The 72,089-nt window shown below is 31.8% G+C and overlaps 1 protein-coding gene across 1 annotated transcript; it reads right to left on the bottom strand.

The window, feature by feature from the left end:
- Window positions 1-38,981: 38,981 nt before the first annotated feature.
- Window positions 38,982-48,260, bottom strand: LOC146535231 (uncharacterized). Its single transcript, XM_085192097.1, has 2 exons — window positions 48,175-48,260; window positions 38,982-40,127 (listed from the first exon to the last, which is right to left on the bottom strand). The coding sequence occupies exons 1-2, from the start codon at window positions 48,184-48,186 to the stop codon at window positions 39,159-39,161; spliced, it is 981 nt and encodes a 326-aa protein (XP_085048223.1). The 5' UTR covers window positions 48,187-48,260; the 3' UTR covers window positions 38,982-39,158.
- Window positions 48,261-72,089: the final 23,829 nt, after the last annotated feature.

Here is a 72,089-nt window from a genome sequence, read left to right as displayed (position 1 = left end):
GGGGAAATCAGATAGAAATTCAAAGAGGGGTGAGACAGGGCGATCCACTATCGCCAAAGCTTTTTATTTCTGTTTTAGAATATGTATTTAGAAGAATAACCTGGGGACAAGGGGGAATCGATATAGACGGAAAGTATATGAGCCACCTTAGGTTTGCTGATGACATTGTTTTATTATCTGAACAACCTAATGAATTAGAAACAATGATAAACACTCTAAATCAAGAAAGTCACAAAGTTGGTTTGGAAATGAACCCTTGTAAAACGAAAATAATGACAAATAGCTTTAAGAGAGATATTACAATAGATGGAATTGACATAGAATATGTAGATAACTATATTTACTTAGGAAAACAAATATCGTTTAGAAAAACAAGTAATGAAGAAGAAATAGAAAGAAGAATTAAATTAGCTTGGAAAAACAGCTTGGAAAAACACAAAACTTTGGACACTTAAAGATTTTTTAAAAGGTAAATTTAGTATGAAAATGAAAAAAACTATCATGGACACTTGCATCTCACCCACTCTTTTATATGGATGTCAAACCTGGAATTATACAAACACAATAAAACAAAAAATTAACGTAACGCAGCGAAAAATGGAGAGAAATATATTGAAAGTCAGAAAAACACAAAAAGTTAACAATCATAAGATAAGACAAAAAACAAATATATTGGATGCATTCACCCAAGCCCTAATATTAAAATGGCGGTGGGCTGGGCACATATCACGTTACATTGATAATAGATGGACAATTCAAACAACACGATGGAAGGGCCCAGTTGGGAAAAGATATGTTGGTAGACCAATTAGCCGGTGGGCTGACGGTATAGCAAAAACTGCTGGAAAAAATTGGATGACTGGGGAAAAACAGAAAATTGTGGAGCGAAATGGAGGAGGCCTATACTCAAGAAAATGGGATCCATATCACCAAAACAAGATCTAACATTAATATTAATAACTAACAAACTAATTTACTTACTACTAAGATATTTAATTATTTACTTTTTACTACTAATATCTAACTAACAATATTTGTAAAAAAGTGATATGTGAAATAAAAGGCTTATTATTATTATTATTATTATTGCACACAAAAACATAACAAGACATCTAATTATGTATTAACAAAACTAAGAAGTCAACTGCACAAATCGTAAAAAATATGCAAAGATTTGAAAATCATCTTATACTTTTCGTCTTTGTTACACAAATCAAAATTAAATATCAGCTTCACGCTGTATTCCACACACAGCAGGGACCTAGTGTTATGGAACTCCCTTAACCACTTTCTGCCGATTTCTGCAGGCATTGTGTGCTGAGTTGCGTAACTCAACGCCGCACTCTTTGCCTATAAATATTTAATTTCCTCGAGTGGGAATCGAACTTACAACCACCGCCACACCGACGACACGACCGGCCTCACATGTAACATTTAACAAATATAAACAATGATATACTTAATCGGTTTCCTCATGTTAACATCAAGAGATTCATTTCAGTTAATGATAATTACTCGCGAACTTGTGTGTTTAAACTTCACCCCCCAGGGTATTGCCGAGCTGTGGCTTTGCAATATTCAATATCAAATACCTATACTCTTAGATAAGTATATCATTAGACTTATAAATAGATACCCACGATAATTATTTGAAATGTATTAAATACCAAATATGTTGTATTATATATTTCTCTTATTGGAACGAAGTTTTGGAACGAAGTTCCTTACGGCAGGCTTGGAAGGGATAGGGATTACGCTGCGTGACCGAACTGAAAAAAATTTGATAGTAAAACCGTAAGAAAAATGCGTGGAATAAAACCGTTAAATGAGACGTTTGCAGGCGCGACAGTCGCATACACAGACGAGTAGTGTATAATACCTTTCTCTTTCTCCCTCTTTCTTTTTTTAGTTGATAATTTGAATTACGATGTTTTTTTTTTATTTTAAGTAATTTATTATTTCCTAAAATACTGAATTTCCTAAATACTTTCTTGTACTTAAATAAAAACTAATCAGCAAAATTTAAGAGAAAAATCAAGAAAACCTACATAAAATTGAGCACGATTTTTTTTGCAATTTGTGTCGATTCTACATTAGCCGAAGGAACTTCATTCCTACCTGGTGTCCCACGAAACCACACCATATTTTTTGTATTTTAAAAATGAATCTAATTTATTTAGCTTCACGCTGTATCCCGCACATAGCAGGTTAGGCTGAGGGAACCTAGGAGCCTAGTATTAATGCAATCCGTTCTCATTGAGAGACATCCGTTCCCCACTTTTCGGAGTTTCAGAGTTATCAAATTCTGGTGTCATTGCGTGTTGAGTAGCGTAACTCAACGCCGCGCTTCAGTCACTTCGGTAACAGAGCGAGGAATATAAAAAAAAAAATATTTCACTTGCTCGAGTGGGGATCGCATCCACAACCGTCGCGTTACTTTTATATAGGTACTGTTTCTTTTAGCCCCATGCTGTATTCTATATAAATAACATGGTAAGTATAAATAGCATACACTATTTATTTTTTAATTGATTAATTTATTATAATTTATGTGGAAATGGAAAAAAATACATACAGAACGTGTTAGTCCAAAAAAAACAAAAAAAAAAAACAAAAGAAGCTTATAGGGTTTCCAAATCGTTGCCATTTCAAAACAAGCAATCCAAATGGAAAACAAGGCAATGTCGGCCTGAGATTGACAGTGACTTATTTTGTTTAGATATTCTAATATAATGAAAAAACACTTTATTCCTTGGTAATAAGTTATATTTTAGAACAGCTGTATATTTAAATGTTTTGTCAAGTTAACGATTGTTGACATTAATAAATTGTTGTTAAAAATTTAGCTTTTAGTATACATTGATTTCATGAATTAAGTTTTTATTCTTTTTTTTCTGTGTATAGATTAATATTTTGGGACTATTTAAACGGTACAGTTAAAATTATTTGAAGAAAAATTAAACCTAATTGCATTAATTGCTATGAGCAACTTAACGATATTTCATACTTACCTACTTCACCTTCCACTACAGGCTATAAGCTACAGCGCCCCGATTTGAATCTGACTGGAAAACTGGGATGATTGTGGGTTCGATTCCCATTAAAACGATTTAACGAATTCCATTTTCCTGCACTGTTAAGACAAAACGTAAAAAGTAGAGAATAGACGCCAAGTTTCTCTACCTACTAGCTTTGTATCCGAAAACAAAAATTTAAAAAATCCAATCTACGGTAATTTCTCTAACAAATTTGTGTACTGTAACCAAAAAGTCTCACCAAAACCGCACACCCATCATTCCAACCGACCCATACGTTTAACCGGCATTAGATAAAGCTGTTACTCTAACTCCGATCCGATCGTTATTTATTCGTATACATGTACGAGTATATGGGGACAAGTGTACTTGCAAAGTGGTCGTCAATAGTTTCCAAAGCCCTCTGATTGATTACCTCATAACCGAACTATACAAGTTAGCAGCTTAGTTGGCAAGCGTGTAAGCGATACTATTGTTCAATGTACAATGGAACTGCAAAGCTTTATACAAACTTGCCATTTTTAGTTTGAAATATTGGTTTATAAGTTTATGTATATAAAATGTTTTTTTAGTAGGGTAACTTTTTAATGAGCTGGAGGATTGTAGGTAATAAACGTAAAAAATAGTGTTTGATAATAAGAAAAAATATATGTGCAAGCATTTCTTTTCATATTTGTTTTGATATTCGTGTTATTCTGATGAAAATAACAGCTTCAAGCTTATCAGGTATAGCGAGCAGAGGGTTAGAATTAAATAAACCGTTTCCCAATTTCGACCCAAGTTGCGGAACTCAACGCCGCATTTAAATTTACCTTTATTTTACACGAGGCCCACGACGATCTCTACAATCTAAATAAAATATATCTATTCAAAGAGGGCACAAAGTGTGACTGTAATCGCGACTGTTTGTGAGTTCGATCCCAATTCGAAGAAATGAAATATTTATTTAATTTTATATTTCCATTTCTTGTAAGCGCGGCGTTCATTTCCGCTATTCAGCATGCAATGCCTCCAGAATTCGGTGGAAAGTGGTAACGGAGTGTCTTAACACTAGGTTCTCTCTGCCTACCCTGCATCAAATAACTCCAGGTAGTTTCCATGTTTTTATTTTTTAAGAATAAAATATGTTTTTTTCTTTATAAGAACACTAAAATTCACATAAAGCGATACAATGTTGTATAGGAAATCCATTGAAAGTTACCAAAAACATCTTATAAACTTTTATGGTGATACACAAATAAATATGAATTGAGGTGAAGGGCGGTATGAAATTTTAATACAAATTTCGTGAAACTTGAAGTATCAGGAGAAAACATTTTGGTGAAGCAATTAAAACTTTTTCTAATACAAAATAAACAAATGACGAATTTGAATTGAAAATCTATATGTTTTGTCAATCGAGTGACTGACAGACAGCATACAGTGAAAGAATTTAAAGTTTTACGTCATAAGTTGTCATCGTGAACGAAGTTGCGGGCGGCGACTAGTACAGAATATAATAGTTTTGTTTTATTTTTTTGTTCTCCATTTTTTTTCGTTAACAAAAATGCATTTTAATTAAGCTTTACATTATTCCAGTTTGAACAAGAATGTAGCACAGGTGGGAATTGTCTAACACTATGTAGTAATTTAGGGTATAAAATAAACATTTATATTTCGAATATTCCCCTCAATCTGGCTAAGCAAATAGATTTTGAAGCAAGATTGTTTCATCCAGAACCAACATCAGTATTTATAGTAGGTACACCCCAGTACAGTTGGTTAGTGTTTATTTGCTTATCCTTTCGATCCTCACAAGGGAGAATAGTTTCTTCTTTTTTTATTCACAAAGGTGGAGAATAACGAGTAAATATGTCCAGTAGCCGTGTTTTGTTTTCACTAATACTATAACTCACTAATAATAAAATATTTCTCATCAGTTCTTCGTCCATCAGTAGAGATTTTATCAGGATTTCGTTTTCGTTTTACTAAAAAATATTAATTGATTATTTTTTTCGCCAAGTTCTATAGCGAATGATAATGCATAATGCATATAGATTCAAAAACTATTATTTAACCCATATATTCTGGACTTGAAGATTACGCATATTGAAGTAAAATGTAAAATTAGATTTTTTCCAAGAAGCTTTGATATATACTGGAAAAAGTACCAATTTATGTTGAAAAAGTGGTATCCAAAGGTCATCGTTTAGAAGAACGATAGAGTCAATTGTTAATATCTGCAATTTATGCGGGTATAAGTAAGGTTTTATTGTTACTCGAACTCTCGGCCCATTCTGTTACTGGCTTTGATGTCTTTTGTGAATGAAATACAATTGAAGGACACGCCCAATCAAATTTAAGTCTCTCTTAAGACTTATTGTATTCACATTGTTATACGTTTCAATTTTCATGATTTCTAAGAAAAAGATTAATGATGTTTTTGTTTTTAAGATAGATAATGATAATCTTTGGGTCTTATTTCTTTTTGAAGAAGAATTAAAAGATGGAAAAAAAATGTCTATGATGTATCTATTTGGTTCATTGCTCTATTATAGAGTATTATGAACAATTTATAGTTATAAATAAAAAAAATATTAATTAATTAATTTTTAACAAAAACAAAAACCGACTTCTAACAACGAACTAAAAAGTGAAAAATAATTATATAAAGATTTTATAATTTTGAAGTCGGTGCCAAGTAAAACAAACAGGCTTAGTAATTAGATATTGTAGTAAAGGTGTTGTAGCATTAGTTTGACACCGACTTCAAAATTATAAAATATTTATATAATTATTTTTCACTTTTTAGTTCGTTGTTAGAAGTCGGTTTTTGTTTTTGTTAAAAATTAATTTATTTTACGATTTTTAGTGATGGGCAGATCTTAAAATGATGCTTCTTGAACGAGTGGTGATGGTGGTGGTAGTGGTTGTCAACGAGTGGTTGTGATTGTTCTATGTAAAACTTCATTTAATTAGCTATTATTTTTGTGCAAAGTTACATTTTGGTATATTGACAAGAACAAACATAAAAAGTATTCGGGTGAATTCGGAATCTCCCTTTTTTGAAGTTGGTTGAAAATGAGAACATCCTCTTTTTTGAGATTGGTTGAAAAGAAATGCAACGATCAGCAATCTCACTTCTGACATCAATTTAAAAAGTTTTTGCTTGTAACTATTACAGTATAATCATTTTTTTTCAAACTTTCTCAATTTTCACCGGATTCCTTAATCGGAACCTAACCAAACTTTCACCAAATTATCCTTGAAGTGTATTCTTTCAAATAAAAAAAGAATCATCAAAATCGGTTAGCGCGACATTGAGTTATTCGGCTATTTGTCGCGCACATACCTAATGCAAATTTAAGACTTATGTGATTTTCTCATAGATACCATTGTCAGACATGGACTAAAAAAAAATGGGACCATTCGGGAAGCTTCACCTTTCAAATAAAAAAAAAAATTTTCAAAATCGGTCCACCCAGTCAAAAGTTATGAGGTAACAAACATAAAAAAAAAAAAAAAAAAAAAATACAGTCGAATTGATAACCTCCTTTTCTTACAGAAGTCGGTTAAAAATTAAATGAAAACTTCACGCTGTATCCAGCATACAGCAGGGGATCAGAGGAAAATGGAGTGTCAAGACACTCCATTGCAGACTTTCCGCTGAATTTTGGAAAAAATTTGGAAAATGAAAATAATTAATTTTCCATTCTAATGGAAATCGAACCCACAACCGCCGTGTTTACAATCAGACGGTATGTCACTGGTTGACGAAGGCCTCGTCTTTATTAAATTTCCAGCAATATGTCTAACAACATCACTGAAAGCAACCAAAACCAAATACAAAATAAACTAGCAATTATTTGTCTCTGTGTATGTGTTAGTCAAAAAATTGTAGGTGAACCGGGGAACCGCTCCGGTCGAATTCTATGGAAAGTGGGGAACGAGAATGTCTTAAGTCTTAAAACTAGGTTCCCAAGTTTTATTTGTCTATCCTGCTATATTCGCGATATGGTGAGAAAAAAAGAAAAATACATACTAATTACACTATTGGGGAAATTTGGAAATTACTTTTGCCACGTTTGCCGCGAGTAGGTCTGCGAGGAAATAGAAATAATTTAAATATAACTAGGTACTCTCCCGATTGGGGATTGAATCCACAACCATCATATTTACGTTTCAGTTCGCCATCTGGCATCTCACTGTACTACGTCCGTCTCTTAAATATTATAATAGCATAAGTTAAATTCTTCTTTCTTCCATTTTCTTCGTTTCTAATTTTCTAACAAAATATGTCACATATTGTTATTATTTGAGATCAAAAATTAACTGTAGAGAGACCACTCGACAATGCTTACTAAATTATGAAGTTGTGTTTAAAGTTTAGCTTTTGCGTCTTCAGGGGTTAGGTCTTAGCTATGCTTGCATGAATTTAATATTAGTGCGGAGAAACTAGTTAATTAACTCTTTAACTAACTATAATATTGATTTTTACTTCGTTATGACGTAAATTATTAATTTTATTATACGTTTTGTTTATTATACAGAAAGATTGTCTTTATTGTTTTTTTCCTCCGTGTTGTACAAACGTATAGAAACAAAAAATATATATTTTTATTAAGACTTAGGAAAACTATTAAATCAACTTCACGCTGTATCCCCTTGTGTTAAGACATTTCGTTTCGCACTTTCCGCCGAATTCGGGAAGCATCACTCATTGAGTGGCGTAACTCAACGCCGCGATTTGCCTCGACACCAGAGCAAGAAATGAAAATATAAATTGAAATAAATATTTCATTTTCTCGAGTGGGCATCGAACCCACAACTTGCGTTTACAGTCCACTTTGTCCACGGCTAGCCTCCGTAAAATAGTGCAATAATGCTCCTAAACTATATTGCTAGATCTATAAAACATCCACAAACAAAACTAACTTCTAATAGTTAACTTCTTAGAAAGTAACGTAAACTACGTTTCAACAAACAGTTTTCTATTTCTCAGTATACTAGTTCTTGAGAAAGTTGTAAAAACTCAATTACTATGTTCACCATATAAAAATGTTTGAAATAAATATTATGTTTGAAATAGTGGAATATAGCTAGTAACGGTAACACAAGGGTTAAATTTACCCAGTTCTTTACTATTTATCTTTTTTTAGTGTCACACCATTTTCCTCATGGGCAGAAAACACTCCGTTCTCTGCATTTAAATCAAATTTGATACGTTGTTTTGATGTCACTGTTTTAAATTAGAGATATTTATATTGGAATTTGTAAGGGTCTTATTAGAGATATTTATGTTGATATTTCCTCCGAAGTGGGATTGAAATGACATCCATAACGTTAGCAATAAGACGCTGTTTTACAAATTTATAATAAGCCTGAAACGGAAATATTGAAATTTCCTCATAATTAAATGATTATTTTGTTCGCAATAACTCTGATATACATATATTTAGTAAATAATGGTGGCTGTGGCTATGACTCCCTCTCGGAAGAATGAGATATTTAATATTTTCATTTCCTCACTATGGTAACGAGGAAAATGCGACGCTAATTTCCACCACACAACACACAATACCTTGAAAATTCGCCGGAAAGTTGGGAACGGAAGTGTCTTTATAGGAATAAAGTGTTTTATTACTAGTTTCCCAGGTTCCCTCTGTCTACCCTGCTATGTGCGTGTAACTAAAACTAAAATATAACTCCAATATAGTATACACAATCAAAACCAAATAAGTGTATTTAAATAAATAATATGTCACATACTTTATTTTATGAACGTCAAATAATTTACCACATATACCATGCGTAAGTAATTTACTAAATACAACAGTTTGGTAACATAGGTAGATAGATAGATAAATAGATAGATAGATAGACAGATATTAAGCACTATGATAATATTGTATGACTTACTATTAACAGGATGTTTGCTATGGTAATTGTAGTAGACATAATATTTGCCAAATACAATGATCGTATGACCAAATAATTCACAATCACCAAGAGATTCTGCAATCTACTGGACCGAATCAGTTCGGTTCACAAGATATCTTTGCTGAGACAAAACAATGTAATAATAACATTATCACAAACTAATAAGGTTGAAATTACTTTGAACAAAGAAAAGGTAGTATGGATGTACCGTATACAAAAACTTAGTTTAACGTAATAACCATGGCCAAAATTGACTATAGGCCTGCTGTATGAGGAAAGTTTAGGATTACATAAAAGAAAAAAATAAATATATATTTTTTTACCAAAATCTTTATTTCTATTATGTGATATAATATACTGGGGCTAATAAGAAAAATTCTGATTTAAGCTTTTTATTAATTTGTGCTAATTATTAATTAATAGCGGTTCAATTTTTATTTGCAAAAGTTTAGTTAGATATACTGCTGTATTTATATAAATCTAAACATTAAAAAAATTACTATTTGAGAATCTACTAAATGTTACTTTTTTTGTTAAAATCTGTAGAACTGACTTTTACATACATAGGTCATAATTTTTCTAAAATTGTTTTTCAATAGTCATTTTGAACATAATATTTTAGAAGCACTGGTAACAAGACAAGCCGCGGAATTGTTGTTCTGGTCTCGAAATTCAGGCGGTGCGTTGAGAACGAAGTGTCTCAATAGAAGTTCCCTTTTATCTTCCGTGCTATATACAATACAGCATGAAGTTATTTCAAATCTTATCTAATTTAATACGTCGCTTTATCCAACTTGAACAAAAAAAAATGATTGAAGTTCTATCCATAATTATTATTAATTTACTAAAATTAATATAAATTTAAATTCTTAACACGAAATTGTTACACAAAACGGAAATATTATTACATACAAAACTAATACTAAAATAAGAACACAAAATTACACAATACCATTTCAAGACAATCCAGAGCAAAGCGATTTCTGAATTTACATATCCACACAACGTGTACACACTAGAGTGTGCTAGTGCAATTTGCGTTGCGGTCTATACACGACGCCTAATATCATCGTATCATTCTGTTCCCCAATTCCTAGACCTGTTCCGAGACCTATAGATTGTGATATCTCCTTTTAAATTGTTTGCTCTATTACTATAGCAGTTGAACCGTAGTAGCACAGTGGCTGACGGTAAACGTGTTAGTTGTGGGTTCAATCATAGTCAAGGGAATGGTTATATTTAACATTAATTTTGTTTTACCTGTTCTGGTAGACAGAGAGCGGCTTTGAGTTCTGATAGGTCTTAATACGCATCATTTCAAAAAAATATTTGGAAAATGAGGAAATGAGAGGGAAATTATAAAATAATAAAAAATTCTGTGATGTCTCTGTCTATCTCACTGTAAAACAAATTGTTTGTGTTAAAATAGCATTGTTGAATATATAAACACGTCGACTCTAGCAATACTATTCCATTTTTTTTTCTGTCTGTGTCTAATATTACACGAATTCCAAGTTTAGAATTTCTGAAAATTACCGCACGCTGTGTGATGATTGTTTGTAATAAAACGTTTCAGCTTTTGTAAGGTGAAAATTGTAAAATTTTTGAACTTACTATTTAAAAAATATACTCTAAGAGTAAATGCGTAGTGTTTCTACATTGTAATTGTTAGTTATTGTAAATATTTTGTGAATATTACGATAGTACATAAAGGGATATTAATATTCTGGTATAAGAGTTGGGCCTATGTACGTTTATATAGGTTCTTTACTAAAAAATATCCTTCCTTTTACACATCAAATGCGCAATTCTTCACTTTTAATTAATAATTTTACTCTCGTTCTTCTTTAACTTCAAATACATATTTCTAGACTTCAATTTCATATTTTGCCTTTTATTTCAATAATATAAATTATCTTTTCGTCGTCTTAACACAGATCCTATATATTTATATATACATATATTATATATATATATATATATATTTTAAGTAATTTTTACGTGTATTATCTTCGAATTTTTGATATTTTAAATACGTACTAAAAATATTACTTGATAAACGTTATATTTCGGTACATGTTACTTAATGTCAATTATCTAACAGAAATTTCATCTGATGTCAGATAGCCTAACGAGCTGGTCCATTAAAAGGGTTATCCTTTTATCCCTATCATATTTTTATAACGGTCGGTAGAGCGGCGAGGAAATTTGAAATTTAATATCAAAGTAAATTATGCTGACCGTAGAAGTTGGAAATTCCACAAAGGTTTTCGTGAATGTAATTCGACCCAAAATATTTTGGAAAAAAAAAGTTATAAAGTCCATAATGTATGTAGTTCAATATGACCAAAGCAGTGCTATAGCTTTGTGCCAAAAATAGAGTCTACATATTGATTTTTCATTTAGACTCACCTATTTCCTAGTTGGCTGGGATATTATTTTTCAGTTTCACGTTTTACCATGTGTAATTATAGCAGGAACGACACTTATTTTTCAGGCGCCATATAGAACGAAGAAGTTGATGTTATTCAATAGAATATACTATTAATTTAGTAGTAATACTTTTTTTTACATACATATAATATGTAATTTCTTTGTATACTTAAAATAAATGGAAAATGAAATAAAAATTAAATCTGAAAGACAAATTTTAAATAAAAATAATTTTTATTTTTTTGAAATTAATAAATATAAATTTTATGTGATCGATCGTTTAAGTTTCGTCAACGGCCAAGTCACATCAAATTTAAATCCGAGAGAGCCTTAGAGTTGGCTTTATAGATATTTCGTTACTTTTTATAGAGAAACCAATCAGAAGAGCTTTATCGAGACTTACCTGGCTTTTTACAGAATGTTTTTGATAGTATTTCATTTCTTTTTACAGGAAGCAGGTTTTTACTTGATTAGTTCAGAAGAGCTCTCAGTGATGGCATTAAGAGCTCTTAGGTGCATGTATCAGAGTAGGTAGAAGTGAAGTGAATATAAATCTCTTGCGTAGTATCCTACGATCCCGATAGCTAAATAAGGATTTGAACCAAGAGTCTTTCATGCAAGTTCCTAAATAGATTCAATTCTCTACAGCAGCTGTGGCTGTCGTTCATATACACACATTGAGGTTTGCGTGGTGCAATTAGGACGTGTCCAACCAAAATCGCCTATTGTGTTACTCTAGTTCTATATAAGAGCATATATATTGAATATGTATGTATTGTATTGGCCCTTATCTTACTGAAAATAATATTAAATTAATTAGACATAATAGGGCAACTAAAAATATTTCAGTCTTAAGTTAGTTATGTTATAGTCCTGTCTGTATAAAGTAACAAATAACCTAGGAGAATAACAAATATTTACCATGCGACCCCCACTTTCCACCGAATTCTTCTCAATTTCTTTGCTTCGTTATCAGAGCGAGGGAATGAAAATATTAAATATTTCATTTCCTCGAGTGGGAGTCGAATCCACAACCTAGTCAAGTCATAACCAACACACAGTCGCATGGTTGGTAGTTTATCTCTACGCACTGTATTCAGCACATATCAGCGAAGGCAGAGAAAATCTAGTGCTAATACACTCAGTTTCTCACTAAAAACGCGACGATCAAATTCGCGACTTCAAGAACAAACAAGGTTAAACAAAGCTAATATCTTAGCCAACCGTAAGTTAGAATATAACTTGGCAACCTTCTAAAGTAAACGTTGTTTACCGTAATAAGGAAACGGCAGTGTTTTCCCTTTTTCATGAAAGCAGGAAAATTAGGCCGAAATACTTGTAAACATTATACTTACAATTTGTTTTTCGGGTAATATAGGTAGGATGTATGAAGGCTTCTTACTTTGCATATGATTAATACATTATAACTAATATTGTTATATACCAGTCGTGTATAATATTAATATTTTTTATTGCTTCTTTCTTCCCTCTGCTAATGAGTCAAAGCGCTGCATTGAATTCTACCTTCCGAATTTAACGGAAAGTTGGCAACTGAAGTGTTTTAATAGAATAGAAGTGACTTATCACAATGTTCCCAGGTTCCTTCTACCTTGCTATGCGCAGAAAAAATCTAATAATATTGAAACAGAATTTTCTTGTAAATATTTTTGTTCAAGAGAAACGGCGGCGTTAAGCTTCGTTTCAAATTTGATACTAAATATTAAATTTGCGGTAAGACACTTTATCCTCCCCTATACGTCCGAATTCGAGACATTAAACCGTACATGGGAGAATGAATTATTTTCTTTGGCAAGGCAAAGCACGATATTAAGTTGCGTTACTAATCACGGAATGTCTTGATTTCGGACAAAAGAGACAAAAAAGCGGACATGGAGTGGTCTTGCTGATGACTCTATATATAGAGAATCTTATAAGTATCTTCATGAAAAGAAACAACTGAAACTGAGATATAAAGTTTACATTTACTGAAACGTGTAAAATATTCTTCTAAGAAAACCTAAATTTAGACTTAAGCAAACTTTGCGAGGTGTAAAAGTTGTTAGGTTTACCGAACGAACTGAAGCGTAAGCTTTATTTCGACATTTTCTTGGCACGAACTTTTAAAGTAGACACGCGTTGTGAATTACTTTATTTAACAAATATATCATTATAAAAAAATCTTTTAAATATAATATGGTAATCAATATAATCGATAACTACCATTTACTAAAAATAATCTACTATTGCCCAAAACGATAATAAAACAAAATGATGGTAAAAATGGTATTTTAGTTTTTCACTTCTTAATTTGAAATATTAAATATAATCTACCCCGAATGGGATTTGAATCCACGACTCTTATTTATAATTATTATTAATTATTTATAATATTGTATACAAATAATTATTATATACAATATCGCTCTCCATTAAAGTTCCAGTCAGTCAATCAATCATTCTAAATCAAGTTAGGAAATTCAAAATCTAATTTACGAACTTAAACTACCTACAACTTGTTTTAGGCCCTTCATCTTGTTCACGGATGGTATTACACAAAATGAGCCAAGTTTTTAGTTGGCTAATTAATTCTGGCGCACGCTGTTATCTCGCCTCGCGAGTCGGACGGTCTTATGTAACAATGAAGTAATTTAATATTAAATTATAATATTCAGAGGAAAATCTCATATGAAATCAACGTTTGAAATTTTGTCCAGTCTCGTTTCAGAATTGTAAATTTTGTTATTTACTTTATAATTATGCTGGCATAATTGGAGAATGTAGACACATTCTTCGCGTAGACACGCGACGGTTGTTGGTTCATATTCCAAAAGAAATATTGAAATGTAATATGGATTTCTATTATTATACTAAAAATATCTCATTAATCATTTTATAATTGCATGGAAGCATGTAAAAAGATTGGTTTTATCGATAACTATCAACTGTCTGAGATTATGAAAGACATGAACACACTGTTAGAAGATCTCAGTAGTGTCCTGAACAATCCGGTGTTAAGAACATCATTGGCATTTAACATAATTTTATTGTTAAACATAACATATTTTTTATGTGATACATAACATAAAAATTATGTTAAATGCCAATATTGTACCAGTGTGCTCGAATAATTATTGTTCATTTAAAGCGGAAGTAGATTGGATAAAGAAAAACTGATCCAGGTGGACTGACGATCTGGTCAAAGTTGTGGGAAGATGTTGAATGAGGTCTGTGCAGGACCAATCGACGTAGAGATCCTTTGGGGAGGCATATGTCTGGTAGGGGGCGTAAAAAGGATGATATAATGACACATGGCACATTAAAAATATGAAAACTTATTAGTATTACAGCTAAACTAAATCACAAAACCAAGTAAAAAATTGCCTTTCTCTTGAATAACAGCCTCATCTTTAGTCCTAAGCGTTGAGTAACGTCTTCGCGCGTGCTTTATCGTCGGGAAGATGTGAGCAATTAAAGTGCCCCTGTATGAAACACCAGTGAAATATAACCTTGTTTTCCACTACAAGTAATTCTACTCTACAATGTTATGTTCTTATTTCCTTGTATAAGATTAATGGGTCATAATCAGAAAAAGTGTACATTTTGTGTCTTTTCTTGTCCCGCTACTTTGAATGCGTTTTAAAAATACAATTTTAAAGATAATTTAAATATTTTGCCATTTAAGATAAATTTACTTATTAACTTAAAGATTTTTGTAATAGTTTAAATGTATTAAGGCTAATAATAGTATTTTTTGTTAGTTGCAAAAAACCTTTCAAAATGCTTCCATACAATTTTTTCGTGTCACATTCACCACTTTACTTTTTAGAAATGGATTTGTTACGAATGTTTATGGTTTTATTTGATTTCAGATATATTTATATTACTTTGCTTTATGCATAATATTAAATAGAACTACTTTTATTGATACATTATTTAATAAATAATATATATGAATTAAGTAAATTTGTCCCAAAATATTGTCTTTTTGTTACTCAGGACTAGTAACGTACAATTAAAATATGAACGCAATTATTTTGAATGGTGTTTAATATTAGTTTTTATTGGGGCACCATATTTCTAAAAGTCAATGCTGTCGTAGCTACAACAAGTAGTGTTCTCGCAGCAGTAGAGGGGTTCAAATGTTTTAGAGGGAATATGTAAAATTACATCTCAGGGTTATAAACGGCTTTTATTTTGGTAAGTATTCTATAATTTCGTTTTCTTGTTTATGTTATTTGCTTCTTTTTATAAAATCTCAAAAAAGAACTTCAGTGCTTGCACATGCAACACGTGGCTTATAAGCAAATATTTAAAAAGGTTAGAATTTCTCAGACGTTATTCTCAATTTTGTTATATTTCGTTACGTAACGAAACTGAGAAAATATGAAACCTAGTTCACAATTACGTTACCATCGGAAGATATGTATATAAAAAAAATTGATGGCATATGAAAAAAATAATTACTTATGATAAAATAATGGCATATGATAAAAATAATTACTATAATTACTTTTGATAACGTAAAGTAATTTTGATATATTTTAAAGTGGATTTAATTTTATCATTAACTTTGTGATCTTTAGAAATATAAGTTTATTACGTTACGAACTAGCATTATTATGTTGTTAATATTGTCACTTTGTTGTTTTCTTACATTTATAATCTGTTAAATCAACGATTGAATCTGTAAAATTATAATTTGTTTCTCATTAAATAAAAAAAATAATAGTTTTATTCATATAATATTCTTAGTTTGTTGTGTATAATGCCTTATGACATCAGTTTCGTAACAAACATTATCAGCGTTGTTACTTATCAGTTACGTTACAAATTCGAAAATGTCCACTTTTCTGATTATGACCCTAATATCATAGCTTAAAATGTTTATTACATTTTTGTGAAGTGGCTTATGTTTAAAGCTGTTTTAGTTTAAATAGCGTATATAGTAAGATTTTCTTGGGATGATTATAGCTTGTTGATGCTTAGAGGAACTTAATTCCGCAGTTTGTCTCGCCAGAGTGGGGAATAAAAAAAATCTTTTTCCGATTGAGAATGGAACCTGCAATCATTTCGTTAACGGACTCTGTTCCACTTCACCTTGGGTGGTCACTGACGCACTTGGTAATTATATATTGCTTTTAAAGCCATGTGCTGAATAACATGTGTTGCCTTTAGGTTATATCTGTCTACTCCATTTACATTCGAGATATGCATTTAGAAAATAAATAAATAAATACCTCAAAATATTTCATTTATAAAGATTTTCTTTTTTGATTCTCATCGTATCTCACATATAACAGGTAATATACATATCTCTAGGAATTTCATTTTATTTTAATTAACGTAACAACCTCTCTTAAAATACCTTGAAAATGATTTACTATATATATTTTTTAATAATGAATTTTGGCATAATTTTTAGCATAACATTCATCAGTAATGACTAGACATTTATATAATCAGAGTCCAATAATAATATTCAATTTAATTATCTATCTCTCAAACATTTAAGTGTCTTATTAAAATTTACTTTTTACTTTTCATCTTTCATAACTTTCCTTTTATATAAATTATTAATTATAAAATCAAAATTTTAAAATAAAGATATATGTTATTATTAAGTAACTTAAAATACAAGGCAGCTATACGCGTTTCTTGCCATCCATTCTTTTCTCGATTCATTTTCCAGATATAGTGTGCCTCGAGGTGGAACTAAACGCCGCCCTTCGCATTGTTACCAAAGCGAGAAAATGAATATAGCTTTTCCCAGTGGGAACTAACTCACAGACCTATTCTAAATTATAAGTCTCAGTAAATTAAACTAATCATGAAACATCACAAAATAAAAGTTTTAAGTACTCGTGGAGTAAAGTTCGAGAAATAAATTACGTGTATTTCATTTATGCCTCATGTTTTAGGCTTCACCGTCTGAAATCTTATATAAATTTTATATATAAATTGTTTGTTTTTAAAGAAAATGTTTTGAATTATCCATAGTCTGTAGTATTTTGCAGTATAGTATCTGTAGATACGTCACACTATCCAATTTTTGAGATATTGCGTGTTGTGTGACGAAATTTAACGCTGTATCTTGTTACTAAAGCGAGGTAATGTGGGCGAGGAAACCTCGCAGCCACGTTATGCTTATATTCCGATATACAAAAGTAGAGAAGAGTGAAAAGTAGAGAATAATAGGATAATTATTCTCTACTTTTCGCTGACTTTATATATCGAAAATAATATGAAATAGTACTTCAGTATTTGTCTAACGAGACCAGAAAATTATAATTTACCAGATTAATAACTGTAGGAATTAACTTACTTCATGTGTTCCGGCCTTTTACTAATATCTTAATTGAATAAATAATTATTTTGCATCTAAATACAAGACAACGTTAAATTACTCCAACAAATACGAAATTAGCATCCATTTTCATTGAAAACAATAATTACATTTTGTAATTTGATAGAAGTCAGTCAAATGCCACAAGCTAATTATCTGTACTACGCTTATATAATTCCTTAGAATCTGTACTACGCTTATATAATTCCTTCTATTAATTAATTATATAAGCCAAAATAGCGGTTTTCTGACTGTAAGACTGTCGTTATGTTTGTACACGCGTATCTTCTGAACTACTGGACCGATTTGTATGAAACTTTCATGTTTTGATGTTTGTATTGATACTAAAATCACCAACCATTTTTCCCTAAATATACTTAAATAATATTAAATTAAAAAAAGCGGGCGTAGTCGAGTGGGGGCCACTTGTATTAAAATATATATATATATATATATATATATATATATATATATATATATATATATATATATATATATATATATATATATATATATATATATATATATAAATATATATATATAACATTCCCTACTCGAAGCTAAAGTTACTAAACAAATCAAAGTATAATATTGTTTATCAACAACTTAATAGGCAGCACTTTCCCTAACTCTCAACTATTTGTAAGACTTTCAGTATAGTATGGGGAATAACTCTATAAACTACTAGCATAAGTAAATAATATAGAATAGGCTATATAAGTTTTACTAATTCATCAATAGTAGTCCTAGACGTAGCATTTTTTTTCTTTTTTTAATGTATCTTGATGGGAACGGAGTGTTTTAACACTAGGTTCCTAAATTCTCTCTACCTACCCTGCTACGTGCTTATTCGGATGAAACATATTCTAATATACCATTTATTTGATTACCAAGCTTTTATGTTGTATTAATGAAATGTCTTGTGTGATACAAGCTTTTGCAATTTCATAAAATTATTATTTTCATTTTAGTACAACATAACTTTTTAATAAAAACTTTTTTCTATTAATATTTTACTTTTATAGATACAAACCAGTTAGTCATTTACGTAAAAATATTCGTAGTTCTGTAGTTCTGTAAAGTTATTCGATTTTATGTAGAATTTTATTGGCTGGCAAACCCTACTGATATCGGAATACTGTGACAGCTGTTGCTATGCAAATGCAGTGGGCAACTTACATTCGGTATTCTCGATTGCACCTCCAATGTTAGAAACGTGGATTTAATATTCAGAATCGGAAATGGGTATCGAGTTTTTGGTACGGAAAAAGAAAATTGTTAGTTTTTTTAAATTATCCGAATATACTTATACGGAAATTGTAAAATTTATTATTTATTGTATTTTATTGCTTTTTATATTATGTAAATATAAATTTTATTTAAATTTCAAAAACAATAAAGAAAAAGTATCTAGTCTTAAGATACTCACATATAAATGAATAATCTATTGTGAATTTAACTAAAACTTGTGAACCTTTTGATCACACTTTCATTAATAGGAATTAGTAATTTAAAATAGAATTCTCTGTATATGTGGGAGCCACCTCTAAGAACCACCATCAACTTGGGGCACTAAAGGAACCACCAATTATACACTCAAAGTACTTAGAGAAGAGTAAAAGTCACAAATATATAATTGGAAGACAGAGAGACATATAAAATGATATAGTGATACAACATTAACAATGCGAGCACAATCAAAGTTGATTAAATGTCACGCCAGAGCCTTGCGGTGAGCTCGTGTCAGCCTTCGCCATGTACTTGTATATGTAAGGTACTTCTGAATACATAATTCATAATAATTATTCAAAGTAAATATTATATTTCAATATAGGTACATAAATCCCATTAGTATATTAGTAGTAAGTAAAATAAAAACACCAATTATAATCTTTCATAATATTCCGTTTCTTTTTCATGTTGCTCTATTTGTAAGAAAATTGAAATAAGACAAAAGCTCTAGTAAAAATAATTTAAATGGTACAATTCATATTTAAAATATGTTAATAAAATAATTTAGATATATATCTTTAAAGATATTACATACTTACATAAATGGTATATTATAAAATTTATGCCTAATATTTCAATTAAGGGCGCATTCAATGAATTTCACAATACAATAATTAAAGATGAATGACAGGTGGAGAATTGCGGTAACTAGCATTGACGTGATAAACCACACATCACGTACTATTTGGTTATACATTTTATAGAGCACTTATAAATTATTTATACTTATATATTTTTTTTTATTTTCACGTTATATCCTGCATATAGCAGGGTTAACAGAAGGAACCCAGTGTCGACAATCAGTTATTTTCCGTTCTTCGTTTTCCGCCTGAATTCGAGAAACTGACCAATTCGAGAGAACCAAAGTAGTAAAATGAAACTAAAAAAAATGTTTTTAACACTTAATAATAATTTTAGAGGCGGGGGTTCCCGCTACATAAATTACTTTTATATCCTTTAAATTAGATGGCTTTTAAAACGTTACCAGTGAAACGACAATTTTCCACAAAAGCGGCAAATACTAATATATACAAGAAAATATATAATAACAAAATAAATCATTAATTTATTAAATTTATAGTAAAACAAATAAAATTATATATTATTAAGTTTTCAAGCTTAAACCAGACTCAATTTCATAAACATTTAAAAAAGCAATTAAGTCAAAGCTTTTGATATTAAACGCACATGCGAGCTCTATCTCACACATACAATTTTCATTCTTGTTAATCCAAATCACTACATAGTTTGTATCGTTCAATTTTAAACTTTATTATAATAAATATAAAACTTAAAATATAAAAGTTAAAAATATAAATTTTAAAGGTAAATTATTCTATCAAATTTCAACTCTAACTCGAAAGAAATAAAGGCGTTTTAATAAATAAATTTATTAGAAAAATTTTGGTTGTGTCAAAGTTTTTGATTTACAGTTCAGATTCGTGCAAATTTTATTTAGTTATTTCTCTTTGGATGACACTTTTTATTTTCAGACTGTATCCTCATAGCAAGCAGAGGGAACCTAGTGTTAAGACACTTCGTTTCCGTTAAATCACTTTTTTTTCTCGCTTTTTTTACCGAATACTGGAGGTATTGAGCATGTTCATTGGTGGAAATCAACCCCGCGCTTTTGCCTCTTTACCAGAGGGAGAAAATTAAAGTATAAAATAATGCATTAATTTCATTTTTTACTTAATTTCCTTGAGAATCGAATCCACAACTTATCGCGCTTACTCCCACGGTTGTGCCCTTGCGCCTATATATAAATTACAAAAATAATTATATTATATAATTTTCTTATCATCTTCAATAAAGTAAAATATAAAGTTAATAAAAATGGCTTATAGTTAAAACTAACCAACAAACAGTTACAGCTAACGTAGATATTTTAAATTCTACCAAAACCTCTGTCGAGATTGCATCGTCATGTAGAACGACCGCCTCGTCTATTGAATTGATTCGATCAACACTATCGATTACTGTTGCAGTGAGAATGTTTCACCATTTTGTATGGAAAATATGAGAAGTAACTCACTGTAGGTAAGCGATGGTTCCACATGGTTCCCCCCGTATGGTTTATGGAATGTTTAGTGTTTGTAAAAAAATATACATAGAACCATAAATAACGAGGTGAATGTAAGAAGATATAAACATTAGTTCTAAATGTTTTCTATAATCTATATATATAAAAAGGACTTGTCCTCACTGACTGAGGTAAGACGCACGCACAGCCGTAACCGCCGATGGTAGAAACGTGAAGTTTGGACAGATGTTCACTTTTGTAATCTGGACAACCACTAAGAAGGGATTTTAAAAAATTTTAACCCTAAAGGGGTGAAATAGGGGTTCAAAGTTTGTATGGAAAAAAAATTAAATCGGCACCGGTTTTTATAAAATTTGAAATTTAGATTTTTAAAAGTATTTAATTGAACACGTGTTTCATCGTTTTCTAGAATTCTCCCCCTAAAGGTGCAAATAAGGGGTTGAAAGTTTGTATGGAAAATTCTTAAATCGCCACCGATTTTTATAAAATTTGAAATTTAGACACTTAAAAATATTTCATTGAACACATGTTTCATGGGTTATTAGAATTCACCCTTAAATACGCAAGTGAAGCTGCGCGCGTCTGCTAGTATATATATATAAAAGGACTTGTCCTCACTGACTGAGGTAAGACGCACGCACAGCCGTAACCGCTGTTGGTAGAAACGTTAAATTTGGACTAAAGTTTACTTTTATAATCTGGACATCCACTAAGAAGGGATTTTGAAAAATTTTAACCCTAAAGGGGTGAAATAGGGGTTCAAAGTTTGTATGGAAAAAAAATTAAATCAGCACCGATTTTTATAAAATTTGAAATTTAGATTTTTAAAAGTATTTAATTGAATACGTGTTTCATCGTTTTCTAGAATTCTCCCCGTAAGGGTGCAAATAAGGGGTTGAAAGTTTGTATGGAAAAATCTTTAAAACGCCACCGATTATTATAAAATTTGAAATTTAGACTCATAAAAATATTTAATTGAACACATGTTTCGTGGTTTATTAGAATTCACCCCTAAATACGCAAGCGAAGCTGCGCGCGTCCGCTAGTAAATGATAAAATTTGGTTGTTATTTAAAACAATGTATTTTAGTAAAGCTAATATAGGCTTAGGTGAGCGATGAGTATCTTTATTTAATTATGTTTATATGGATTTAAATTACGCGAATTGGTTCTTCACTTTTAGTAAATTAAATACTTGAATAACACTACCAGTATAACACTAAACGAACTTCTAATAATATTTGAAACTAGGATGACAGATTTTTTGAGTGACAAATTGCGAATATATTTTTTCTTGGTACCTCATAGAAATAAAAAAGTTAATTAGTCCAGTTAACTTAAATATTATAGAAGTATAATAATAGATTTTATTAATAAAAGTAATCTAAGATCACATTTTCCCTAAAAAAATTGTAAGTCTCCCAATAGTATACAGTCAAACAAGTATTAATTTTGTATATATATATATATATATATATATATATATATATTTATATATTATATTACATATAAAACCAGCATGCAATAGCAGTGAGAAATGCAAATAAACAAAGGATCATATAACGTCCATTATATTGTTACCGACGCAACGTTTTAGTCGTTTTGCGGCGGCCATTGTTGTTTAGTTATATATCTAGTATCTCATAAAGTAGCAAATATCTTATTTATGCAAATTTAGATACACTTTAATAATATAATATAATATAATTGGGGCCATAGTGGAGTTGGGATACAAGCGTGCCACTGTATGAACGTTCTAGGTTCGATTTTCACTGAATAAAATATTTAATATTTTCATTTTCTAGCTCCGATAACGAAGCAAAGCGTGGTGTTGAGCTTCGCCACTCATTACATATTTTTTTAACTTCACGCTGTAACCCGCACATAACAGGGTAGGCAGAGGGAACCTGGGAACCTCATGTTAAGATACTTCCGTTCCCCACTTTACACCGAATTCTGTTACCGGAGCACGAGATTTGAAAATATTAAATATTTACTTTGCCTCGGAAGGTAATCGAGCCCACAACCTGTCACATTTACATTCGCAGGCTTTTGCCCCTACACCATATTAGTTTCAAAATTAATCTGTATTTATAATAGTTTTAAGTTCTATTGGTAACTTAGAAACAGTAATAGTTCATACATTTTTATTTTCCTAATAATTTCCACAGTAAAGTGTGTCCATTTTTCCACCTGGCAACACTCTAAAAATATATAAAAACATAATACTAAATAGAGTAAAAATAACATTAATCAAACGTCCAATTGTAGTATAGTATACTCTAGAAGTGCGACTACAGACATGTCAACACTAAGCCAGTAATTAGTACGTCTCGCTCCAATTTCGAGGATTAACCGCACCATTTGTGAGCTAATATCTGCTAGGCTCTTGGGATATTGATAAGGAGTATGTGATTATATAGAGGCTATAATATCAATAATATATTACTAGGAGATAAAAAAAAACTTAGTATATTCTTAGTTTTCCATAAATTTTCCATATTTTTTTTTATTGTATGTAATATTTATTATTTTTATAGTGTGCTAGCTTGATTCATTAATATAAAACCAATAAATATATATAAAGCTTCTTAGAGGTTAGTTATCAATAGCAGCATCCACTCTTTCTATGAGAAAATTGTTCACTGCCAATCGTATGGATTGTTTTAGGGACTCGTTTAGAGCAAGCCTTACTCTTTAAAACTGTCTATTAATCATAATTCAGGGGATTAAAATTAAGACTAGAGTCATCTAGTCTTTATTTCTCTGGACATCCAGATATCCCTTAATTTCTCTGGACGGCCAGGCTTCAGGTCTGATGAAGTCCGGAACGTTCGTTTCTAGCCAACAAAACCGAGTCATCCTGAAAGGAGCATTCTTGGTTCTTAAAGGACTTAAAGACCTTCTTAAGAATATTAACAGTTTCTTATATGACCTTTATTAGAATAAAAAAGCTTTTATTTACTTAATAAAAATTTAATTGTATATAAGAATAAAATTCTGTATAAATTCAAAGTAATTACTTTTACAGCAATTTACACGAACTACACAAATTTCAAATCTCCATATCACGTTATAAGTTAGACAATAATTGTAGTACTACATCATGTTTCAGAGCCGATGTCAGAACTTCTAAACCAATTGCAGTTAAATGTATTTACAGGGAAACACGAAAATTGGAATGCATAATGACTATAATTAAGTTGATTTGTGTAATGTAATATTATTTGCTTGTATATTATACTAAAATAATAGAGCTAAAGAATTTGTTTCGTTGATAGCACTAACCTCCTGAACTACTGGTTCAAGAGACTGAGTTACCTCGGGCTCTTAGAATATGTAATGTGTCATATACAACTTTTAGCTAGTTCTCTATTATCTATCTTCTATCTATATATATAAAAGGACTTGTCCTCACTGACTGAGGTAACCGCTGTGCGTAGAAACGTGGAATTTGGACAGATGTTTACTTTCGTAATCTGGACATCCACTAAGAAGGGATTATGAAAAATTGTAACCTTAAAGGGGTGAAATAAGGGTTGAAAGTTTGTATGGAAAAAAAAAATCTGCACCGATTTTTATAAAATTTGAAATTTAGATTTTTAAAAGTATTTAATTGAATACGTGTTTCAACGTTTTCTAGAAATCTCCCCCTAAAGGTGCAAATAAGGGGTTGGAAGTTTGTATAGATTTTTTTTTAAATCGGCACCAATTTTTATACTGGTGTGGTTTTCCCCGAAGGGTGCAAATAAGGGATTGAAAGTTTGTATGGAAAAATCTTTAAATCGCCACCGATTTTTATAAAATTTGAAATTTAGACTCTTAAAAATATTTCATTGAACACATGTTTCGTGGTTTATTAGAATTCACTCCTAAATAAGCAAGCGAAGCTGCGCGCGTCCGCTAGTCTATCTATAAATGGCCTAAAAATTTCAAATATCTAAACGGAAAATAATATATAAAAGAATTGGGAGCGGAATGGCTACATACTTTGTTTTACGCCAAGCCTCCAGAATTCGGCAGAAAGTGGGGGACGGAGTGTCTTAACACCCTGTTTCCTCCCCCCTATTCCCTCTGCCTACCCTGCTGTGTGCGGAATACGGGGTGAAGCTGATGATGATGATGTATTGTATTTAAAAAAATCTTATAACATTAGACAAAATATAATAGCTCCTAGTCTACATACCATAAGCCGTATGGGAGTTAACGAACTTAGTTGTTGGAGTTGTCGCGATCGACCTAGCCGTGTGGGGATTACAACTTTCGCATATTCAGCACTTTTGGAATATTATTTCATATGTTTAGTTAGACCTTATAAATTTTGCGTAGTAAATCTTAGGGTTTATTTTGATGTTTATTATTACAGTAGTTTAACAAAATGAAACTAGCTTTACTTTACGAGTTTATATTTAAGTCTCTTAATGACTATTAAAACGCGCGGAGCGCGTGCCAAGTTTCTGGGTTTCAGAACTGGCGAGCAGCACCGTGTGTTATTTTACACGAACCATTTGAAGCCACTTTTTACCTATTCGTAACTCAAAAACTACTCTACCTAAAGCTGTCATATTTGGCTTAAATATTTAGACCCCCTACCTGTATACGTGCATAAAATTTCATAAACACAGCTCAAACAGTTATTTAGATAATGACGTCCAAAAATCGTAAATTTTTAGGGGGGTGACTGACCTATAGACCTTAATGTTAACCAAGTTCCAGATGATCTAGAATGGTGAAATTTAGCATCCGGTTAAGTAATTGGGTGTATGTCAAGGGAAAAATCCGAAACTAGTATTTTTTAAATATTTTCTTATAATTTTTCAATAAATAGATTCAATTAGGAACATTTACTTATAGCACCTGTAATGAAAGCATAGCAATCAAAGTTAATGATAACTGATTTTTAGGCATAGCGCCTGACAACAAAATAAGAGCAATGCATTATTTATATATATGTTGCTTTAATTTATGTCACGCGTTAGTAAATATTTTATTTGTTTTGTAGACTAACTTCACTATTACTTACGTAAGCCATCTCAAACAACACGGTGCTTTCAAGTATATTTTAAGATAAGATATGTCTCCATTTGTAGCTGAAAATGACTCTAATTTATGTCCTGAGAAAGCCTGCCATCATGTGGACTTCAAGGGCTTCACGTAAAAATATAAAAATATAATAAATGGATTAACATCCTTCATTATTATTTATTACTAGCGGACGCGCGCAGCTTCGCTTGCCTATTTAAGGGTGAATTCTAATAACCCATAAAACATGTGTTCAATGATATATTTTTAAGTCTAAATTTCAAATTTTATAATAATCGGTGGCGTTTTAAATATTTTTCTATATAAACTTTCAACCCCTTATTTGCACCCTTAGGGGGTGAATTCTAGGAAACCATACAACATATGTTTAATTATATACGTTTAAGAGTCTGAATTTCAAATTTTATGAAAATTTATGAAATTTGCACCCCTAAGGGTTCTCTCTAGGGGGGGAATAATAAGAGGGGAGAATTCTAGAAAACGATGAAACACGTGTTCAATTAAATACCTTTAAAAATCTAAATTTCAAATTTTATAAAAATCGGTGCCGATTTAAAATTTTTTTCCATAAAAACTTTGAACCGATATTTCATCTCTTTAAGGGTAAAATTTTTCGAAATCCCTTCTTAGTGGATGTCCAGATTACGAAAGTAAACTTTTGTCCAAATTTAACGTTTCTACCATCAGCGGTTAAGGCTGTGCGTGCGTCTTACCTCAGTCAGTGAGGACAAGTCCTTTTATATATATAGATAATTTAAACATTTTAGTGCTTATTATACTAAGAGTATTTGCATAGTCGATTAACGTATTTGATATTAAATACCTGAAGAACTTTTATTAAATTAGTGAATCACTTTTACATTTTTAAATATAAATTATTATAAAAAAGATACATTTAAAAATATAAAAAAACCACTCTTCCGAGGGCGGGACAAGGGTCCAAGCCATGTCCCGCCGGGGCTCCAGAGAGAGGAACCTCCGCACAATACGTGCCGTCTCAAGTAATACTGCCTTCTGTATCCGGTTCTTGATCCAACAGCTAAGCGATAGCCTCTTAGGGTGTTGGTCGAGGCTTTTCGCTATTAAACCGTTAACCGAAACCGCTATCGGCACAATGATAGTCGCATTGATAATAATATTAAATTATTATTACAATATTTAAGTACTAAGTCCTATATAAGATCCTATAAGGGTTCTGTTTTATTACTTTCGAGGTACAGAATCCGAAAAACAGAAAAAAAAATACACTAAAAAATAAATATAAATAAAAGCTTTTAAAAAATAATTATATTGATAGAAATATATATAAAATTTAATAATAATATACTATCTGTAAGGTCAGTCGTGGCACAGGGGCATAAAGTGTGACTGTAAAACCTGACTGGTTATTGGTTACTAGTTACTGAGTGTTTTAACACTAGGTTCTCTCTGTCTACTCTTCTGTGTGCGGGATACAGCGTGAAGCTGATTTGATTTTTATTTTGAAACATTGTCAGCATACCAGCTATCTTAACAGAAGTAATTATAAAGTAATTATTAACAGTAAAAAATTAAGTAATTGTTAATAAAAAAATAAGAGAAAAAAAGAGAAAATTAAAAATTACTTAAACAAAATAATAAAAAAAACCAAAATGTGGTGTCGTGGGACACCAGGTAGGAACGAAGTTCGACGAACGACGAGTCCTTCGGCTAATGTAGAATCGACACAAATTGCAAAAAAAGTCGTGCTCAATTTTATGTAGGTTTTCTTGATTTTTCTCTTAAATTTTGCTGATTTGTTTTTATTTAAGTACAAGAAAGTATTTAGAAAATTCAGTATTTTAGGAAATAATAAATTACTTAAAATAAAAAAACATCGTAATTCAAATTATCAACTAAAAAAAGAAAGAGGGAGAAAGAGAAAGGTATTATACATTACTCGTCTGTGTATGCGACTGTCGCGCCTGCGCACGTCTCATTTAACGGTTTTATTCCACGCATTTTTCTTACGGTTTTACTATCACATTTTTTTCAGTTCGGTCACGCAGCGAAATCCCTATCCCTTCCAAGGCTGCCGTAAGGAACTTTGTTCCAATAAATAAATCCGCTTTACGGTGTATCCCACACATAGCGGGGTAGACAGAGGGAACCTAGTGTTAAGACACTCAGTTCCCCTCTTTCCATCGAACTCTGGAGGCATTGCGTGTTGAGTTATTCCAACAAAATAATAAAATTAGAAAAAAATAATAATAAATATATCAGATTTCTAAACGCAGCATACATTAATTACTTTATAATCTGACAACTGTCATTTAATCAACAAAATAAAAACTATAGTCGAGATTCATAAATAAATATAATCTAAATTCATATATAATGAAATATCATCTTAAGAGTAATAAAACAGAATATTATTGACTATAATAAAAAAGTAAATACCTAATTATATTAGATACATTTTATTGTACGAAGGCGCTCATATTTTAATGGTTTTTTTGGCCTGGGTTTCATGATTTTACTGGTTTTAGGAACACTTGTAAAAACGGCAGAGAACGAAGTTGACCTTGGGATCATATCAATTCAGATTGTTACCGTCAGCACTTAATAAACTTATTGTTTATATTTTTTCCAAGACATGTTGAACAATGAGTCGTTCAATAGAATTGCTAGTGGGTGAAACAAGAACCTTACACCGAATTGTTCCAATGCCTCCCGATGGGAGCTGTCTCTTCCATGCTATTGCATATTCTTTGTTTGAGCGTATTGATATACAACATATGCGCGAGACTATAGTAGAGTACGTATGTCGTAACTGGAATGATTTAAGTATCTACACTAGCGCTCGAAACGGGAATCCTTACTCTTCTAAAGAAGACATGCTTTGCTTAACTACGTACGGAGCTACTTCCGAGATAAAGGCTGCAGTAGATTTGTACAATATTAAGATAGAAGTGTATTATCACAATGTTGTCCTACTTGGTTTAGTCGGCGAAGAGAAATGTCCTATGAAGCGCTTACTCTAAACTATGTTTTAAAAAGAGCAACTCTTGAGTTTCTTGCTATAGTAGCTTCCTATAGAAAAAGTACTTGTAATGGCCAAATTGAATAAAGAATATTTTGATTTTGATAACATTATGAACCTTCCTACTTATAATTTCTGTACAAAAAGTAATGATATCCCATCAAAAACATAAATGTAAAAAGAAAGCCAAGTTCTGTAATAAAACGTATGCTTTCAGCGATAAAAGAAGTGAGATGTAAATGTATGCCAAGTTCAATGGTCAGTCCTGAAATTTATTTTTAACAATATAAAATATTTTATAACAACTGAAAATGCCCATTCTTCTTACAACTTGGAGACTTAATTTATGTGTAATATCTGACTTGGCTAGTTTTCAAATTAATTTACATCGATATTAATGAATGTATTCAAATTCTATTCAGATTCTATTGTAAATTCATATGAAAACTAGCCAAGTCAGATATTACACATAAATGAAGTCTCCAAATTGTAAGAAGAATGGGCATTTTCAGTTGTTATAAAATATTTTATATTGTTAAAAATAAATTTCAGGACTGACCATTGAACTTGGCATACATTTACATCTCACTTCTTTTATCGCTGAAAGCATACGTTTTATTACAGAACTTGGCTTTCTTTTTACATTTATGTTTTTGATGGGATATTAATGAATGTATTCAAATTCTATTCAGATTCTATTGTAAATTCATATGAAAACTAGCCAAGTCAGATATTACACATAAATGAAGTCTCCAAATTGTAAGAAGAATGGGCATTTTCAGTTGTTATAAAATATTTTATATTGTTAAAAATAAATTTCAGGACTGACCATTGAACTTGGCATACATTTACATCTCACTTCTTTTATCGCTGAAAGCATACGTTTTATTACAGAACTTGGCTTTCTTTTTACATTTATGTTTTTGATGGGATTATTTATAATCTACATGTACAAACTACTTAAGGCCAGAGGCCCAGTGGCACAAATGTGTGGCTGTAAAGGTTGTGGGTTCGATTCCCAGACAAGAGCACGACATCTTAATAATAGCGTTAATTTAAATATAGAATAGAATATAGCAGTATATATAGAAGAAACAACTCGAATATAGAAGATACCTAGTGTTACGATACCCCTGATGAGTGGTTGAACTCAATTCCAAGGAGAAAATGAAAATGAATCATTCCCTCCGATGGGAATCGAACACATAACAGTCAGACTATATGTTGCTGCGTCAGGATGACTATGATTTATATTATATGTCAATTATATTAAGATTTATAACAAATTAATGAGAAATTATGACAGAAAGGTTAAATAGTAGTCTGAGTTTAGACAGATTGCAAGTCGACCTATACTATCAAATAATTAATGGTTGGCGTATAATATATTGAAGTGCATTAGTTTTAGCATTATTGATAGCCGCCACTTGTTACTAAATTTGTCATGCACATACGTATGTTGATGACATGTCCTCATATTATACTTCTGTAATATATAACACAGCTATATAAAGGAGACAACTAAGACGAAATATAGTTATAAATAAATAAGAAATATGTACTTATTTATGGCTTGGATAGTTTTCAAGAAGCGCGGATTCAAATACTGCTATGTTCAATTTTTATACCTTTCTAAAATAAGTATTTTTCTTTCTTAAATATAGAATAACACTTTAAAAATGTTTAAATCGATAAATTTGTTAATAATTTTGTTTGAAAAAAAGCGATTTTATATATTATATTATTTTTAATATATTACTATAAATTCGTTTTAATTATAATTCCGAAATTATTATATTCCAATTTACGACATACGTTTAGACATACGTTCTTATCAAGCTACGTCGAAATTCTTATAGATTTTTCACAACTTATTTATGTTGTTAATGTATTTAATAAATAGCATTCTCTACCTCTAACCTCTAAACAATTTGGAATATAGTGAGAAATCACACTACGTTTCTCACTTAAAGCTGAAAACTGAATAATATATAATCAACACACCCATCCGAAACACCACCATAACACCAAATGTACTGTACGTACAATGTTAATATAACATAAACCTCGATTGCAACATCACACCTAGCGAGTCTTCTGATAATAGCTCCATTATTTTACTTTAAATAACTTCCCATATTCTTGAGTATACCGCAAAATACGATACGGGCTTTAGAGATTTACAATTTATACTAATAAATGTAGCATGTACGGACTATTTGTTAAAAACGGAATATATACTTCTAAGAGACACGGGTTCGAGTCCCGCTACGTTCAAATTCTTATATATTTTGTAAAACATTCACAACAGTCTTACTCTAAACACAATGGGTGTGAGTTCAATCCTACTTGAAGGAATAAATTATTAAGCAAAGTGGGGAATAGAGTGAAATAGCACCAGGTTCTGTCTGCCTACCCTACCATATACGGTATACAGTGTGAAGCAAAAAAAGGAATTTAGAATTTCGTACAGATGATTCAATTTCAATTATTTCATATCAAAATGGCAAAGTATTTACACTATAACCGCTAACAACAAGAAAATTCTGAAAAATCTTGAAATACCCTCTAAAAATAATAACACCACACCCGCAACGCCAAAATAGACTAGGTACTAACAATAAATACATATTTAACTTTGCATAATATGAAAAATATACTCTCATTTTTCCCCATTATATTCGAAAAGAATCTAAAGCATACTAATATATACAAATTTCAAAATCCTCTACTAACCTGAAAGCTTCAGGAGCAAATGGAAACTGAATTTTCATCTCACTTCAATATAGAATAAATCTACCTCGAATAGGCACCTTAACCCAGTTTTTTGCACTGGTCTTGATTCAAAAGACTTTTAGTCCTAATAAAATAGGCTATAAAATACAGATGCTGTTATTGCTTATAAAAACGCAAATGTTACTGTTAAATTAATGTTATAGAGGTAATAGCTTCACGTTTTTTCCCGTTTAGCGGGGTACATAGAATAAACCTAATGTTAATGTTTCCTTTGGCGTAACTCAACGCTGCGCTGCTTCATATTAATTGGGTTAAATACATTGAAAATGTCTAGTCCCAAGCCTCATCGATTTTCAGTAATTGATTATATTATCATCATCAGGTGACCTGAACGCTCGTTTGCCTTGTCCTTTTTCCATAAGAAAAAAAAAATACCATGTTAATATACAGGTCACTGAGAATATGAAGCCTTCGAACTTAAGTGACCTAACGGAACAAACAGTATGTAATTTTTGAATTTTTTACCACATGGCACAGGTTACGCAGAGAAAGTTCTTTCAAGACACTTCATTCTTCAATTTTCGCTCGAATCTGAGACATTGTTAAGTGGCGGAACTGAACGCCACGGATGTTCAGTATATAGTTCAATTCCCATTCTAAGGGTGCAATACATTACATGTACATTATACAAATATAATGTAGTATATATCTATAGAAAGAAACAAGACGTACAACCTAGAACGGCCATAAGGTATGAAAAATTGAGACTACTGTCTTAGTGTAAAAATAGCCAAGAGGTCAGGACTTAACTGGAAAGTGCAAGCAAACTCCTACTGCAAGTCGGACGTCAGTACTTCTTTAGAACTATAGTCATAAAGGAAAACTAACTGTAACAGATCCAAGACTTATAAGGTCAGCCCTGATGTCCTTCGCAACCTAGTTTGAAATTTTTCAAATCTTTTATATCTTTTATAACAGAAATTGGAGAAAATAATAAAAAAATAAAAATGAATATATTTCTTTTTTTAAGTTCATATTAGTCATCGCTCGCAACTTTGTGTGGAATTTAAGACATAAAATGAGTTCCTCACTAGTTCCAGTCCGCTATGGTGATTTTCACCTGTTAAAGTAATATTACATATCGCAAATTTATATTTTTTTTCTTACGATAAATTGTAATAAATGTTATTTTAGTTTAAATATTCGAAATCACCTGAGACTTCTTTGCAATAAAAGCAGTGCTCACCTTGCGCCTGAAAATATATAATAACCAATATTGAATCAAACATAATAACAGTTTGCTAGAAATAAATAAGAAGAAATAATGGAAAAGATTGGAAAAACGGTAAAATTTGAGAGCGCTTATAGAAATATTTATAATATTTGAAATATAGGAAAATGCAATAAAAAAAATGAAACCTTTTTGAGTAGAGGTTTTTTCATTTAGCTTTGTTAATGAAAATTTTGGGATGGGCAGGTTGGCGTTAACAAACGTCAGTAATAAAATTTCACTTATTATAATTTTCATTCTGAAAAAAATATAAAAATATTCCAATATGTCTCGGATATTTTTTACACAGATTCGTAGAAAACTTAACATGCTATTGTGGTTTAAGGAATACATACATTACTGTTAACGCTAAAGCTATTTTCAAAATGAACGATTAAATAAATACTTTTTATGTTAGAACACCATAATAAAATGGCACCTAATTTTCAACATTGTTCCCTTTTTTACCCCAATGATATTAATTGATGTGGATATTGAAATGTATTGACTTTCAATTATATAGGTTGAATATTTTAATCAGCATGAAAAATTTGGCAGATATGGTATTATTAAAAAAAACGAAATATATTCAAATATATTATTTGAATATACTCTTAAATGGGAATGTAGTCCTAAAATGATAAATTTACATAGACTAAGAACCTATAAGTATTGTTTAATCATTAATCGCTAAACCCTATACAGATATCTACTTTAATTTTTTTTTTATCATTTAAAAAAACGCTAACAAACGATTGGTGTGGAAAATACCTTAAATACCCAAGAATCAGCACAAAAAAATGTAGTAAAGTACTTTCTTATCCATATTTTATTCGCATTTAAGCGTAATGCCGCGGGCTTACAAGAAAGAAACATACATATGACGCGCTAAGAAAAAACTCTGCGAGGAACTTTGCAAGAATATTTCTATTTTTCATACAAAACTTTCTCGTTGAAATATTTTCTGTATTAAGCTCGTTTTGTTTTATAAAGATTTATTATATGTTGACGAACTTTCCAAAGTTAATATAAAAATTTTCGGACGTTGTGGGATTCGAATAATTTAATATGGAGTGGGTGTATTTATCTTTTATTTTGTTCAGTTATTTTTATACTAGACAGATTTTTAAAATACAAAATCTTTATGAATTTATGAGGCTAGTTTAATTTGTTAAAGTATATTTTGTTTTTTTTCGTCTATTTAAAGAGAAACATCGTATTGGGACAGCGAACTATTGTAAACGTGAGATGTAGGTAGGTGGGAGGTAGTAAGAGATTCAATTCCCACTCGTGGGACTGAATTATTATAAATTTTACCGCTCTAGTCGGTAGGTCGGTCGGTCATAATAGTAAACTGGAAAATGGAATACTTTAGCACTAAGTAATTTAAATACAAACTACAAGCTTAAACCTCGCGAACTGTATTTAGTTTTTTATTTTTTTGTTTCGTTATAAAAATAGGACATTAATCAATACTTAGATGTATTTTATCATTTTATTATATTTAAGAAATTATATATTTATTAATTATAATAACTTTTGACACTATAATATCTAATACATTATTAAAGCATAATATTTCATCAACAAAGCATCGCTGAAAATCAACAACACTGTAAGCTCCTCATCAATTATTGATACAAGAACTAGCAAAAGCTGCACTTAAACTTGAAACCTCGACTTACCAAATAACATACATTGTTTGAGAACTGCATGAGATTTACATATAATGTAAATCATTCTATTCTATTATTCATAGTGGAATTTCACCAGTCAACGCGCAATATCTCGAAAATTGAGCGAAAGCTATAAGCGAGATACATCGTGAAGGCCAAGTGCGAGTCGGACTCGCGCACGAAGGGTTCCTTACCCTATATAATATGTATAAAAATGAGCAAAAATTAAGTTTGTTGTAAGGGATGTCTCTGTCGGAGTCTACGAATCTTTTATACTATGCATCGGTCATTGACACCCTTGGTGGTTAGACCATTGGCTCTCATGTCCTACCTGATGGCATTCAGCCACCGCTTCCTGACCCGTACGGGGGTAATCCAGAGACTGGCATAGCACGTGTCCTGCATCAAGACATGCAACCATCATTTTCTTGGACATCCGGGGGCGTATATCCAGAAACTGTAGTAGCTGAGTTTCCATACTTATAACGAGTTCGAATCCGAATTTTTATTATATATTTTTATTTAAACATACATTTTCAGTATTATCAACATAAACAGCTTTATATAGCAATATTATATACAAATGTTATAATTTTCTTAGCATTACACAAAAAAACATACGCGAAGATTAACTTCCGTCTAAAGCCAGATGTCTCATTGTACACGTGAGTTACGACGACATTCTCATAAGTAACTACTGTTTTATGTAACAAATTGCTTTAGGGTGGTAACATACAGAAATTGTAGAAGTTGCTGAAATCATATAATATATTAATGATATGTTAGTTATCCTATCCTATATCTTATAAAACAAAGTCGCTTTTCGTGTCTGTCTGTTGTTTCTAACTCTTCTTCTTCTAAACCACCCAACGGATTTTGATGCGGTCTTCACCATTAAGTCGAGTGTTTTTCGTAGAAGGTTTATATATAGTTTATTATTTGTACATTCTTATGTAAATTAACATAAATACGATAAATGTGTATAAAGTCCTACCCGTTGAGACACTTTCTCGCATGCGCTGCTCTAATGGTAAGTACTACATGAAAAAATGTACTGGAGTATTGTTCCTCTTAATAAGATCTACAAAAAAGTCCGCGAGAGCATATTCGTATCTTTTAAGAATAACGTGTAGTGATCATTTTTCTGTCTAAAAATAATAATTTCAATATATTTTTTATTGTGAGGGATATTTTTCCATATGGTATCAATCCTTATCCTTTAAAATACTTTAATAATTTTCTACGTTAAACGAAGATAAAATTTGCTAATTACAATATTTCGAAATTGCGAATAGTTTTATAGAAAAACGCATTTAATTGTTGACACATCCCGCCGTTGACTCATCAGCTGTATGTTACTCAAGTTTCACTTATCCCTTACTCTCAGCATATAAATAAGTACATTAGTTACGTTGGCCATTTAATGTAGACCAAAACTGTCTTTTACTGTTTTTCATTTTAATAAGTACTTTAGAAGTTGTTACAATATCAAAAAAATCCTTGCTGCGAAACGGCTCGCCACTCGCCATGCGTCCGCCGTGCCCGCTTGCCTTACACGCATCGGTGGTTCAGTGGTAGAATGCTCGCCTGCCACGCGGGCGGCCCGGGTTCGATTCCCGGCCCATGCATTCTACTTAATTTTCCTCACAGGCAGCCACGTCGTGCTTGCTTTTCATCAGGGCTAGAATACCCCCTTCAGCATTAACCACAAGCTCGAAAAAAAAACCCGGCTGCCTCTATAGCAACGAAGATTTAGTTAGATGCGTTTGCACGTATTGGATAATTGGAGTTGAATGTATTATTTAAGCGCGATATATTTGGTTTCATATTTTTTGTAGTAGTTATTAGTAGGTAGGTTTTTGTTTATAATTTCTTCCGTTTAAAAATAGTCATTTAACTATCTAAAAATAGTCATTTAAATATATTTTAATAAATACTTGAAAAGATTAGTAGCACAGATTTAAAATTACGGTACCTACTAAAAAATCCTTGCTGTGTAAAACAATTGGAAAATCCTTATTGAAACTACGAAAATGCGGGTTGCATTAGGGTTTAATTAATTTTCACATTATCTTAAGTGCTTTGCAAACATACATTATATGAATAATCCAGTAGTAAAAGCGGGCGAAGCCGCAAGAGGGTCGCTAGTATTATATTTAGTTGTCTCTCATATTCTTCATGCTTTTTACCGCATCACAGAACCCATAATCATTTCGCGGGAATCGTGGAACTTAACGCCGCGTTTTATCTTACCAGTTCCCCATTTTTTGCCATTCTACTATATTTTATTTTAGTGATGAATTCGAACGTATTATATCTATCTAGACTAAACTGAGCATTAGATTGGGATAAAAAAATATACAGATGACACCCAGTATTTTCAAATATCCCTTCCGGACGGTTCCCGGAAACCCTCAAAACAAATCTGGGAATTATTGGATCGACGACAGCCCTAACTTATAATAAAGTAAAGTTAGACATACCCCTCTCCACTTTTCGTCCTTTTTAACTGACTTCAAAAAGTAACATTATCATTTAGCTCAGACTAGTTTCGATATTTTTTCCGTATGATACAATACTATTGACTATTTTTAATTATTGCTAGCGGGCTACTTCTATGTATTTTAAAAGGATTATGTCAATGTCTTTGCGTGAAAAGTATTACGAGAGCAAAACCAAAACACTCTTGCAACGTGCTTTAAATTTTAAGATAATTATAGTGTAAAACATCGCTCGCTTCTGTCAGGTTGACTGTAAATGAAATAATTGGAATATTTATATATTATCATAAAAAAATATAATAGTATGTTTTTTATTTATAACTCACGTACAAGCTGCTTTGATCTTCTAAGATGAACAGGGAGGTGAGAAAAAGGATAATTTTCCTATTAATAGGCTCTCATAATATAAATTAAAATTGCTTTCATCGATGACACTAGACATTTAATTTTAACTCAATTGTCAGTAATAGTGTAGTGACTCTACATGTAGGTTTGTTTGTTCCAAAATTTCAAAGATTTGTTTTTTAAGTTTACCACCAAAACAAGAAATAATGAAATAGTTTGGATAATCGTGTAAGAAAAACGTAATAATTTGCCCATTTCGCACTGTTAATAATTCTCGTCATAAACACAGATAAGGAAGACAAAGGCTCTTAAGATGTTGACTCCTCTAGTCTTCTTTCATTCTTATCCGGCAGATTACAATCACTCAATTTACCATCGAATTTTGCAGATAATAAACAATCGTGAGTCGTAAAGCTATAAAGGAGGCAATCACTTTGCTTAATTGAATTTAACATTAAGTATTATGGATATTATTAATTTGACACATATAAAGTTACTGTAATAACTAAGTAGAATAAATTGATAATTATCTATACTAATATAATAAAGCGGAAGAGTTTGTTTGTTTGTTTGTTTGTTTGTTTGTTTGTTTGTTTGTTTGAACGCTAAGATCTCTGGATCTACTGGTCCGATTTACTATGTTTTTGTTTTGTATGAAAGCTGTATTCTTCAGAAGTGCTATAGGCTATATAACATTACATTACACATATATACTAATAAATTAAAATACTTTCTAATTTGACATGCAATTTATTCTGCCATGTTAATAACAACCGTCGTTGCTAAGCACCGGTTTGCAAAGTTTCTTTGTTGTTATAAGAAAACGTCACCCAAAATGAACTTATAGTTTGATATTCATCCTTATAAAAATAAATATATTATATAATATTTAATAAATAGTCTTATAGTTCAAGCAGGCGTAGCCGCGTCCGGGTCCACTAGTGATATTATAATATCTCATTTAATGAATTTATTAATAATGCACTTAAATAAAAACAAGTACAGAGAAATATATTAAAAAATCATGTTTATACGACTAGTTTGTTTTTAAATGAATATGAACTTTTCTTTAAAATATAAAATTGGTAACGTTATGAATATTAAAAAAAAATTAAACGAATGTATCGTAACAGGTAACAAATATATTTTTCATAAGTATAAACATCAACAATCTTAACAATAAATAAATCAACTACAACATGAAGACCGTTGAAAATGACTTAAAATTAGATAACAAATATTTACAAGGCACGGAACACACACACACTTCAAAGCACACAGCAAATCAATCATCAAAATCATCAATGATGACCTTTGTGATGAATGGTTTTGTAAACTGGGATTTTGACTGGGTATGGCTGGGGTACGTGAACGGTGACGGTCTTCTCAATTTTAATGGGTACATGCTTTTCCACTGGGTAGGGCACATGCTTCACGACTGGGTAAGGGACAACCTTTTCAATAGGAATAGAGATTTCAGTTTCAACTGGAACAGCTACAGGTTTGTGGACAGGCACCTTTACTGGGTAAGGCTGAGGAATACCAATAAGAATAGGCTTAGGCACGTTGACATGAAGTGGCCTTGGGATGGGGACTGTGACGTGCTTATAAAGAGGTACTTCAACAGGATGCTCTTCATCAATGTGTTCTCCAACTGGAATAGCTTCAGCGTGTCCAAAGTTATATTGATCTCCAAACTCGTGGCCTCCGTCATGAAGGATAAAGCCTTGTTGTTCTCCGTGACCTCCATTACCGCCGTATCCTCCGCTGGCCCCACCATTACCTCCAAAATGGGCAAACCCACCTCCTTGGCCTCCATCACCGTGAACATTCACTTCCTGAATAGCACCGTGTCCATCATCTCCACCATCATGTTGTTGGCCTAAATCGTGAGCAGCTTGCAAATAAGAATCCCCAGAAAATTCTTGACCACCCTGACCTCCGTGACCACCAAAATCGAAGGCTTGCTGACCATGGCCCGAATCTTGACCTTGTAATAAAGCTAAAGTATGTTCATTTCCTTGACCACCAGAAAAATCATGACCTCCAAATCCTCCTAAAAATTGTCCACCTTGGCCCGAAAAGTCGTGACCTCCTTGACCTGCTCCAAAGTCATGATTTTGTCCTCCAGAGAAGTCATGTCCACCTCCCCCTATAGGTGCAGAAGCGTGTAATCCACCTCCGTTATCACCCAAGCCATTATTTCCTTGATCATACCCAGAATCGAATCCTGCCTTGCAAGTGGCGACCGCCAGCGCCAATAAACAGACCTGCAAACAAAGATAATTTCTATATAATAAACTATTTAAAATATTATAACTTCCTATAAATTTTACGCGACATAGTTAAAAATAAATCATAAGTCCAGCATATATTTCACCGACGACGGTTTCCATATATTTTATATAATAAAAATCTGATACGCTGACATACATATATTATTGTGTAAATAAAGGCCATCCATTGTCAAGTATTGTTGGGAGAATAGTCCGAGAGCTGAATGCACTGATGCAATCTCGTTAAATTTATTTAATTGGCAATTATTGAACGCATCGTTGCCCAAGCGCCTGTAAATCACTCGATATACTCAGAATTTTTAAAAAAAGTCATAGAAATGGCAAAGCTTTTTCCTCCATCATTGCAAATCGGTTTTAGTTGAACACGCGAATGCTTGAAAGTATAAGTATGAATTTAAAGGACGCAGAACTTTTATACAGCAGTATTACGTAAAGGGTAACTTCTGGTTTGATTTAAAATCATTTTGAAATTATTTTCAATTTTGTAATAGAGAACTAAGATATTTATTTATTATTTACTATTGTGGGGCCAAATACTCTTGAACAAAAAAAAAATACTAAAATAACATGTCATGAAACTATGGCTAGTCTGGATGTATTTATTAATCTTATTATAGGTACCCCATACAATATGTTCAATGTTTATTATATAAAGTTGTTTGTTTGTTTCCAATTCTATATTTAGATTTGTTTAAACATATTAAATATATCAAAAATATGCAGAAAACAGACAATGCAGCAGGGTAGTGTTAAGACACTCCGTTGCCCATTTTCCGCAGAATTTTTCGAGGCTTGTCGAGTGGCAGAACTCAACCAGGGCCCAGAGCGAAGAAATATTAAGAAATAATAATTTATTCCCTCGAGTGGGGATCGAACCCACAACCGTCGCGTTACCTCATTAACTTTTTTATATTTGTATTGGAAATTATATTTTTAACATGCAACTATAGGTTTATTGCTCTTTGAGGCTTTTTATTTTAATTTTAATTACACATAGACCATCAGTGTAAAAATAAAAAAAAAAATATTTTGAAGTCCATTTTACACAGCATTATATTAAACCTCTCTCTCTTCTAGCAGTCTTTAAGAAAGTTCATTACGTTTTTATATAACATCACATTATATAGATAGAGTAATACTTGTTTTTATGTCTAACAAAAGTTTATTTATTTCTTTGCCTTTCACTAAATGAGCTTCGATTGTACGAGATAAGATTCTTTGCAAATCGACGACGGTGCTGTCTTTTTAGTTTCATATTAACTACCGTTTGATTATTTCCTGATATGAGTATAACTTTTACTGTATATCTTTATAATAAATAAAAAAATAATAGTGGGTGCAGACCCCTAGTCAAATAGAAGCATTTTTAATTATAGTGTGTTGCTTGTTTGTGTTTTTGTGGGTTCGATTCCCGGAGGAACTAAATGTCTTAATATAGGTTCATTTATCTATCCTGATATATACGTGCAACTAAATAAATGCATACAATGTGAAAAGCTGTCTAAGATTGCTTGAAACATTTTACTTTTGTATCGAAAAAATCTAATTTTTTCTAAAATATTATATCAGAATTTCCTTTAAAAAGAACTGCATTGATAAATTCTTTGATAAAATAAAAACATAATGTGGTCGCGCTCTAGTAAAGGTTCAGTTTTTTACTCTATTTTATTGTCTGACATTTTATTAAGTAACTCGAAGCGGTATATCTATTGTGTCTTCGGTATATTCAGAATGCCATTGTTATATGGAACAGCTGGAAAAACTAAAAGTTATTACGTGACTGAAGTATTACGCGGTCGTAGGTTCAATCTCATCCAAAATAAATATTTATGTAACAATTGAAAGTGTAACAAGTGAGATATTTAATCTTCATCTATATATATAAAATCGAAAGGTCACTCACTCATCACGAAACCTCAGAAACTACAAGTGCTAGGAAGTTCAAATTTTGCATAGGAGTTACTTATAGGACGTAGGTGCTCGCTAAGACGGGAATTTGCAATATTCGACTTCTAAGGGGTTGTTTTTGGGGTCGAAAGTTTGTATGAAACTTCGTTACTACAAATGCTAGGAGTCTCAAATTTTACATAGACGTCACTAGGACGTAGTCATGGAGACAGAAATTAATAATAACATAGTTCACGCGGGTGTCACCGCGAGCGGGCCGCTAGTCTATCATATAATGCGTGTGATGTTGGTTGGCAATGTAGTGTCTTAACACCTGAGGGAAGAGGAAGAAGAAGAAGAGGGAACCTACCTCTGCCAAACCTGCTGTGATCGGGATATCCCGTGAAGCTGATTATGAAATAAATGTATATTTGAATCAAAATCTGTTAGTCTGTTCATCACATTACTTATTCGAGTCTTGTTTAAGTATATCCCGAATATGATATTGTAAACATAATATCTCTGGTCTGTGTACTAGCTTAGATATTTGTATTGATGTTTACATATATTTGTATTACAGTTTGTATTTTGTTTGTCTGTGAATATCTTGTAACTAAGACTTTAGTCTTAGTTACAAGATATTCATATAGTAACTAAGACTTTAGTCTTAGTTATTTGGAAGATTATTATGATTACATTTCTACATATAAAAATAACTAATATATAGTTTCGTTTCTTTAATTTTTTTAATTCTATTTAATATAAAAAAATATTTTTATGGATTTTTTATTAAGAATCTTCTAAACAAGTGAATCTCCACGCTTCACCGATTCCGTTATGCCACTTAAGTTATTGTAACATCGTTATACAACTTAAAAAATATAATAGAACGTAAAGGAGAATGCTGGTATTTGGTATTAAGAAACCCATTGACACAATAATCAATTTAACAGGTTGTAGCCGGTTCGATATAATAATTAATGCAAAATAATTGTAGCTCTATCATATCTCTAAACAATAATTTTAGTTGAAACACTCTGTTCTTAGTTATCCGCTTATATTAAATAACGAGAGTGATAAAAAATTCAAAGACGAAATTGAATCCATAACTATTTTGTAAATCTTTGTCTTCTGTGCCAACATGGAAAGCTTGTAATCATATAATATTTATTACCTGTGTAAACGGATGTGGGTTCGATTCCCACTAGTGGGAATTTTATTTTTATTACCTCGCTCTAGTAACGATAATGCAGTCTCAAAAATTGCTATATGCGAGATATAGTATGTATAATATTTTAAAGTGTCAAAATGTAATAAACTATGAACATTTTCATATGTAGTGCTACCTATTCTTGGCTCTTATTGTGCGAGACAGGTCATCTATTCTAACTTTCGAAAACAGAAAACTGAGAATAAGAACAATCATTCTTTATAGGGACCTAGTTTTTTGGAACATTTATCTTTTAGCTTCTTTTTAACTAATTATAAAATTTCTTTGTAAGCTTAAAAGTTATTTGAAAGTTACCATTTCAATTAAATTTATATTCATTTCAGCTTGTGATTTTACTTCTGGATACGTGATATATGTATTCTATAGTTGTAGTTGATAAACTATTGTTTGTATAGTGGGGTGCGAATGTAAACGAATGTGATGAAGCAAATCGCGGCATTAAATTTCGTTAAACACACACCGCCTTAAGAATTCTTAAGAAACGGAGTGTCTTAACACTAGGTTTCCAGGTTCCCTCTAATCAACCAAAGAATCAATACCGATCAGTCAAATTAAAAAAACTTTGTAAAACGAACAAAAAAAGACAAGAAAGACATTATTCAATGTCGTATTTCTTTCAATAAATCCAATTAGTTTTCTATTAACTATATAATATAAGTTTCGAAAGTAAATTCCTAGCTAACTAACGTATATAATATATAACATATAGTTAAAAGTGAATGTCCCTTTTACGGGCCTTTCTACCGGCTAAACTAGTTTTGTAGGTTGTCTAAAACGAAACACTAGAGCCGGAAGTAGGATGCTAGAATTTAATTTTGTAACTATTATTTCGACTGGCTTCCCCGTGAGGTCCACTAGGCAAAGCTTAGGGTGTCGTAATAAACAAACCAGAATTTAAGTTGTTTATAAATATAAGTAAGTTCGAATCCCATTTGGGGATAACGCTCTCACTCTGTTTAAAGATAACGTTGTTGATGCTGGGTTCCTTTAATAGAGACGAAAATTTAAAACTGGACTGGACTTAAACTTAAACTTTAAGAAAAAAATATATCTCTAAAAGACATTAGTTTTTTTCTCAATAATATATGTAATATTAAATAAAATAAATCTAAGAAATACTCTTAGATCATTGGCTTATCAAGTAAAGTATATTACAAGTATACCATATAAACTCGTGAATAAACCTCAGTGCTATAATCCTTAGTGATGTATAATAAAAATGTATCGAAATATTCTTAGTATTTTACCTATATCGTAAAAATTTGAAAATTATAGTACGAGGTAGCAGGTTGTAATCTCTGTTGTGGCAAAGAAAATCTTATTTTTAATTTCATTTAACTTTCAATCTTAATTTGAGGCAATGCGTGCTGACAAACGGAACTAGTTTTTTTAGCTCCACGGTGAATCTCGCACATAGCAAGATAGGCATAGGAAACATAAAAACGTAGTGTTAAAACACTTCGTTCCAATTAAGACACTTCCGTTCCCCACTTCCTGTCAAATTCGAGACAATGCTAGCTGAGAGACGGAACTTACCACCACGTATGCTATACTCAAATAAAAGTGATGTGTCACTATCACTTCACTATCACTTCACTATCATAATAAACACGGATACACCGACCACTCTATAACATAACGTAAGAAAAAAAGATTAACTAAAACACTAATAGCATACAGGCTATCTAACATCTGCCTTTCTCTAAACGTAACTTGTTTTTTAATCCATTTTATATCATTATCTCAATTAAGTAGTTTTGCTTGGATTCTGATATAACATTTAATGCTGGGGTTATGTGGGTATTTACGTATTAGCCGGTTTCATCACACTGATACTTATTTATAAATAGATTTTTAGATAAATGCTTATAGGTCTTATACAATATTTTTTTTGCTTCACGGTGGGCAGAGAAAACCAGGGAACCTAACGTTAAGTAAGTTCGTTCACAAGAAGAATGGGAATCGAACCCACAACCTGTCGCGTTCACAGACGCATGCTTGTGGCCTTACAAATTAAACTTATTTGCAGATAAAAGAAATTATAATATTACAAAATGTAATATTAGGAAGTTAGATATTTAACAGCTTAACGTTATAATATACAAAATTACGAATTTAAAAATTTGCTATATAAGTTATAAGTAAAAAAGGAAATAAGTTTTTGAAAATAAAACTCGATCTCATATCGATATCTAGCAACTATATCGATTCTTTTGAAATAGGAATAAATTGGATACTGTGTCGATTTTCACATGGCTGAGCTCCTAACCGGGCAATAGTAATCGTTCAATCGACTTTGAAACCGGAGATTTTTCCCTCACTATTTCGTATTAATACTTATTTGAGTTTAAAAAATATGTGTATATAATTTTCATAAAATAAATATGGATAATTTTAAATATTTTTCAATAAATTAAAGTTTTTATTCCTTTTTTTATATATAGGCAATTGTTGTAACAAATTATTAAGGCTTTTTTTGGTTAAAAGATTTATTCCTATAGCTCCACGCTGTATCCCGTACGTAGCTGGGTGGGTAGAGGGAACCTAGTGTTAAAAAACTCCGTTCCGTTGGTTAAAAGATGGAGGTATAATAATATGGATATTCCTTGAACGTAAAAATTATTTTTTCTGTATTAAAAAGTTAGATATATTTTTAATTTCTGAACATCTCTTATACAATTTAAGTAGTTTTATACAATTTAGCTGGGTTATTTATAAATACTTTTATAATTCCGAATTTGTCTTAAAATTAACTAATTTTATTTTAATTAAATTTAATTTAAGTAAGTTTTTAAAAATATAAGAAAATATACGGATGTATGTACCATGTAACTCCACATTCTTAAAACTGGGTACAGGTTAATTAAAAAATAAAAAATAATAATATACAGACACGCGGCAACAAGCTTACGAAAGCCAATTTAGCATCCGAGAATGACAAAGAGACAGACCACTGACAATTTCTCATTAAAAACCACAATGTTTCTTGATTTTAATCATAATTATTACAGTTGTTTTGATTAACTTTTTATTTAAATTTCTTTAAAAAAAATACTTTCCATATTTTTTCCTTGCCACGTTACCAGAGCGAGAAAATGAAAATATTAAATATATCATTCACTCGAGTGGGAATCGAACCCATAATCGTCGCGTTTTACAGTGGCACGCTTGTATTCCAGCGCCACTAGGGCCGGAGGCCTGACTTCTTTCATACTATACTATTACTATACAATTATGCAATAACTAAGCTACTATAAATAACATCTTGTTGTAAACAAGGAACTTATTCTAGCCTTCTAGTAACAAGCCTCATATTTTAATGTTAGTATAGAAAACATGGATTGGAGAATATTAGTGAAGGCCGCATCTCAAAAACTGTGACAGCTAGACAATTAAAATTTTCGCAAATGATGTATTAAAACTAAAAAACTTAAATTTAAGCCAAATTATTTAGAATCTAATTTCGTTTTTAAACACAACACCTCAACTTTTTACTTTGACAAGTAACTAATTGATAATTTTCCACTGAGAGTTTCATTAACTTAGATAAATATTATACAATGAAAAAAAAAGAAAAATATATAAGTTCATTATTTCGTTTTTTTATATGTAGATATATTCTTTGATGTGTAACTAAAAAAAAAAAACTATTGATTGTGATTGAGTTTTCAAAATTCAAAATATGCAGATATAAGCTAAATTTTATCTACTAATCGCTTATGACCTACAAAAACAACATAAACAAATATATATAAAACAAAATATAAAAAAATATTATTGCACATACAAAATTTTTCTATTAAAATTTAGATTAATGTGAAAATGTTTTATTCATACTGTTATTATAAATGCGAAACCAACTCTGACGGTCCGATGCTCTTTCACTAACAAACTTTTGATGCGGTTTTTTCTATTAATTTTTCCGTATTATGAGTATTTAAAACTTTTTTCAAACGAATGTGAATTTAGTTATAAATATTTGTATAGAAGTGTGTATTTCTATCAGCTTCACGCTGTATCCCGCTCACAGTAGGGTGGTCAGAGGGAACCTAGTGTTAAGACACTCCGTTCCCCACTTTCCACCAAATTTCAAGATCGAACCCACAATCGTCGCGTTAGAGTCACAACCCCCTTTGCCACGACGGCCTTGTAAGCGTATATATGCGAATTTCGTTAATTAAATATATTTACCTAATCGTCAAAATTCAAATCCATATATCCAATGTTAATAAGGAAGAGATTATAACACTCTACATTCTTATAGTAAATATGAACGAAAGTAATTGTTTTAATGATTTAAATCTTTACTTTTTGAACAATAGCCTTTCATACCGTCGTCAACACTGTGTTGTAATTACAAAATTATACATTTACTATGGAATAGTATAAAATATATTTTTTCATAAATAAAACTGATTGAGATATTTCTTTTGTGCTTTCAATTTTATATTATATTTCATTTCTATTTCTTCTTATTTTGATATGTTTTAAGCAAAAACATTAATTACTAAATAAGTCTAATAAAAGAATCACAAACTTGAAGTTTTGATATTAAAGTTCAAATTGGCCTATAACAGTAAAAACGATATTACGTTAGAGAGCTTTAAAAATCCTTGAAATGATCCTTACCAATCTTAGCTTTTCGAAATTTTAATTGTTTTGAGATTAATTATATAATTTTCAATTTAGTTTATTAAATATTTAAAAAGTTTTCGTTTGTTTCGAACAAATATTAACAAAATTAACAATGCACTGTAAAATCACTACGTTCTCCGCCTATTTCTTAAATTTAGGAATTGTGTGACCATTATCAGGTTTTTCCAAGATTTTTTTTCCAAAGAAACATAACTTTTAAAACACTTTTAAACTTATAATATAAATAAATAATAAATAATCACTTACAAATGTCTTCATGTCGGTACGTTTAGTGTAGGTTTATCGCCGGTACAGAACGCTGTGATACACTCGGACTGATGCTCTAAGTTTTTATACGGGTCGGAAGTGACTGCTGCAGAGGAGATCGCGAAAGGCGAAAGAATCTGTGCGAGGTGATACAACGTAGTTCACTTTTTGTGTTGTTTTTAATTTGTTTCTATAATGATTTTTTCGTTTATTTTATGTTTTAATTTATATTATTATTTGGTGTATGTGTTAAAATTTAATTTTAAGTGTATGGATATTTTAATTTCGATATTAATGAGTCGATTAAATCTATTTTTATTAGCTTAACGCTGTCATATAGTAAAATGTATGTATATAGGCAAAGCTAGTGTTCAGACACTCCGCTCCCTACTATCCAATGAATTATGGAATTACTCTGTTTCTATAATAGTAAAACACATATTTATTTTAAATATAAATAAGATCTTTTCACATACATTTTAATTTTATGAAAAATATGAAAGGCTTTTCATTTAAGTAGTTACTCAAAATTCAAACAATGAATAATATACAGTGGTCGAGATAATACCAGCGGCCAAAACAGTCTTGAAAACATTTGAATAAATTACCATTCTTGCCCCTTTCATTATGATTTGCAACTGTAAATATTTATTATGAATTAATTACCTTATAGTATAATTTGGGATAAATAAACAAAATTGTTTATAGGAAGTATTGTTTATCGATCCTAAAACTGTTATTGGCTTAAAAAGAAGAATGGTATTTTAAGTTCTTCTAGAAATAAATTGTACAATTAGTAAGAAATAAGATAATATTTACGAAAATGTTTGATATTTTTGATTTTATTAATGAATAAAATTTTATGCATTGCATTACTCATACACCATATTATAAGGAACGAAAGGACCATATGAACCGTATGTAACGTTATTTTAATTGTCAGTTTTTAGCTGTTTTATTTATATTTCACAAAAACACCCCTAATACATATATATAAATATTTTTAAGTAAATTCATAATTTTACAATAGAAAATAAACAACACAAAATATATGAAATTTCAAAATTAAGTCTTGTTTGTAGATTATATGAAAATTATGCAGGCACCGACCAACCACTCGGCAGAAACTAATTTATAAAACAATAGGAAGTTTATAATTTCGAACATCTTTGAATTAATGTTTGGGAACTTGCAATATTGTAATTTGAATATAACGCGGTGTTTGATTCCTATTTGAAGTTTCTTATTCAGTTGACTGATTATATTAACATTTTAATGTATATATTATAATAAACATTTATTACGTTTTTGATTTTATTTTTATTATTTAATGCATAAACTTTTACAAAGTTTGTTAAGTTAATAACTAAAAATTATTCAATTACATTCGAATTTGTATTTAAGTGTCCATATGTATGCTTATTTTAAAAAATATATATTTAAAATAAAATATTTTTAATCACAATAATAATTATTAAAGAAAATACATAAATATTCCCACATTGTTATAAATGTAACAAAAAATGGTGAAATAGTTTATGGGTATATTAACAACTTTATATAGTTCCTTCCGAATCACCTTTCCTCGTCTTGCTAGATTGCGATTACTTTTAAACTTTTTGGCTCATTTTATTGGTTATACGAGAACGTATCAAAATTACATATTAGTTAGAATGTTGAATGCTTCCTTTGTTCAATTTATTTATAATCAAAACTTATTTGTTATACAATATCTAAGCTAGTGTTAACATTTTAGAGAGACATTCCGTGTAGAGTTGCGGAACCTAACGCCGGGCTTTGTCTGGTTTCAGAAAAAATATGTAAATATCTATGCATGTTGATCCAAATCTCAATTACAGCGACTACAGTCACACTCCCTTAAGACCACGTTTGATAGAACCCCTACAAATTGTAGGATCCTTATGTTTCCAGTTTGGAAGTCTGATTGTACAAATAATGGTTATGGGTTCAATCAGATCTTCATCATCAGGGAAATGTTTCTACTCCGCCTCTAGCAGGATAGGAACCTGGGAACCTAGTGTTAAGATACTTCGTTTCTATTATGACACTTATGTTCCTCCTTTACCGCCGATTTCTGGACATATTACATGTGTTGAGTAAAAATGTTTATATTTATTTTATTTTTTTCCAGTTCTAGTAGGATATAACATGGTGATGCTAATATAAATTGGCTCTAAAACGAGCTCTTGGCTCTAAAAGTATAGAACAGTGAGTCTTACCACTATATTCTCTCTGTCCGAAGAAAAAAAACTCTTAATATAACATTTCGTGAATCAACTACGTATTAAACTACGTATTATATCTTTTAAGCGTATCAACTGGGCTTTACTTCTTATCTCCCTCATTTCAACAACTATTAAAGTAAAGGAACGTCCATATAATGTTTCCATTCAAAACATTCGGTTCAATAAACGCCTTGTGCAATTTTTTTAATTTAATTTTTTTTCGCTTCCCACTTTTCTTCTGTAATCACTCTATCTACAACTGAAAACCTCAATAAAATCCTTCTTAAGAATTTCTAGAAATCCTCGGCTTCCATACACCCCCTAACCTACTTACATGCTAAATTCCAACTTTCTGAGTCGAGTAGTTTCATCTATGGCTTGTTTGTCAGTCACTTCGTAACGGAAAAGTTTTATATGTAGAAAAAGCAAGAAACTCGTGGACAGTATTAAATCTTAAAACTAGACTTTCCAGAAATTCTTTTTTTACAGTAAAACACACAAACGCCATTGGCTCGAGACGTTTTTTTTACAAATACTGACTATTTAATGAAATTTAAATAAAAGAATAGAGAGAAAATTAATATAAAAGAAGGTTTATAGTCCGAACTTTAATAGCCTATAACGAATCGATCTAAAGGCTAAACAGTAATTGCTAGGTTAGGTTTTGCTACTTCACACGCAGCAAGTGAAAGTATAAAATTGGGTCTTATGCATTTCACTGTTAGTGCATTTAACCACAGATGTAAAGGAATCATTAAGTTTAATATTGCCAAAAGGGCATGGTGGCGCAGTGGCAGCATCTAATTTTAACGTATTAGTATGGGATTCGACATTTCAAATAATATTTACATTATTTTCGTTAATTGTGTCGGTCGTGGGTTCGATTTCCATTTGGAGGAATAAATTATTTACACACTCAGGTAACACACAAAGCGTGGCGTTAAGTTCCGGTATTTATCAGGCGATGTCTCGAAAATTGGTCAAATAGTGGGGAACGCAGTGTTCTGACACTAGGATTCCTTTACCTGTCTATCATTACATGTCTGTGAACTTAGCAGAGCATTGTCCAGCAGATCAAAAAAAAAATGGAGTTCTCTTCGCACGCACCTGAGTTCTATAGTTCCTGATAGGTTTTATAAATAGTTCTGTCGTTTTTACCCCTGAAAAAGTTATGTAAAAAAATGATCTGCTAACTTCCCTTGGCAGATCATTTTTTTGCAAATAAATATCGGGGCGAGATCTGCACTCATAGGGATGAATAAAATAGTTCCTGATAATTTTTAACAATAGTTCTGTTAATTTCACGAAGAAAAAAATTTTTAAAAAGAAAAAAAGAACGTTTGTTTCGAAAATAGTTCAAAAGGTAAAGTAATTTTTAAAATTAATAAAATGATATTCAGACGCGAGAACTCTTTATTTTACAATAGAATATGAGTAGTTCTACGATATTTAGCCTGAAAGAAAACCAGAACTCTGAAAAAACTGCCAGCAGAGCATAGTTGATTGTATGAATTATAGAAAAATTACAATTTTAACTCTACATAGGTAAAAGTACTACATTTTTTTTTGGAAGTGTTCAGACACGGGAACTCTAAAATTTCTAACAGAATATGAAATGTTCTGTTATACAAAGCCAATTATAAAACTAGAACTCCTGTAAAAATGCCAGCAGAGCATAGTTGAAAATTCGATTTGTTAAAAAATATCAAATTAACTTGTTGCGACGAAAAATATTTTTTAAAAATATGAATATCGTGCTCAGAAACGAGAACTCTTCATTTTTAAATGGACAAATTGAATAATCAGGTATGCTCTGCTGGCATTTGTACAGGAGTTCTGGTTTTATAATTGGTTTTTTATAATAGAACTACTCATATTCTAGTAGAAATCAAAGAGTTCCCGAGTCTGAGCACATTAAAATAGAAAATTATTTGGTACTTTTACATATGAAGAGTTGAAATGGGCATTTTTCAATATTTCATACAAACAACTATGCTCTGCTGGCAGTTTTTTCAGAGTTCTGGTTTTCTTTCAGGCTAAATATCGTAGAACTACTTATATTCTATTGAAAAATGAAGAGTTCTCGTTTCTGAGCAAGATATTAATATTTTTAAAAAATATTTTTCTTCGCTACAAATTAATTTGATATTTTTCGGCAAATTAAATATTCAGGTATGCTCTGCTGGCATTTTTACAGGAGTTCTAGTTTTATAATTGGCTTTTTATAATAGAACTACTCATATTCTGTTAGAAATCCAAGAGTTTTCGAGTCTGAGCACATTAAAATAGAAAATTATTTAGTACTTTCACATATGAAGAGTTGAAATGGACATTTTTCAATATTTCATACAAACAACTATGCTCTGCCGGCAGTTTTTTCAGAGGTCTGGTTTTTTTTCAGGCTAAGTATCATACAACTACTTATATTCTATTGAAAAATGAAGAGTTCTCGGTTCTGAGCAAGATATTAATATTTTTAAAAAATATTTTCCTCGCAACAAGTTAATGTGATATTTTTCGACAAATTGAATAATCAGGTATGCTCTGCTGGCATCTTTACAGGAGTTCTGGTTTTATAATAGAATTGGCTTTTTATAATAGAACTACTCATATTCTAGTAGAAATCAAAGAGTTCCCGAGTCTGAGCACATTAAAATAGAAAATTATTTAGTACTTTCACATATGAAGAGTTGAAATGGACATTTTTCAATATTTCATACAAACAACTATGCTCTGCTGGCAGTTTTTTCAGAGTTCTGGTTTTCTTTCAGGCTAAATATCGTAGAACTACTTATATTCTATTGAAAAATGAAGAGTTCTCGGTTCTGAGCACATTAAAATAGAAAATTATTTAGTACTTTATCATATGAAGAGTTGAAATGGACATTTTTCAATATTTCATACAATCAACTATGCTCTGCTGGCAGTTTTTTCAGAGTTCTAGTTTTTTTTCAGGCTAAATATCGTAGAACTACCTGTATTCTATTGTAAAATAAAGAGTTCTCGCCTCTGAGTATCATTTTATTAATTTTAAAAATTACTTTACCCTTCGAACTATTTTCGAAACGAACGTTCTTTTTTTCTGTTTCAAAATTTTTTTCTTCGTGAAATTAACAGAACTATTGTTAAAAATTATCAGGAACTATTTTATTCATCCCTATGAGTTCAGATCTCGCCCCGATTTTTATTTGCAAAAAAATGATCTGCCAAGGGAAGTTAGCAGATCATTTTTTTACATAACTTTTTCAGGGGTAAAAACGACAGAACTGTTAATAAAACCTATCAGGAACTATAGAACTCAGGTGCATGCGAAGAGAACTCCATTTTTTTTTTGATCTGCTGGACAATGCTCTGCTAAGTTCACAGACATTATCATTACTTGGTAGGTATATATTATTATTTTCATTTCCCTGATGTGATAGAACAAAGCGCGGAGTTGAGTTTCGCAACTCAACGTGACGTGGAGAGTGGAAAAAAAATTTCGAATTACCTATGCTAAGCCTGCTTAATGTAGAAAATACATAAAAATAAAAATATGGTAAACCTTAAAAGTTAAGGAGAATCAAGATAAAATTTACGTATCATAACCAAATTTTAGAATGCCTTGAGCTTGAAAACCGATTACACAATTTTGCCCTGATACTTAATTACATATAGGTACATTATATCTATCTATACATTTTTTAAATTATATAATTTTTATATAAGTTTAATAAAACGATGAATTCATCAAGCTAATGGAAACATAACAATAGACAGAATGTACTATAACAATCCATCATAAAAATTATATTTTGTAATAATAAGGATAGCCTGTGGATAGAAATATAGAAGGATTAAATGCGGGATACAGCGTGAAGAATACAGCGTGTGAAAAAATCAGGATATGAGGATAGCCAGAGACATAATAAGAGTTGAGACGCTACCCTACGAGATATTTTATGTCTATCTAAAGGCTGTGCATGTTGGGTAACGAATCCCAACGTCACATTTTGTATACAAATTTTTTCAGCTACCGAGTGATTTATAGATAATACATAGACGGAATTACTAGACTTAGTAAGTTCTAATTTAACATATAGGTAGGTTAAGGAGTGTAAAAAAATTCTAAGAAAAGTTTTCCTAAAATTCTAAGAAAACAGGAAAAAAAATGGAATTTCCCATTTTATATCTTAATATCCATGCAAACAGAAATATGAGTGATATCTAGTTTAAATATAATCATCACTACAATCTTAAATTGCAGTTACTACAATCACGTCTATAGACGTCTTGTCAGACACTTGTCATATATAAATTACTAGCGGACGCGCGCAGCTTCGCTTGCGTATTTAGGGGGAATTCTAATAACCCATGAAACATGTGTTCAATGAAATATTTTTAAGAGTTTAAATTTCAAATTTTATAAAAATCGGTGGTGATTTAAAGATTTTTCCATACAAACTTTCAACCCCTTATTTGCACCCTTATGGGGACAATTCTAGAAAACCATGGAACATGTCTTCAATTAAATACTTTTAAGAGTCTAAATTTAAAATTTTATAATAATCGGTGGCGTTTTAAAGATTTTTCCATACAAACTTTCAACCCCTTATTTGCACCCTTAGGGGAAGAATTCTAGAAAACGATGAAACATATGTTCAATTAAATACTTTTAAAAATCTAAATTTCAAATTTTATAAAAATCGGTACCGATTTAAATTTTTTCCATACAAACTTTCAACCCCTATCTCACCCCTTTAGGGTTAAAATTTTTCAAAATCCCTTCTTAGTGGATGTCCAGATTACGAAAGTAAACTTTTGTCCAAATTTCACGTTTCTACGCACAGCAGTTACGGCTGTGCGTGCGTCTTACCTCAGTCAGTGAGGACAAGTCCTTTTATATATATAGATTATTAAAATGAATGGTGTCGATTTTTCATTGTGGGTAAAGACACAAATATGTTTCTACTAATTGGAAAGAGAAAGTGAAGCATAACAAATCTTCATCCACTTTCATTGGAACTAAATAAATACGATAATTTATACGCTCATGCCAACTGAGATTAACTGTAGAACTAATAATCGAAGATAGACACACGATTGTAGATATACGATTTGCTTTACTATAAATAAGTATTAGAGGCCGGCACAGCGCATAACTGTAAAAGCTTAATAAAGCGGGAATCAAACGTCAACATCGCTGTAGATTCGATTCCCGCTCGGGGAAATAGGTTATTTTCATTTTATCGCTTTTACAATATAACACACATAACTCGACACAGTGAGGGCGTTGTGGTGCAGTAACGGTGCGTCTGTCAACGTGCTAGTTGTGTATTCGATTTCCATTTAAGGGAATTTAGTATTCTCATCGAAATTTGTATGAAAAGTCTTTACGGTAGGTTTCCTATCGTAGTACGAAACCTTATAATTTTTATATTTATAACTTGACTCCGCTTTCTCCGCTTCTTGACAGCTTTTCTCTCTTTCGTAATATAAAAAAAAACTTTCATAAGGTGAACAATTTTTTGTATTGTAGCAGTTACGATACGGCACGCTTCTTCTTTTTAAAAGCTTTTATTTAACTTGCAATGTATGTATGTGGGTTCGGGTGAAATCTTAGAGCTCAATTTTGAAGTAGATATCGTCAACCGATTGCGCTGAAATTTTGTATACACGTTTACTTTGGATGACAATGCACGATAAAATATGTGACGTCATTCTAAATGTAATATGGCGGACCATGCAAGATGGCAGAATTGTTATTTTTAATGTACTTCTACAATATGGGTATCAAATGAAAGGACTCGTTGAGAGCAACTCGAAATATAGTGTGATGACACTCCAAATTCCATAAGGAGGATATCGAATATAGCCAAGTATCTATTTGGTCTACTTCTACAATATAGATATTAAATGAAATGGGTCGTTGACCGTAACTCTAAAAATAATGTGACGTTATACTAAATCCAATATGGCGGAACATCTAAGATGGCGGAATAGTTATTATTTATGCACTTCTGCAATATGGGTATCAAATGAAAGATCTTGCCGAGAACAAATAGAAAAATAATGTGACATCACTTGAAATCCAATAGAATTGACACGATTCAAGTTTTTTGTGCTTTCATACAATGAAAGGTATGTTCGTACGATTGAGCTGAAATTTTGTATACACGTTTGGTTTGGATGACAATACACGATAAGGTTTGTGACTTCATTCTAAATATAATATGGCGGACCATCCAGGATGGCAGAATAGTTATATTTCATGAACTTCTATAATATGGGTATCAAATGAAAGGGCTTGTTGAGAGTAACTAGAAAAATAGTGTAACGTCATTCTAAATCCAATATGGCGAACCATCCAAAGTAACAGAATACTTATTTTTGATGCACTTGTACATTACCGGTATCAAATGAAAGGACTTCTTAAGAGCAACTTGAAAAATAATGTGACATCATTCTAAATCTAATAAGGCGGACCATCCAAGATGGCGGAATAGTTATATTTAATGTACTTCTATAATATGGGTATCAAATGAAAGGGCTTCTTGAGAGCAACACGAAAAATAATCTAAAGTCATTCTAAATCCAATATGGCGGACCATCCAAGATAGCCGAATAGTTAATTTTAGTCTACTTCTACAATATGGATATCTATTGAAAGGGCTCGTTGAGAGTAACTCGAAAAATGTGACGTTTTTCTAAATCCAATATGGCGGAACATCTAAGATGGTGGAATAGTTATAATTTATGTACATCTGCAATACGGGTATCAAATGAAAGGGCTTGCCGAGAATAATATGACATCTAGTGTGAGAAACCTTCTTCCTCCTGGCATTAATCCCAGCTATTGCCAGGGTCTGCGTTCCTACTCAACCTACTCCACTTTGCGCGGTCTTTTGCGTCCTCAGTGGTTAGACCATTGGCTCTCATATCCGGCATCACGACATCCAACCAGCGCTTCCTTGGGCGTCCAGGAGGTCTCACTCCAGGAACTGATATAGCAAGGCACTTGCATCCGACATAGTTCTTAGACCGGCACGTAACGTGGCCAAACCATCTCAGGCGGCCCTCTTGGAACTTATCCGCTACGTCACGGACCCCAAGACTACCTCGAACGAATGTGTTGCGTATGCGGTCAGACCGCGTTACGCCACACATCCACCTCAGCATCTTCATTTCCGTGACGTGAAGCTCCTGAGTGTGCCGAGATAGTGCTGGCCAACATTCGCTGCCGTATAAAAGAACCGGTCGTATGATGCTCTTGTATATCAGTCCCTTGAGCTTGGCGGTTTTCTTCGGTCACAGACCACACCAGTGACCTCCCGCCATTTGGCCCAGGCAGCACTTATCCGGCCATGGACATCGTGATCGATGCCTCCAGACTCGTGCATAACGTATCCAAGGTACCTGAACTTTTCTGACTTAACGGCTGGCTCAGGACCTATAAGGATCGTGCTCGAGTCGAGCACATTTAGTTTAAGACCGCCGTTCTCAAGCGTACCCTTCCAGAGGTTCACTTTACGCTCCAGCGTCAGTCGGTTCTCGTTATCTCGTCAATGAGTGCTATGTCGTCGGCATACATCATCAGCCATGGAGGCTGCACTACATTGAATAAGAACGACTAAGAGCCGAGCCCTGGTGAACCCCACTGTAATCGGGAAGGGTCTAGTGTCGCCAACAGCATTCCTAACCATAGAAGCGGAATCGTGGTACATGTCTCTAGTGTGAGAAACCTAGCCAGTGGTAACTAAAAAGTAAAAAATAAATTATAAGCAAAAAATCATTTTTAGAAAAAGCTTTTATTTAAACGCTTTAAAAAGGAGAAAATAAAATTTGTTTTTTAAATTTTAACTATCAACTCATAACCTCATTGTACACAATTTATATGATCATAAAAGCTTGTCGAATTCCTCTAGAATCTCCTCCAGGTATTTCAAAAAAACTAAAACTAAACTCATACCTTTCACTTCCAATAGAAATTTTAAGAATTATAAAATTATAAAGACTTTCCAGATGCTAATAAATTTTCTTTATGTACTGTAAACGACCATGGTTAAACACTTGCCACGTCAAGTTAAATACTTAAACTGTTAAAGTATCGGATTTTATTAATTTGTTAAGCTTATCTATAAATTGTGAATTAACTACCTTACGTAAGAAGCTGTACTATATTTTATACGTGAATTAGACTGTGATAATACACGCGATGGTTGTCGATTCGATTTCCTCTTAGAGAAATATGTGTTCTAAAGAAAGATCCGTTAAATTATCGTTATTCTGTAACGTCCAATAATAAATGGACAGATAATTCCGTTCTCCACTTTCCGCCAAATTCTCAAGACCTTGTGTGTTGAGTAGTGGAACTCAAGGAAGCGCTTTGCCTCGTTACAAGAGCCAGAAAATTTAAATTTATTATAGCAAATATCTTATCTATTTTATATGTCTTACTTACACTTTCATTTTAAACAAATTCCTCTAAAGGCATAGGAATTCCAATAATAAATAGTCAGTACGAAACATCTAACGTATATAAATGGCATTCGTAACCAGATCGAATGCTACAAATTGTTTGTCAATCAGCACTAGTGGGCTTTCATGTTTTACTTTCGATTTATATTAGTTCTCAAGTCGAATGATCTTTTTATGATTGATGATATATGTAATTTTCGTAATCGATATTTCACTTCCTCGAGTGGGGATCGAACCCAGAACCGTCGCGTTACAGTCATATCTTTGTGCCGCTGTGTCACGCCGGCCTCACGTTTATATTTCCATTTTTTCTCTCTAGTGTCGAGGAACAGCGCGGCGTTGAGTTATGCCACTCAACACGCAATGCCTCCAGAATTCGGCAGTAAGTGGGAAACGGAGTGTCTCAACACTAGGTTCCCTCTGCCTACCCTGCTGTGTGCGGGATACATCGTGAAGTTTATTTTGTTTTTCGTAGTCGATGTCCTCGTGACACACCCCATGACTCTAAACGTAATATTTGGGGACTCCATCCTAAAAATCGTGGGGATGATTATTTGAACTATTTTTATTTATCCCATCTGGCGCCCAAAACTCGGCGTTGAGTTCCGCTCAACACACATTGCCTCGGAAACTGGTCGGAAAGTGAGAAACATAATGTCTTAACATTATGTTATCTCTGTATGTAAAGTTAAAACAAAAATTTAAATCATTCAAGCGTAAATTAGAACACTTTTTAAACAAAGCTTAAGTGGAGTTTAATTACATTCCTCTCAAACATTACTGAAGTCATTATAAATTCAAATTCTCGTACATTGTTCAATCTTGTAAATTATCATTACAATTTTATTGTAATGCTTTAAATGCTAAAATTAGTTAAAACAAGCTTAAATATATATATTTTTTAATTTTACACTGTATCCCATAAACAGCAAGGTAGGAAGAGGGAACCTAGTAGTAATACACTCAGTTCCCACTCCAGTACTTAATTTTTAAGATATTGCATGTTGAGTGGAGGAATTCAACGCCGCACGTTGTCTTATTATCAGAGCGAATTTAAAAATATTTAAACTTCCATATGGAACGTCAGACGTGTCGCTGCGCCAAAATGGCCTTAAATAATATAAGGCTTGGTCACATAGATGGTAGTTAAATGAGTATACAACCATATATGAATAGGATTTGAGGTTTATTTGGTAAAAAAATAACTTAAAAATCTACCTAGTTAAAATTATTTTTATTCACGTTTAAACATAATATTTTTAACTAAGATCTAATCTTACAACTAGATACAAATGAATAAAGCATTCAATTCTGAAATCGTTAACCGTTAAGTTACGTCACGGACAGACAAAATTACGTTATTATAGCGATTTATACAATGCACCTGTAATAAAATTTTATTATCAAACAAATCGATGTATTGTGATTTCTATCTGGCTTTTAAGCTACCGACTGTAGAAATGTTAAAGTTTTAATTCGATTTTGTTTTACATTTTATAGTACCTACAGGTTACCTATGTTATATGCTTGTGAGGTCTAATATATTAGTGGAGAATGGAAGTATCATGATGAGAAAGGAGTGACTTAACACTAGGTTCCCAAGTTCCCTCTGCCATGCTGCTATATACGGAATACAGCATGAAGCTAAAAAGTAAATAAACTTATACATCAATACATACATACACTGATAAACACATTACCCTCCTTTGTGTCGCGCAGTCGGATAACAAGATAATAATAATATATACACAAAATAACATTTATTAAACTTAGCTGAAACAAAAACCAGTGCTAAATTTAAAGTAACGTTGTATGAATTAAGGCAAATAGATATTTAATGAGGTACCCACGCTCTTAATTACTTCGAAACTTTAAATGTTCTTATAAACTTCCTTACCGAAGTTTATTCGTCTTTGACTACAAAAGTGCATGAATTTTCTTCAGCAAGAATTGTTACTTTTGAAAATTAAACCTTAAAATAACTTAAAATAATGAGAAAAGTTAGTTTTGTTTTGTTTATTTAAGTGATTTTTGTCGTAGTACATACTCGTATATTTAACCTAACTAAATATGTTCCAACTATATACATTTCTTTTCAAGTATACACATGTAATTTAAATATTAATCTTCTATGTAAATAAGGAGGAAGTAATTTATGTATTTTATTTATAACAAGCAATTGCCTGCGACTGTAAACTCGAGAAGCTGTAAGTTCGATTCCCATACAAGGAAATAAATTATTTCATATTTTAATATTCTTCCTCTCGAAAGGAGGTAAAGCATAGCGTTAAGTTCCGCCACTGAACACATTGCGAGCTCTCCTTCCCTGCTATTTGCGGGGCTGAATAGCCGTGCAGACAGCGTGAAGCGTGATATAAGAAAAATCTGTTGACTAAAATACTTACAACATTTAATACAAGTAATAAAAATTTAGACACCGCCATCTATGTGTCTATTAGAAAACTATCTGTTTCTCTAGCTCGAGATACTATGAGGACTGTGCGCTACAATTTTACGTAGAGCTTTTAGCATTAAATTTAGAGATGGCATAATTTTATATATGCTGTTTCCTATTATTTCACGGTAAAAGTAACAAAACTTAAAAATCAGTTTTTTTAGTTTGCCTATTTTTTAGGTTCACGATGTATGCGTACTCCACACATAGTACAGATAGGAAATATAAAGTAAGAAGAGGGAACCTTGGAAAGAAAAGATTAAATATTTTATTTTGAGTTTCCCTGAGTGAGAATCGAACTTACAACCGTCGCGTTTTACACACGCTTACCCCTAAAATAAAATATGAACGATATTTATTTTGTTTTAATAAGGCTTAAATACACGTTTCTATCTTTTAAACTACAATATTTCACACTGTAAATTAATTTATTCTTATTTCTCTTAAATTTCACTATTAATGCTCACTTATGCTAAAGAAAGTACCAAACTCTAAATTGAAAAATTGAATTAATAAATCTAACGACATCTATACAATTGGATCAAATTAACGTGAAAATAGAATACGTAAATTCTATTTATATAAGTAAGTACCATTATTGCCGTAAAGATGGCGATGTTATGAAAAATATTGCAGAATGAATGCACATGACAGTAACAGAGAAGACACTCCTTTCCCATTAAGACACTGCTGTTCCCCAGTGTCTACGGGTAAACTGTTGACGAATCTTAATTATTTTCTTAGCTATGGGTTGGAAATATATTATCCTATATGCTGCTCCCCTAAAACGAGCACAAACGCTTCCATCTGCTTCTGTATAATGAAAATTCCCCAAATGGAAATCGAACCCATGATCACTGCGCTTAGTGTGACTCACTCCCTCAACTCACTGCACCTCATTTTACTTGTTTATTAAATACAGTACATATACTTTATTGGACAGTTTCAAACTTTTACAATTACTAGTACTCTGCTTCATGACTTTTAATTCCAAGACAGCCTTAAACAATCCATTTCCTATACAAATTTCCTCTTTAACCCAATGGAATACGGTCTATTTTCGCTAATCAATTGTAATTACATTGCGTTATTTCACAAGAAACTTTGGGAACCATGTTGTGTAATGAAATAACTTGGAGGAGTGTATCTTGGTCTTAATTATGATAGTAAGTCTTCTTAACTTAACGACTCGTGTTGTGGTATGCGACTGTAAAAATCGAAATGCTTATATTACGAAAATATATTTGCATATTACTTAAAAATTTTTTTAGTTTTATATTATTTGTATAGGAATTAAGGCCGTCCTGGCATGCCTGACTGTTAGTTAGCTCGGGTTAGTTTGAGTTCGATTCCCACTCGAGGGAATGAGTCTCAGAGCATTTCTTGTTCTTTGCTCTAGTCACAAGTAAGGTCACTGGGCTTCAACAGACTATATAAAACAATTTTTAATATGCAATTATTAATTATAATTTACTTGTAAAGTATATTTTTCAAGTCTACAGTTACCGTTACACTTTTAATATTCTATATAGATATTCTTTTTAACATTGGGCTATTATATTACGCTTCCCAGATATATCACATATCGATAAAGAGGTATTTTGAAGGAGTTCACGAGTAGGTACCATACGCTTTATCTTTCGAAGTACCTGAAGTGTCGTTGAAGATATCCTGCTTGAAGCCACCTTTGTGCTAAAATTTAAAATGAAAAAAAAATTGTAGAGCTCGCTCTGTAGAGCTTGAGTTTGACTGTAAAAACGACGTCTTGAGTTTGATCCCCACTCTAAGAAATGAAAAAAAAAAATGTTTTAAGGCACTGGTGGGATGACAGTCACCACTCAACACACAATTATAATTATATTTCAAGAATATCATGTATTCATAACGGTATTATAAGAATAAAGTGCCTACCCGCAGGTTACAACTTGCAGTGGCCAACATGGAAGTCACTTAATCGTTTACGGAGCCAGGTTGGCCGAAGCAAAGAGCTTCTTGTGAGATGGGGGTACGAACTGAGGGATAAGTCACCCTGTGACTGCGACGCCGATCCACAAACGATGGCACACTTACTCTCCTGCCCGAAATGTCCATTCACCTGCTCACATGACGATCTGATGGAGGCAACAGATGCCGCAGTCGACGTGGCTAAATACTGGCAAAATATGATATGAATTCTCCAAGCATTGACACGAAGAAGAAGAAGAATAAAGTGTATACAATACAAGTATAAAAGTATAACAAAAATGTATTGTACCTACATATATATTATAAAACCATTACTTACCAACTTAGAAAATTTAATATAAATACTAGAAAAATTGCTGAGAAACTAAAGTTTCAAACATCGACGCCAAGTATTTATATGAAAACTTTGTTCAGTAAAGTACCTACGTATCGCTTCTGAGGGGAAGTATTATTTCCTCAATAATACTTCTCCTTCATATTATTTTTATTGAAAAGTTTAAACAAATAATTTTTAAGACGCCATCGAGTCCATAATACAAAAATAGTTTTTTTAAAAATACAAATATTCTATCAATTTAGGTAGAGAAAAAAATATTGAGGGGCATAAACGTGCGACTGTAAATCTGACGGTAGTGGGTTCGATGCCCACTCATGGGTATAAAGTATTTAATATTTTCATTTCCTAGCTCTAGTATCGCTACAAAGCGCGGCCCAGAACCCAGTGTCCACTCCCTTCTATACTACTTCCACACTTCCGCTCCCCACTTTCCACCAAATTGTGTTCAGCGGCGGAACTTAACGCTGCCCTGTGTTATATTACCAGTACCAAGAATTGAAAATGCAATCTCCCGAGACAAGCAGTTTGGACACATCGAGATAGCAATTAAAGCTATGCCATGTCTTTGATCATATTTCAAGTCTCAAACGCATGATGCATATCTCCGAATTCTGAGTAATATTTGGACGTGGCCTCGGACGTCATGTGTACCTATATGCAGGGTACATAGGTACCCTATATGCAGGGTAGGGTATCTGGCAGTAAATTTGGGCGCTCGCCAAATACAGAACATACATTATGTTGACTCGACAGTGCATGGGAAACGTTTGTTTCCGTTTCCTAACGTCATGAGAGTTGAGGCAAATTTTGCAATACTAGGTGTACTCGTAACTAGGTGATTATTATAGCAATGATTTTTTGTATCATTACAAGGTGTTTTTGGGATAAATCGCATAAATCAGGGTATGTAGAGGGAACCCTGCTGTGTGCGGGATACAGCGTGAAGGTGTTTTTTTTTAACTTGGCAAAATATAATAAGTTTCGGAAGTTGATTTTTTATTATGAATTGTAATTGGTACGATTTAATACCCTACGTCTTGTCACCATATAACAGTAGACAGAGAGAATCTAGTAGCATATTGTGTGGAACTCAACCCCACATTTGTTTACCAGAACGGGAAATTGAAAACTATTTAACAGCTATGATTCCTCATTGATACTTTACACTAAAACATAAACGTTACCCAAACCAGAATTCAATGAGACCACACTCGCCGTCCACGTAGACTGGGAGTATATATATACAGGGTAAATACAGTTCTCCAGAGTGTACTCTGTGATTGAAGCATGTTACATGTCCGGTGCGGGTCCATTTCCCCAAAATGCATGGATTTAGGTTACGTGCACTGAGCTGTGTGCGTGAAACAGGGTAGATAGATAAGATGTGACGATTTTGATTCGATTTTGACGTTTAAGATATCGCTTTGGGATTAATATCTAATTACATAAGCATGTGCGATGGTTCAATGCCTCCATAATTCGGCGGAAAGTGGGGAACGGAGTGTTTTAACACTAGGTTTCCTCTGCCTACCCTGTTTTGTGCGGGATACAGCGTGAAGCTAATTCAGTTTTATGTGCGATGGTAGTGAATACTAATTTCACTTGAGTTTTATATCTAAAAAATATTTTGTAGAATTATTTATCCAGCCTGATTAAAATGAAAAGTTTAGATAAAAAATATCTTACAAGTTAAGAAATTTTTAAAAACAGGATTAAATTTCGCATATTCTATATATACATGTATTGAGATAATTTTTATTTACATATATTCTTGTTGATATGTTCTTTAATATGCGATGTAGTTACTGAAATATTTACACTGTGGCTCTTATCGGACGTCACAAGGATAAAGCGTGTCGTCTAATACAGTATCACGTAAGCAAGTTAACTGGAGCTTGCTAATATTCAATATGACACTTTTGATGGAATGTCTTTGATGATAAATTATGTTTTAGTACAATATATATAGCAGGGTAGGCAGAGAGATCTTAGTGTTAAGGCATTCCGTTTCGATATCGAGAAGGCATAGTGTTGAGTAGCGAAACTCAACGCCCTTATCAGAGCGATGAAACGAAAATTATTTTTTCTCCCAAGTATAGATCAAACCCAGAATCATTACATGATAGTTGACACTTATCTTATTCCGATGGTTACGTTTTTTTATAAACTAAAATTGATAAGGATTAGAAATAACTACATAAATAACATTCTTAATCAATTACCGTTAATAACTCGATCAATATTAAGGATAATTCACATGAGAAAAGAATTATATTAAAATATTTTTAAAACACTTATACTGCAATAATACCATAAAGGTATTTTTTTGAAATGATTGAGAATTTATATTCTCATTCAATTCATCTATAATAGATAACAAACTTGCTCCTAAAGTTTCATTAGAACAGTTCGAGAATTGCTACCTATCGAGGATATGACGTTCACGTTTCGGGCACACAAAAGCATTTATGTCAAAATTGCAACGAAGACCTTGGCTCGCTTCGCTTTTTCGGCTAAAACACATAAATATTTATATAGAGTCTTTATCAAACTCACCAAGCCTTTGACTATCGACTCAGAAATCATCAAAAAAGCTAAAATTAATCTCCACATTCATAATAACAGCCGTATGCACAAAAAAAGAGAAAGAATTTGTGTACAAACTTCAATATTAGTACAAAAATGTAGCAAACTTTTACCACCCTTTAAAATATTTTCCTTTACTAAATCCCAGTATAGTTTTCGTGATTTTAAAGCATTTTACGCAAACATAGTATGAAACTATAGAGAAAGTAGGCCAATGCGCCTGCCGTATGACGTATTTACTTTGCTAAACAAATAGCGTTCATATCGATAAATCTGTTAGAGCTTTATCTTTTGTTATGATAGTATCAATATTTTCTATGATTCTACGCGATTGTGACGCAATGGATGGATCTGTGTACACGAGATGGTTGTAGGTTCGATACGTTCGTGGGAACATGGGGAGGGAAAAACTTAGCGTTGGGTTCCGTTTACATAATGTCGCGAAATCATTACCCTGATTACGTGGTTGAAAAAGTGATGGAACCTAGTGTTAAGACAGATTTTAACGTGTTGCTTCATATTATAAAGCGGTAAACGAAAATAAATTAAACATATGGCAAGAGTAAGTAAGAGTTGGGGTAAGATCGTTGATGGGTCAAGGCCGTATTGATCCAGTTGCCGGCTAATTAGATATGTTTTTTAATGTTAGTCTTAGATGTTAGGCGATGAGTGAGACTGACATTAATAAATTATGCCTAATTAACGGGAAAATTTATTAATACGGTCTTGCTTATTCGAATGGGAATCGAACCGACGACATCATAGATATTATCACAGCCCTCTCTTCGAAATTTTCATTTTTTAAAACGAAATTCTTTAACCGGATTAATCGCGTATATTTTATACATTTTTGAAAAGTCAACGTTTCATTTCGATTTTAGTCCCTAGTCACGACTATACATATTATAATCCGATTAAAGAGTTTCGCTTACAATCTGTTATAATCGCAAAAATCTTATATATATATAAGTACTTACCTAGCAGCTTAAATTACCCTAAAATATAAAAATCTCTTTAAACATAAAATAATCTAAGTCACACAGGAGATTTCATTATATTTCTGTAACCAAATCCCTCTCTCGATGATTGTGTCATCAAAGCTTATCTAAGCCTATATAAACTGTAAGTGACTATAAGATTTACTCGAGTGGCGTTTAATCCTTCCCTTGCCTCAGAAAGCACGAATGGCGGCCATGACGTCTTGTCGCTTGGATCTTGGAAATATTCAAGTATTAATTTAGTATATTTTTTGTATATTTTAGGAAGACCATGGCAGAACAATGGGACAATGTGTGACTCTAATTTGATGGTTGTGAGTTCAAGTTTCTTGACTTGGGAGAGTTACTTTTCAATATTGGTATAGATATTGTTTTTAAAATGATATTAATACTATTAGAAAATATAAATAATGCAGATAATTAAATTAATTATTATGTAGTTCAAGCGGGCGAAGCCGTGAGCGGGTCGCTAGTACAGAACATAAGTTTGCAATTAATGGCAAGTATATGTGCGAGCTAAACTGTGAAGCTAAAAATAGTAATAGGGACAAGCGAAATATGAATATAAAAATTAGTCTGCAGAATAAGAACAGGCGAAGTATACATGTTGATAAATTCGATATCATCAATATTCAATAGTCGAGGATATTACAGGGAGAATGAAAAATTAAATGCTCAGGTAGTTTGAGCTCGTTGGGAGTACGACTGATGAAGAATAAATAAAAATCAAAAAAACTTCACGCTGTATCCCGCACACAGCGGGTTAGGCAGAGGGAACTTAGTGTTAAGACACTCTGTTCCCCATTGATGAAGAAATACTAAAATATATTAATGCAACCGGAGTAAGGGGTGAGAGAGATAGGAGAAAATCTCGGTTGAACTTCGATAAGATTGATACTAAAAGAAGGTTACGTACGAATCATGTGGACCCCATGGATAGTATTTAAGAACAGATAGATAATAGTGGACGAGGAGAAAAGGTGATGGTAGCGTTTCGCACTTCGTTCTCTCTGGCTACCTCGTATTAGCACTATATTCTCTTGTAGAGAAATAGTTTTACAATTTTACTTAAAATTTAGCATTTTTATTTACTTAAGTACTACAAATACAAATCGTTATTGAATACAAATATTTGTAGAAATATTTTTCTATTGTTTGTTCAAGTAATCTATTTTAAAAGCCGGAGCTTGTATATAAAATAAATAAAAAGCACCTTTTGATTGGATAAAAAATGTTTAGTAACATATACTCTACTGCATTATAATATATTAAAGCCAAGGTAAATACATTGGTTGTGAGTTTGATCTTCTCTCGGGAAAATGTGCATAACGTTTAAATAATCTTCGGTGCTGAACTCCACTACTTTCTTGGTTCTTGGCCTGGTCTTCTTGGAGCTCACGCAAACAATTTCAACCTAGAGACTTCAACTTCATTGAAAGAAATATTTTTGAAAAAAATATACTAAACCACTTTACAAACACAATTTAAATTTGGAATACATTATAAACAGAAAACACTTTATAACGCATGACATAGTCTAATGAAAGCCTTTATCATAAACGCTCGCCATTAGAGCTTATTTCGCAGGCAAAATATTAAAACTGAATAACTCTCATAAAGTAGACTTTGATTAAGACGCTGTTTCTCTGCAAAGACGGATGTTTGAAAAAATATTGTTTTTTTATTTTTTCAGATATTTAGTGGCACATTACTCTGTTCTTCTATTTACTTATTAAGAGTAAATAATGGAGTTTCAGAATATGAAATCATATTTTGGATAATAATTTAAATATTAAGTATCTTTAATGAAATTAAAGTAACAGTCGTTGTTTTAAATTAGATATACCTTAAATCCGTCACGTTAGTGTCAAATATGTTCATAGAAAATTTAATATTATTTATCTGACAGTTTCAGAAAAAGAAAATCTATCTATGAATCTTTTTGTTTATTACTTTTTGCATTATCAACAATAAAAAAACAATACAAAAGTAGACTCTGCCTCATCAAACTGAGGACACGAACATTTTCTTTAATACAATAAAACGAAATTATTCCAAAAGCAGAACGAATAGTATGCAATGGAATATAAAAATAAAAAAAAGCTATAAAAAAAGCATAAATAAAAAAAAAAAAACATTAATAAAGGCCTCTTAGAGAAATTCCCAGTTAAGCAATTTCAATTTCCCAGCGCACGACGGCCTCTTCGGATACATTAAGCACTTAACTATCACTGTCTGCTCGCTCTTGGCCCGCTCCATAAAATAAAATCTGTTGAGATTTTATTTTCACATCTCCGGTACTTTTCGAGATGTTTGCACTGTCTGAGTGCGTGAGGAAATTCATATTTATATTGACAATACAATATTATGTACTTCATTTTATTTTATACAGTTTTTGTTTTTTTATTTTGTGTTTTTTTTTAGCTTTGCAATTCATCTTCGTTTGGGGCGCATCGTGGGTTCGATTCCCACTCGAGGAAGTTAAATATTTTTATTTTTGTTCGCTCTGGTGTCGAGGTAAAGGCAAACCGCCACTCAACACGCTATGCCTCCAGAATTCGACGTAATTTGGAGAGTGGAATATCTTAACACTAGGTTACAGTCACACCCTTGTGCCTTAAAGGACAAAAACGTCTTATAAAAACACTTTATTGTCCCTCCATCTATAGGTACGTCTTACGGTATTTTGAGGCACAGAAAATATGAAGCTTCTAAATCAACTTAATCAAAAGAAATTAGCGTTTACGCATCATTTGTGGTTCAATGAAGTTCGCTGCCTTATCAAAATCTATTGAGCTACTTCCCATACATCTGAAATTTCGAGAAGTGAAAAAAATTAACTTATATACCCGCAAATTTAAGTTTGCCATTTTTAATAAGTTACCCTTTTCTTGACCTTCAATCATGAAATCGAGACCGACTCGCACTTGAATAGTTTTTCTTTTGCAAATACTTTTGAATCATGGAATGAACATAAAGCTACTGCCGCGCGCCTGCCTACTGAGGTGGCAGTTCTGCTGACACGAGCTGGCAAGAAACTCAACAATTTGTCTTTTCAATATAAAATTTACAATTTTATTGCTCGATCAAAATTTTAAAATAAATTGTACTTTTATGCACATATCCATAAAAAAAGGTAAAGTTATAGCATAAACGTTGAGACATTACAGATGAAGCTCCGATTTAGTTTAGAACGGAGTATCTTAACACTAACCTTCTCCTTTTATGCTGCTATGTGAAAAAAATATGAAATTGCTTTTTATTAAAATTGAGACCTAGCCCTATAAGAGTCACTTAGAGATTCATTTCAATGTTGTTTTTATGGTTCCCATTAATTACCTTAGTAAAGAAAAATGTTACATAAAACGAAGTTTTATAAACCATTAAGTCAAACGCTGAAAACGGCTGGAACTACACACTTAATCTCTTAAGAGTCCGTCAGTTTTGTCAGCTAAACTTTGAGTACCTGATATTTTGTTTTACGTATAGTGTTACATTTTTTAGCTTCACGATGTATCCCGCACACAGTAGGATAGGTAGATGGAACCCAAGAACCAAGTGTTAAGATACTCCGTTCCTATTGAGACATTTCCGTTCCCCACTTTCCACCGAATTCTGGAGGTATACGCCAATGGACGATGCTAAAAATAAAACAACATACGGTGGTGAGAAATCATACGAATTTCTTAAATTCCAACAAACTAAATTTTTAAAATCTTATAGAAATACAATACCAGTTCCATATAAAAGTTTTACATCCCATATTATTTAGTTGAAAAGCTTTATTCTAACATTTTATTGCTGTTTCTAAACCACTGTATTATTTTCATTTTATTACCGTTATTTATCGTTTCACACTTGAATAAAGGATTTAAGACCTTTAATAACCATTTCGGGGGTGTATGGAGGGTGTGTAGGGATTAAAATGATAAACGTTTCATATCTATACTAATATAATAAAGCGGAAGAGTTTGTTTGTTTGTTTGTTTGTTTGTTTGTTTGTTTGTTTGAACGCTAAGATCTCTGGATCTACTGGTCCGATTTTCATTGTTTTTGTTTTGTATGAAAGCTGCATTCTTCAGAAGTGCTATAGGCTATATAACATTACATTACACATATATACTAATATATTTTAAAGTACATTCTAATTTGACATGCAATTTATTCTGCCATGTTAATAACAACCGTCGTTGCTACGCGACCGCTAACGCGACGTTTTGATATTCATCCTTATGAAAATAAATATAATAGTCACTATTAACATTTTATCTAGATTGAAATTATAGTTTACTGTATAACATTCTAATAAATAATTAAGGAGATGTCACTGATTCGAAATGACCTAGCCACCTAGCGGGCGGCACAGTATGACCGACGCGAACGGGCAGATGACGTTGACGGTTTTATAAATTTTCATACATTTTCGAACTTTATTTGTTGTTTATAATTAATTTAAAATACACTTCGATTCTCTTCCTATTTTATTTGATATTGCCCGTTAAAATTATCCTACTTAATAGAGAGAAATGTTTAGTTATTTCGTAGAGTCGATATCTGTGTATGCACGCACGGAAAACTTTAGGTACTTTTTCTAATATTAAGAATATCTATCCTTTAGGTACTTTTAATCCTTTTGTTAGTTCATTTCAATAACTCAGATAATTTTTTCTAATAATGTGTATCTGCTTATTATTCTTTTTGATTATTTGAGCTTATATTTTCTTACTAATTCTATTGAGAATTGAAAATAATTTGATAAATATATTTAATAAATATTCTTATAGTTGAAGCAGGCGTAGCCGCGTCCGGGTCCACTAGTAACATTATATATTACTTGTGTCATTTTCGCCAAGGTCGAAGTTAATATTAAT

This window comes from Heliconius melpomene, chromosome 10 (genome assembly GCF_056956725.1).
Source record: "Heliconius melpomene rosina isolate 202511_hmr_F chromosome 10, ASM5695672v1, whole genome shotgun sequence".
In the NCBI taxonomy this organism is placed as follows: Eukaryota; Metazoa; Arthropoda; class Insecta; order Lepidoptera; family Nymphalidae; genus Heliconius; species Heliconius melpomene.
This window is presented reverse-complemented; position numbering and strand designations above follow the sequence as displayed.